We start from the raw sequence: 72,089 nt of genomic DNA on the forward strand, positions 1-72,089 counted from the left end.
GTAAAAAATGTATCATAAAGTTGGCTTAGAAAAAAAAGGTTTGCCCTACGACATTGAGAGAAACACTCTGCTGCAGGTTCCTTCCAGGTTCTCTGTCCCTCCTCTCTGCATTTCCAAACACGCATGGCTAAAGATAGTTATTCCACCTTGAACCGATCTACATCACCTCCCCAGAGAGCACCGGTCCCTCTTGTGAAACCTTACACAGTGTAGCACTCCACCTTCCTAAAAGGAGAATCGAATGGCAGGGGGGAGAATATTCAGCAAGACTCACTTTAAATCAAGATAAAAGACTGAAATGGAAAATAATAGAGGGAACAAACCCCTGGACGCTCCAGGGCCCCTAATGGAAACACATGGCTGAAGGCAGAGGTGTTGTCAGCAGCCAACACTGTGACATTCTTTTTTGATAATCTGGCCTGCCATAAAATTAGAATAGCAAATACCTCCTGACAAAGATGCATGTTCCTCCTCTATTGTGCCATCATAAAAAAAGAAGAACAAAAAAAACTCCACTGGTGAATCTGAACGCCACAAACTTCAATTTAAATTTACAGCGCTGCGAAAAGAGAAGTGATATGCACTCAAAGATTTTAATAACCTATTAAGTTATGACTTCAATTTCATTTTATGAATATTTTCCTTGGGGAGCACAGCCATCACCAGAGAAAGATAGAAATTTAAAAAAGATAAATAGTGCCATTAATCTACAACATTTCTCTTCCATTATCCCTGAAAATGAGGAGTTATTTTTGCTCAGATCCGCACGTAATTAGCTCCTTACACTTGATTCACTAGCCAGAAAATGACCATGTTCAGAAAATTAAAAATTTGTCATTAAGTGGAATTTAACATAATATCATTTATCTTTATATATTCCTCAGCTGACAAGCGGCAGCCTTGGATGTTGATCAGGCTTTTGTGTGAGAAGCAGTGTGCGAGGAGGAATTAGCATTATGAGACGAGCAGGACTCTTAATGTGTTCCGGGTTATCAGGTGAATATTGGTGGTTTTAGCTGCTTTCACTCAGAATATGTATCTACTAATGGTGCTGTCACTTGATAAAGGGACTTGCCATTTGTGTTGAAATGAGAATAGGACTGAAACACCGTGTTATACTGTTGTATTCTATTATGAAGACTGTTATGAGTCCATTTCGGTCTAAAAAGGCAAATTGTGTAGTACATGCTTGATAGAGCATGCTCATTTAACACTAGTGAAAAACATCAAACTTAATATTTTACCTCAAGAAACAAAATTGCAATAAACCAAAAACTATTGGGTACAATTGAAAAATTAGTGCATGGTCTAAAGCTGGAAAATTGAAGTTGGACCGAAATTAAAATGACTTTTTGCCAAGAATTCAGTAAATATATCTTTGGTGTTTGTTTTGACTTTTTCCTAATTTGGTCAAAATTGTAACATCAGAATAAATTTAGGTATCATTCATTTTTCTGATGGTGACAATATCAGTACTGTAATTTGATTGGTTCAATATACTGTATGTGAGGGCAGTTTGTAAGCTCACTTCAGTTCCAATGGACACAAGCAGTTTACCAACATGGCAACGAGATCTCATCATGAATCATCAAATTTTGCCATTTGGCAACAGGTGCAGGCTTTTGCTTTGCATCTTGACGAAAGGTGCGTGGTCAATGTTTGAAACGGTCGCGGTTAACATTGTAACATGTTGTTAAAGTTGTGACACCACGTGGCGCAGTTAACTTAACACGTGGAAAATGTTTTGAAATGGTAAATGTTACGTTTTTATCCAACTAAACCACTTAGTTTGGGTTAGAAAGCGAAACAGCTGTAGACTTCGGGTATGAGTCTGCCATTGGTTGCCTATTTCCGCCGGCATTCACCTGCCCTTCTGCTATCTACTTTGCAAGGGCTCCGTTGCTGCATCCTGTGCTTAGCGCTGCCCAAGAAGAATGCAATTTGTTTAAAGAAACACAAATAAGCCGTAGCATTTTTCCCCCTGTAGCAGGGGATAATGAGTGGACCGGACCTTTCTTTAGCGCTGACATGGCGCTGTGGAGGTTGGTCTGGCTGTGAGAGACTACTTTCAGGGTGGAGGCGAGTTAGCCTAGTTTGCTAGCTCCTACTTACAGATTGAAATGCCAAATTAATAGCAAATGTTGAACGATTTAAAGGGGCAGATCTCTTGTAGGCAAATTGAAAAACTACATTTTTGTTTACTAAACAGGACAATGGAAGCCATGTAGGTCAACAAGTCTCCTCAAATGTCAGTTAAATGCTGCCATGGAAAACGTCCATCCAGAGGCCAGCTCTATTTCCACAAAATAGTATAAAGAAACTGATTTAATTCTATCATCTTTTGGAAAGCCATAAAGGATTTACTGGTATAGAGACTTTCATTAAGGCTCAAGAAGCTAATATTCGTTTTAAACACCAACAGCGGATATAAATGATTCCAAAATAACAAAGTAATCCAATAACGGCGCGTTTAAAGTGATGTAATCACTGACCGAGACATATAGAGACAGATTTGAATGGGACGTTCAGTTCTGTGCCGCTGGCTGATGCTGTGTATGGTTTTGTCATTTACTTAGTTCAACACAAAAACATGTTGGTCATCATCTCAAAGCACAGCAGGCTATCCATTAAGATCTAATTGATCATCAGAAGGAATGGGAGGAAGAAATGAAGTTGAAAATGGTGAGAGAAACCATTTAGTCTCCCTCCCATTACAGAGTAACAACATTCTTGTTTAGTTATTATTCTCTTGTGACTACATGAAAACAAGACCAGAGGAGCCACTTGCTGCACCTTTCTATTGACAGAAACTTTTATTTATTTTAATAGACCTGTGCAAATCTTGTAAACCTTTAGATGCCTGTAGATAGAAAAAAGAATGACACGAAAACACTCAACATGACAGGAAACAATGCAAGATTCATTCACTATTCCAACTCATACGATCATATACCACAGCTGAGTTGTTTCGCAATGTGCATGATGTCACGGTACTGAACCAAATTAGGGATACATGTAGTACAATGGAGCCTTCACGTCAAGTGGTTAATGCAGGTTCTTGTCATCCATGCCTGCTCCCCTAAAGCAAAAGCACATTACTGCTAGCTTTAAAACTAATAAACTCATTTCATAATAATATGTGCAGCTGGGCTGGTAATAAATCATTATGGGACTCCTTGTTCCCCTGATATAGCACTGAGGCAATGACCCCAATCAAGTGCTTGCAACAAATATTTGGAATTACAAGGAGGAGATGAATAATTTAACCAGATATTGAGATTCTATATGGAGATGAACTATAATTGCTTCTACTTTAAGAGGAGAAAGTCTTGAATATTATACAACTGGAAAGAAGTAGGAAGTACATTCGCTCACAGACTGAAGCTGTTGCATTGTAGTGTAATATTATACATTTTATCAAAACAAAATAGAACTGTTCTTTGGAATCTCCAAAATAAGGTCCATCCCATTTCTGAATTTATTGTCTCAAATGTCTTATTCTAGCAAATTAAGCGGCATGGTGCTTGAATTAAACCTTTGTTCATTTTATTAAAACAGTTAACAATTATTGCAAGCACAGAATGAGATGCATAAGCTGCATTTAGGGTTTCACTTTGGTCTTTTAAGGATTGAATTCAGTTGTTTTTACAAGGTACAAGGATAATTCATTGTCATAATACAACACAGGGCTGCACATTAATGCATTTGAAGTCCCTTTATGCTAGATACTTTAAGAAAAACAAAAAACTAGACTATTTTACCTCATAATTTGTATCCATCCCATGCCAATTCCACCATAATCTTGACATGAAAACTTTAGAGGGCTTCAAAAGGAAATGTAACACACTCCACGGAGTTAAAAGGCCGGATATCATGATGACATCTTAAGTATGGGAGCAGGGAGTCTGGATGACACACATTGGGGAAGCGTGAACATGGTAGTCAATCACTTGTAATAGCAAAGGAACAAAAGTGCATCCTGAGGACGCGCCAAACTCCACCACACATATTTTTCACCAGCCCCTCCCTCTAAACAAAACCAAGCAACCTTACATGCAACTCACATCCATTCAGCTCCCTGGGGTTCAAACCAATCTCTCTTGTCTCCAGCCAGTCGCTCTGCTTCAACCTGCAACAGCCATCAAAGCCATTAATCCATCCGCCGAAGATGACTATGACTGATTTGGCCGCCAAACAATCAATTTGTATCTCTCTCAGTCTCTGGATGTACAAAATATCATGAAAAAGTGTCAGTGGTAATAGTTCCACCAGAGTGAAATAATAGAGTAATAAGGCAATCAGCGTTTGACCTTGGAGGACAGCTAATTCATCTGCCCATCTGTCTTAATTATTTCCTCTGAAATGGATACAAAAGACAAAACTGAACATTTCATTTGTTCTCAGATGACAATTTCATTTTTTATCTGCTGGTAAATGCCTCCGTTTTTGACATGATGCAGCATTTCTTTGCAGAGAATTCTGTGCAGACATTTCAAGGCCAGGACCTGAACACAGTGGAAAATGGATTCTGATTTAACTTGTGTATGTAGGCATACAATGGTCGCACGAAACAACGTGTTTTTTAAAATAAAATTCTAAAGCTAAACAAGCTTAAAAATCTAGAGCAACTTCTCTTAATCAATCTTCCATTTGTGTGATCTCCCATTTTTCAGAGCCTTTTGATTTTCCTGCAAAAAAGCTCAAATTAAAAGAATCCCTTTGTGATCTTACAAATAGTTCAGCTATTCCAATTCAATTGAAGTCAATTGTATTCATAAAATACAAATCATCCATCTCTTAAATCTCACATGTTGCCTCAAAGGTAATTACAAAAAATGTGTGTTCAACAACCAATCAACCCTTAAAACTTTAAACTATGTACCCTTAAAACTAGGCCTACAACTTCCTGGTTAGTTGGCTGCACAGGCTAGCAGCGCTGACATCGTCCTAGCCAAACGTCTAACTCACGTGTTCACTAATGTCTGTAAGTTTACTGGCACTACATTGCAGCCAATAGGAAGCACAAAGGAGCCCTTAAAGACTAGGCTTTCATCTTTAAGACTAGCTAGCTGCAAGCTTGCAGTTAGCAACAGAAATGGTGACAAAAACGCCTTTTCTGAGATTTTTTAATAAATTTTTACTCTCACTGAAGCATATTTTAACATACTGTATTATTATTAGTTATTTGGACAACTGCATTTCAGCATGTTGTTTTAAAGTAAGTCCAAATGTATACTTTTGGTCTAAGGTTTTCTGAAAAGACACTGAAAATCCAAACATTTTGAGCCACAATCACAATTAAGAATTGACTGATTTAGTGATGAGGGATGTGTGCTCTTATCTGGATTTATTTTATCCAAGTACTTTTTAAAAAGTAGCCTCCAAGCATAACAAATACCCTTTTATTCTCCACATGAAAATATGCGAAATAAAATATAAAGTTTGTGTAAAGTTGGAATCGTCAGCTGCCACAGAATATTCCAAACAACAATTGGGAATTAACACGTTACTGTTTTCCATTATTTCCATCTACCTTCTTTGACATTTTTACTTCAAGTGAAAAACTTCAGAGACTGGGGTGTCCTGCTTTTAACTTTAATGACAACTTTTATAACAACTCATGGCTCTGCCTGTCCTTCACCACTGAATCACTCAAGGCTAAAATCTGTCTGCTGTCAGCTACAAAGTGCTGGTGAGCAGCAGTCGGAGGCACTTGTAGCTTGTCAGTCTCAGTCGGTCTCCGTCAGCGGCAGTTTTTTGAGAGTCTGACGGATGATTCAACATGTAGGTTCAGCGCTGGCTGTCGGTCAGCTGAGGGCAGTCGGTGTTTGACAGCTCTAAATGATGCTGTGGACGGAGAGAGAACAAAGCTTTTCTAGTAAATGACTGATTTGCCTTTATATGTTCCACATCCTCCTATTCATCTCTTGACATGCGTGATTCTCTCCTAGTTTTTGAGATACCAATAACTACACGCTGTCTCCCTTGGTGATGATATTTGATTCGTCAGTTTGTTTCCCCCTCAATGTTGTTATCCACTCACTTGGGAACATGCGATGTAGCCAACTGTGGCCTTTACACGTTGTTGTTGTCTCTCCGATTACTTGCGACAGACTGCAGCCAGGTTGCTGATTATCAATGGATAGAACATGTTTTCTCATATTTTAAATTGAATTGACTACAATATTCTTTCCGACTCATGAGAAAACCCAGCTAGACATTTTCTCAAATGCTTTCTTATAATAATGTATTATCAAGGGTTAGATTTATTCCACATCAATATGATTTAAATTACTAAAATGAACATGATGGGAAACAAAAATGGTGTTTAGGTAATTATGAAAAAAAAACAATATTAGTTGACTTATTTTTCTTTTGTTTATGTTTCGTTTGTTCTGCTTTTTCGCTATTTTTGTTAAATTTTCCAATTGTTGTTTATTTTTCAGTGTGGAACCCAAGAAGACACTGGAAGTGGAAGTCAACGGGGACCCAAATAAACTATACAAAATGAAAGAAGACTAACAAACAAGTCATATTTTTCAAAATCACAAATTGATTATCTAACAGTTTTCTTTGAAAGGACTTTATCAAATGACCCATGTTTGATCAACTTGCATTTGCAATTGGACAAAATTAAGTAGAAGGTAAACAACAACAAAAAACAATCCAATCAAGTAATCATAGCATGCATTACTGTAATAAGTATCAAATTGATGGAAGTTAAATAGATTGCAATGCATTTTTCTCCCTTTCACATTTTCTTCACTCATAGGAAGCGTAATGGCTGCCGTGAGAAAGCAGTAAGCTTTTGCATAATTATTACAGCTGAAAGCCAAAAAGGGAAAAAAAAGCATTTTGCAGTGTGGATACAGACCATAACTGTGAGTGTGATATAACGCTGTCTAATGCTGAGCTTCCAGCAGCCGAGGAGATAAAGCAGCTCATAGTGAGCCATGCGAGAATGCAAAGCAGGCCATCTGATAGCACCGAGCAGAAGGTAGGAAGGAGGCATGTGTCTGGGAGAGGCAGCAGAGGAGCATTTGTCATGAGACAGTGACAAAAGGGGGTTGAAGGGGCCTTGCTCGACGCTATTCAGAGACAATTTGTAAGCCCGGCTGTTGAAGCCAGGCCAAAGACTCGCGAACAGCTGGAGCCCCGCCGTGATTGATAAATGTGGGCCTCCAAGAACTTCATTTTGATATGAATGAAGACAAAAGCGCGACAACATTCTGTGAGTGTTTAATATTACCGTCATTAAGTGGCAGCAGTGGACGAACGCCCTGTCCTCAGCTGGGGATACACAACGCCAAAAGGGAGGTCAGCACCCCCTGGTAATTAACATTTTTATGACAAAACACACTTTTTGTAGCAGATTTTGTAATTAATTCAGGTTTCAAGCTGAGTGATTAAAAGAACATTTAATCAGGATTTGAAGGTTCTGAATTTCACCAAGGGAATAATTAACGAAAAACTCAATCTCATCCCTCTGTAGATAAAACATTATTGTGGGCTGAGATAGTGTCTTAACTTTCTGTTATATGTGTCCAGAATAACAATATAAAGGGAAAGGATTTGTCATATTTTACTATCCAACAAAAAAATATATTTTCTTTCTACATCTTTAGAAAGTAAACTAATTTTGGGATGGTCGCAACCCCCAAAATAAAGAAAGGCCTCTCTTTTCTCTGATATGTATGAACACTAATCTAATAGGCAGTTTGTCATGCTAATCATGCAATAACCAAATTTCAGCACGTATTGACAGCGCGCCATGAAAAGAGTTTCGCTGCTTCTCTGTCACAGGCTTTTGCAGATGTTGTGACCCATGCTGACATGGGTCATTAAAAGCGAGGGTGACCAGCTATGATCCGTTCACTTACTGGGTTCACTGACTTTTAAACCTACAAGAAACATCTTCATCAACAGCTGATTTTTATTTCACCATATTGCTGATGAGACTTTTTTTTCATTTAAAGTGAAGTTTCAAAACAGAAGATGCAGGCCGGCGAGGTGAAACTCAATGAGGTAATCCGTTTTTCTTATTGATTATGCTTTTTAAAATAAGCTGTTTTATCAACACAACACAGGATTTCCCATCTCTATTTTAGAATTGAGAGTAAACTATGCACATTCATCCCTGACCTATTTAATGGCTGGATTGTGCCGAAGACCTAGGCAGGAAAATTGAAAAGTTTTCCATCATTAAGTGATATATATGGCTGTGACCGGAGTCCATAAAAATTGGGAATTGTTCTATTCTAATTTAAAATTCCATTTCAGACACTCCTCACGGTGACAAAGGAGAACATCCATCCAGTAATACAGTCGAGAATTTGCTGCCAGGATTCACGATGAATGAGTGAATATTGATGAAGTTGAAAACTCCGCCGGGTCCCTTTTTTTCTACATCACTCCAGTGGAGGATGGGATGGGGGGGGCGGGCTTAAACTGGGTTTCCATGGAGAGAGCCACCTTTCTCAATATTCAGAATCCCAGTGTTCTGCGCCGAGTCTCAAAAGGAGATCAATCTCACTTTGAAGCACTGGAGGCTTCATTTGTTTGTGAAGGATGTGAGGTGCTGCCTAAATGACTATGCCAATTCTTCAAAACCCACTCGCAGTTGACACTCGGTGCCTCTGCATTCATTGTTTTTTTGGGGGGCTCAAGTTCACAGACACATGATTGAATCCGGCCCATTTTGGAAAAAGGATTTCTCAGGATAAGGATCTGAGCACTTGGAAGTCGTGTTTGTTACTCGACCGAATCCCCAATAATACTGAAAGACACTGAACAGAGAGTAGAAGGGAACAAAATCTCCATCATTATAAACTTTTTTGGAGTTGAATAAAATAGAAAAAGAATGGACAATGTAACAAGTATATTGGCTATATTGACCTGAATAGGATTTTTAGATAGCATTTTATAGCAACAAAGACTTATTACTTATATTAACTTCTTCAGAGTTTAAAAAAGCTTTAACATTATATCATAATAAGCATGTCAAATAAAATGACCAGGAACTAATATGAAATGTTTTTGACCCTGCAACTGTGGAAATAATTAGTGACTTTTGAACTCAAGTGTAAGTCCTCCGAATACATCAAATACCTTAAAAATATTTGCAAAGTAGATGTTTGGTTCACCTTTATATCCCTCGGTGTTTTTTTCACCCCCATCTGTTTCAATTTTCACTTCGGAAAATGTAATCTATTGCCTATAAATAGTGTGTTTTGACATTATTTTTGTCAAAATCCGCCTGCAAATAAATCAGATTTTCGGAGTTACTGTTGTTTCTGTTGAAACAAAAGGAACTCCAAGGCTGTGTGCAAAAAGGCAAGTCAAAAGGTGAGTCTCAACTCGACCCCTAGCTGCAGAAAAATGAGATCAAAGGAAAGCTTTGTCTACTTTATGCACTTTTAAACGTATGGGATGAATCTAAGCATCATTCGTTTATGCAGTTTATCCTGCCTGCAAAACGATCCTGGGATAAAAATATAAAAAGACTTGGTCCTTGACCTTGATGTACAATACATCTTTGACATAAATTCATAATATAAAGTCAGCCCATTGTCTGCCGCTAGGTTTTTGGGTAAATGTTGCAACAATGTGAGTGTGCCAGTGGAGCCCCACATAAATAAGTCCTCCCTCTGTCGCCGGTGCTTAAGTAGCAGCACGTCAAGCCATTCTTCTCACAGTTTTAGCAGTGCAATGGCCCATGCGGTTCCCTCACAGTGTGTTTAGAAGAGGACCCTCCATGTCTGCTCAGTTGTGCCTGGTTTACCAACACTATTGATTGCAGGTGATGTTCTGGACAGAGTCCATCTGACCTCTGGAGGGGCTTAAATACATCATTGTCCAGAGAGGGACCTCCTGAGACTCTGGTTATATACGGTGTGTGCAGCCTTGTGCCTCACTCCCAGACACACTGATAAAGTGGCAACAAAAAAAGTTAATAGGACACATGGATAAGCACTTCTTACTCCTTTACAGTACTCTGCAAAATCTAAAAATACAGCTGGACGACAGATAATAACTTCTTATCAATGAAGCAGTTAACACATCTTACATTTGTCTGCAACCTTTCAACGTTAGAGATGTGATATGAGACGCTACGGCCAAGCCAGTTTAAGTATGTTGCGATTCTTCACTCAGTACACTTCAGACAATCCTGCTTGCTCTTGTCATAATAATGCTGATCTGCTCTTCTCATTGCTTTGCTGTGAACCCTAATTGACGTTATTAATCAGCAATCATGTTAACACTCTCCCTAATCTGTGTGGCAAGCTTTTGTTCCATACACACCTCAGAGCCATTGATGGAAATCCAATGAGACATAGGTTTACCTGCCATGAAAGTACCTCAGTAGCAGTCATCAACGCATTGTGGGGAGTGAGGGGGGAAGTACACTTTAAATTAATTAACATCAGACCTCTTGTAGCACTCCATTTCTGTAAACAAACATCGTAATATGCTGTAATTAATTAGATATGCCAAGCTTCCTTTCTCTTCCTCTTGTTGGTCTTTCTTCTCGGAGTTCATTTTATTTTGGTCACATTTTAGGGTTTATCTCTGGTTGTGATGGGAAACTACACAACATGTTGGTCCTCACAAAGGACATGATCCTTATTCTAATGTTTAGCTTATTAACTAATCGTCGAATATACTGTACCAGAGGACATGCAGAGATCCTCCTCACTTGTCAATTCTAATACAGATATTACATTATATTATTAGAAAAATACCAGTGCAACATCAACATTTGAAATTTGGAAATAAATATCAAAACATTATTATTTTTTTGAATTTAAGATATTAGATTAGAAACCTATTAAAGGCATACTCCTTTTTAACAAATATATACAAACATTTACATTTAAGTACAGTTCATACACAGTAAATTACAACTTTGTCCAAATAATAATGAAAAAAAACGTTTTATTTGTTTTCTGTTGATCATACATTAAATAATTTTAATTTATGTAAATGTTTGAATAAACAAACCTTTTAAAGCATCGCAATGAATCATTTATAATGTATCATGTTTCATTTGTTTTGTTGTGGTAGGCCCTGTATTTGAATATTAATCCTATATGTTTTGAATTTTTGTAGTGGGTGACCCCTTTTATTTTGTGTCATATCATAGATTCCATACTTTTTGTACAGAACAAAACTTATTTGAGAGTTTATTTCTCAGTGACACCTTCAATAGGGGCCCCACTTTCTGTTTTCCTGATTTCCATTTCATATCTGCAACACTCACGCGCCCAGCTCTGCATGAGAGACGCTCATGGCTGATGATTTTCGAATCGATTTGCCATTCTCACAAACGAAGGGCACAAAAGGCTGAGCAATCAGTCCAAGGCTGGCTGCTTTTGGCCCAGAGAGAGGAGAGATACTCTGTGAGCGGAGGGCAAGCATGGCTGATCTGAATCATGAAGAATAATGTTTAGCCTGGCAGATGATTAGGGATGTTAATTTTTTTGGAGGGGGGTGGGGGCAAAGGGGGCTGGCACTTGGTGATGTCACTTTGGCTATCTGAACAATCTGGCAGGGCCGATGCTGGCGAAACGCTGCTCAATTTGCTGGGGCTCCTGCTCCATTTGCCTGTTAATGAGCACTGTTGTTGGAGGTACCCATGTGTACCATGTCATGAGGCTAGCAGGCAGCACCTTCACCTGACGCTCTGACCACAGAGGAAAATGGCAGCCGCTGTGACAGATGTATTCACAGTCCTGGGGAGAGAGCCATGGGAGACCTGTACAGTCAGAGAGCCCGGATATATCGACGGCAACAACTGCTACAACATGTGTCTACCTCAGAGTACATCGAGTATGCACCGAAAACAGGTAGTCAGCTCTTTTCTTTAAAATAACATCAAAATGACAAGAGTGGGTCCCTCCGCGTGCCTAAATAAAGACAGCAGTCAACAAATCTTCATAGGCGCTACAAAAGCTCATTTTTCTGCTTAATACAGGAGTGAATAGGTGTCGGCACAAATATGTAGAAGTTTATAGTACGTGTATCTGTTTGAATAGATAATTTGCTGTTTCCTGGTGAGTGATTCAGTGGGAGGAGCCCTCAGTGTCACAGGATGGATGACCGGGGTAAACTCATCACGTCACAGCATGGCGACAGCACTTAATTACTAGTGAAAGGGTGAGCTCTCCACAGTCCACTTGTGTTGAATGAATCCAGGATTAAAAGGAGCATATCACTGACATTAATGTTTTTTTGCCATTTTACTTCCATTCATGAATGGTTTGACTATTTTCAAAACTGTTCTGCAATATTTTTTGCAAACATTTTGAAGCCTTGAGTTTGGCAATTTGGCTTTCACCATCTTGGTGTTTTAGCAACCAGAAGTGACATGAGAGAGTGAAGCCAAGTACAACCGAACGCTGAATAAGACATTTTCAGGCGACCAAAATGTTACTATTAACTTCCAGTAACTGAAAACTTACTGTGAAAGGGTTAAAGTTGAAAGAAAGAAAACACAGACAACTCCCAGACTGGACAATGCCGTGGTCAATCAAGGTAGCCCGCCCTAAAGCATCCCCTACTTTATGGTCGATTTTATTCTAAATAGGACCATCATTTACTAAATGCTGTATTGAAGAAGACATGAAACTAGCAATTGAGACCATAAACTCATGCTTACAATGTTTACTGAGGTAATAGATCAAAATTCTATGCAATCCGACTTATTTTTGCTCCCAGAGGAGTCGGCCCCTGATGGCCATTAGGAAGAATGCAAGGCTGAGGCATTGGCTTCAATTTTCAGAGCCACCTGGTTATGCGTCACAGTCAACATGGCTTCCAGGAATTTATTTTAGAGGGTAAAAAGAGGTGAAAATATATATATATATATATATATATATATATATATAGCCAGTAACTCACTAGAACAAAACAAGAAATAGAAAGTCTAAAAGAAAAACCTGATTATGTGTAACTCTCAGACTTGTGTTGCGACCCCTTGGACCGTCTTGACCCCCAGGTTAGGACCCACTGCTGTAGACAGCCATTGGTTTCCATTCATTTCCATATGGCATGAAAATCAATTGGCAGACTCTTGAAACTAGCTTGTACTTGATTTGCGTAATTCATCACTGTGAACACTGGCAAGTCTAATATAATGCAGCGAAAGATTGAAAAAGCCTGCTAAATGATTTTCATACAATTTAGAAATGAATGGGAATCAATGGCCGTCTGGAAAGTAGGAAAACAAATAAAAACGTTCAGATTTTACATACAAAACACATGATCTTCTAAATACATTGGTATAGCTCAAACTACCCAATGATATATATAACAGTGATCAAATTTTTCCACGAATAAAGTGGCTAGATTCAAATGCTGTTTGAAAGTTATGAGATCAGTAATAATCAAAAATATAATATCATAATATACATATTGATATAACAGTATGACTGGGACCATTCTGCAGAAGGAGTACTTTTGAACTTTTTGTACAGTTTGTACAGGTGCAGTCAGTACTTTTACAAACTTTGGATATAGGACTTCCACTTGAAATGGATATTTACACATTTACTCAAGTAAAGGATCTGAGTACTTCTTTCAACATGAATAAAGTGTAGAATTTGTCAGCGGGGAGCTAAAACTTGCAAGCTGAAGGCAGACAGACTAAACAAAGACAACGAGGATTGTGGGATACGTGCAGCCTCTGAGTTGAGATGAAAGTTGAAGGCTGCTGTGGTTTTTTTATCGATGCCACTGAGTGAAACGTGCCAATAGCCGGGCTATACATTGCAACACTATTACACAGTGCATCATTAAACAGATCCATAAAACAGACCACATTTTAATGACAAATGCGCTGATCTGAGATAAGTATAAATACTGTGTAATTCAGCTAGGTTTCATGCCTGGTTAAGCATGTACATCTTTTGGCGGCCCACTAACTGATAGTACTTTGGTGCAATATTTCAGAGCACATCAACATTCCAGTGAAATTAACTCTGATGTGTGAGCAGACCCGGGTCCAGCACTCCAAACTGTCTCATGATTATATCGAGATAGATAGAGCGAGTCGTGCACAAAACTCCCCACAATCTACAAGCTGTCCTGGCAAATTTAAATAGGCCTGGGTACGGAAAAAAAGCTGGAATCATTCTCTAATGTTTGTGCGGTTGGAAAATAGGTAATAGATGCAACGTGCTGAGTGTTTTTGGAGGCAGTCGGTGTTTCCTCTGTCTGATTACTAAATCCAGGGTTGATATACAGATGTAAATATGCTGCTTAGAAGCCCCCTCCTCCTGCTCTACAATGCCTCCCTCCCTCTTCTCTTCCATCTGGCAGACAATAGTTTAAAATTCTTAATCCATGAGCAACCATTGAACATTAGTGAATTGCAAATTACAGATGTTTTACTGTCTCTCCCTCTTCTTTTTTTCTGTTTTGATCTGTGCATCCCACTGTCACTCAGTGTCGCGTACGCATCCCTCGCTCCTCTGCATTCATTAGACACCCTGTGCCATCATGGCACCATATGACACTGTCATCATTTGGTAATTAAACCTTTGCTCGTTTAAATATGAAAAGCTGGCAAGGGTGTGATCATAAACAATGTTGCTCAAACCAGATTTTCCAGACTAAATGAGAATTCGAGCAACATTATGCCAGAGATGAATTTTTTTTTTTTTTCTATCTTCACTTGGAGCAAAACAGAAATGAGAAAACAAACATTGGAAAAAAGAAAGTTGCTCTCGTGCCAAACAGACTGTCACACATTCACATTCATAGAAGCAGATACTTTATTTAAAGCACAAAACAATGCACTTTAGAAAACAAACTCTAGCTTTGTGTCTAATGTGACACCATGAAAGTATATATTTTTACGGTCATAGTCACAGATTACAGCTCTCTTCTTTCAGTCCAGAAGTAAACAATGAAAACCAGAAGGGGACAACTTCCAACACCATATACGTGCATTATAACATCACGGTGGCAGAGGGATCTTTAAATTCTACATTTAAATGATGAGCACAGGACATAACATCAGCACTCTTCTATCCCCTAAACACATATGTGCTTGATCATGTTAGACCACCGGACAATAAAATCTCGCTTGAGGACAAGCGTCAACATCTACCAGATTCTCATCTAAATTCACACAGGCCTCCATCACTGGAGATTTAGCCAAATGGCTGTGGAGAGGAGGAATGCCCGAACCATTACAAGCCAAACTACTGGCTTTTTACTGCCACTAAACAATCTTCCTTGGAGCCGTCCTTTAGCATATACCTCTGAGCACGTAGCTGGTGAGAAAAGTGCGTGGGAGGAGGCCATTCAGTCACATTATGGCTTTCCATAGATCAAGGTCACAATTTTCATGATCATTACACCACTGAAGGTGACAGGAAGCATTTACAGAAGTGATCAGGAGCTTATGTGGGAGTTGCTCATCCGTAGATTTCTGGGGAGAGGAATATATGTGCCTCAAACACCCGCACACACGCACACACACACACACACACACACACACACACAAACTAATCAGCAAATGTGCAGCTGACATTGCTCATATTATCATATCATCATTAAAAGGAAGACAACCAGCAAAGACAAAGAGGGGAAATTAAAGAAATCAACTTGTGTGTAGAAAAGACAACAACACCACCACATTTGTGAGTTCAAAGCCTGCCACCAGGAGGTGACTGCTACATTATGCATTCACATGCCATAGGCTAACACATGTCAGCGGCCCACTGGACAGAAGCTCTGTTTCCCATATTGCTGACATGTGATTGGAAGCTGTTGGCTGTCTGGTTGGGACAGAGGCAGCTGGCGGGACACCTCCGAGCCGCCTCGGGCTGCACACACACACACACACACACTGGAGGATCCAGACGTGGGATCAGCTTCTCCCACGGTGATGAACCCAGGGCCTTATGGGAGGACTGGTGTGTGCTGCCTTTATCCACTGGAGGAGAGGCTTCTCTGGTGGTTGTTGTAAATTGATTTTTGTTTGTTTGTTTAGTGACTTGTTTTAATAAATTATTAATATAGAACAATTAAGGAAATGTCATAGTTGGATATCAGGATGAACTTTTCTGGAAAAAGTGAAGATAAATCTCTTATAATATTCCTGACTTTAGCTTCCAATGCCCTAAAAATGTTTTACTGTAACGCCTCTCCAGCCTTTGTTGAGTTCCAACCAGAGGGGAACACATTTAACTATTCATGTGGAAAGTTTGGTGGGGGAAGAGAAGGGATTTGGCCCTTGTTCCCAGTACAATAAATGCAACACGGAGAATACTTTTGAAAATGACAGGATACAGTCCTATTTTTAATCCAGCACTGCAGGGCATATTTAACAATTACATGGAAATCTGCATAATGAATGAGGAGCAAGTGTGTATTCTAGGTCTTTGGTGCATTATTCCCCAACTTAGTGTGTTAAAGCATGGGAGGTGGAAAGACAACGTGTGTGAAATATTCTGAATATTTATGGTAATTTAGATTTTTTTTTTTTGTTGGCTATAAAGAAAAAGAGGAAATATGATGCTCAAAATAGCTTTCGCACAGATGTAACAGCTCTTAATCATGATAATAATAACAATGATAACAATATTAATATGTAATGTTACTTTGTTTAAATTTTTCCTTTCTTTCACGTTTAAATGCAAATGAGATGTTAATTTTTCTTAATGATTTGCTGTACCTGAGGCATGGAAAAGCTCAGAAACTCAACTGTCTGACTGCTTTTGTGCTCAGGGTATGAAAAGTAATTTAACAAAGTGTTTTCTAATCAAAGTAATGTAACCTGATCTCACTTGCTTTTGGATCTTTAATACAATACAAAAATCACTGAAACCACTCAGTACACGTGTGTGTGCGTGGAGGCGTGCGTGTGTGTGTTGAGGACTAATGACGGGACAGACCATCAGCTGAACAGCCAACCTGCAGATATCAGAAGAATTGAATTGGAGTTACCAGTTTTAAAGAGTGCGAGCAGCTCAAAGTCCTTCCTGTGTGTGTTTTATCATCCGACTACTGTAAACTTCCGCATTGACGTTTACGTCTATTCTTAATTTTTAGATGATTCCCCATCAAAGACAGTAAACGGTTAAATTGGCTGCATTAAACTGACATGTTTATTTATACGTGCACTTCAAAAATGGTTTTAAATATCTGGTGGCAGCAAATTGGCAATCGAACCACTAATAGAAACGAAAATGTGACTTTTGTTTTATATTGTTTGAATTCATCCTTTAATTAAAAATGTATGTCAGCGTTTACTCACCAACACATTCACGAGCTCAGATAATACGACTCAAATTAAATAAATAAATACATGTGTTGTTATTGTGTGGGATGAACTGGTCGATCATCTCAATTTCGATCAATTCTGCCTGTCACGTGAACTACGTGAAAGTTGAAAATGTGTGTGTGTGGATTTATCTGAGGAGTTAAAGTCGACAAAAGCACGGTTTTGACAAAATGAATGTTATTTCATTCATTTACAGAAAATATGTTTGTTTGAAAAATGTTTAGATGTATCGCAGCCTGACAACTGAAATAACGGTTGAATACAAAAATGATCCTAATAATCCTAAAATCAGAATTTGTATATATTACAGGGACATTTAATTATAGCCTGCAACTAGAAAAATACAGAAGAGTGATGTTTCGTTCTGAGATGCTGAAAAGGACCAAGGAGTGTGTGTTTAAATCAATAGGCCACATTCTGAGGTTATAATAAGTTTATGACTCTGCAAAATTAACATACAATCTGTTTTTACTGCATGGTCCAGGAAACAGACGCTCAAATCACTGACGATAAACAATAGAAAATATATTTTTTAAAAGAGCATTTTCTTGCTGTAGCTCTACAGAACAAATACACATATACATAAATAAATAAAACTAATGATAAGAAACATAGATCACGTTCTAATTTTACATTTAAACGAGGGGATCAATAGAAAACAGTTGTAATGATCCAATTAATTATGGGCAAAATTAAAAGCAAGTGCAAAATCAATCTTTCACGGTGTCGAGGATGGAATCAAATTGATGCTCCATCTGTTCACGCCAGCAAAGATTTGTAGCCCGGGAGTATTTGTAGCTGCTTGCTGCTGGAGCACATGGACACAGTGAGGAAATCCAATATACAGTAACAGTGTCAAGAGATATGTTTGTTAGTGTTACAGGATTCAATGTAAGTGGAGGCTGCAGATGGACTTCTGACTCCCCCTGTTTCATTCAAAAATAAAAGACCTAAAAATAATATAATTATTACTCATTTGCATGCATTTTAGCAGCAATAGATGATATTTAATGTATATTTTTTGACACATTTAAGTCAAATAAAGAGCCTGAAAAGACTTGAGATGTATTATTTATTTCAGCATGCAGAATTCTTTACATTTTTGACATTATTCTCAGATTTACCGAATGTGCCAATAGTCCAAAATCGGCCTTGATGTCGCCACAAATCACAATAACTCTACTGACAAGACCCCTCCCTTCAATCGAAAAGGATTAATATTCAACTTACAACCAGTAGTGTCAGCTGCCCTCTGCAGGGAAACTCAGATCGATTGGTGACGTTGGAATAACGCGAGACAACCGGCAGAGTCTAAACGGGAGGAGGAAAAAAAACAACCCATAAATGAGACCTATAGCCTCTCCCACCTCTAGAAATAAAAGTTCTTTACCACCATCACCACACAGACGCCTCCGTCATGCTCCCCACAGTTGCCTGGAAGTGTGATCTGATGTTCGGCGGGTGGAGCTGGACCCTCGGTGCTGCTTCTTCCCTCTCCTCCTCCTCCTCCTCCTCCTCCTCCATGCCATCTCTCCTCTCCTCTCTGCACAGACCATTAGGAAGCGGGGCAAAAGATAAATTGCTCTCTGTCAATACATTACACCTCTCCTAATGGGTGCAGCCGGGCTCCAAAAACATTTTCCAAACTCTTGACATGCAGTGGAATCGTCTTAAATACAGCAGTTGTGTGTCAAAGTGGCAATGAGTCAATCATTTATACAAATTTCGTTTTTTTATAAAACTGGTAAGTTTGGGCTGTTTTCTGGCTTCAGTGGTAAGATGAATAAAAGGTAGATCGTCAATGTTTAATTATTAAAGGTAAAGCTGCATTGCTGCATTGTTTAAATGGCTTTTCGGGGTCTCTGACCCCGTGTTAGCAGCTGAATGGAGCGGCCCCCTTCCTAAAAAGAGGGGTTATAAGGCCCACCTGACCACATAGTCAAACACACCACACCGCACGTGCTGCTCAAACACAAACCAAACAAAATAAAAACGTGAAAAGTGTGCATTCGTTTGGATATGCGGTTAAAAACAACAAAATAACAATTTCAGCATTTTGTTTCCCACCCCCCTCAAATTGTGGGGAGCAGGAGGGCACCAGAGAGAAAACTGAGGGAGGGGGTGATGGTGGTCTTATGAGGGGGGGGGGGGGGGAGAAGAAAAAATGTAGCTTTAAGGGAAATGTGCAGCCGGGTGTGAAATTACAGCCTATAGTGCTACATATTGTACCAGAAGCTCACTCCAAAAACAGTAACAAAAAGAGAAATCATCCCCTAACCTGACCAGGAGGCAGAGCGCGAGATGTGGCCGTCTGCCCCTAAGAGATGCCCCCCTCCCCAACAACACCCACAGCCCGATAAAATGGTCAAATGTGTGGCATGAGCGCGTGCTAATAGCGAGGAAATCTAGACAGTCAGCTGAAATTATGAATTTCTATTTTTAAATGTTAGTTGCCCATTACTGTGGTTTGATTATAGTTTATAATTATAATACAATTTCTTAAATGATCACCATCATTGTCTCTTCAGGTATGCAGAACAATGCAATGACTATTTGATTGAAATGTTCATCCAGATTTGAATTTATTTATGAATTTATTATTTATTAATTTTAATGTATTTTTAATAAAAGATATATTGCTTCCTTTTTTGCTTCCTCTTTAAAAAACATTAACTTTACTGTTAAAATTGCTTTACAAATGTAGTTTATTGATATTTAAATGTATTCTATAATTTTGTGTCTATAGTTAGATTTACACGGTGAATTAAAACTGAATTTTGTCATTTGAGATATTACAAATGCTTGTGTAAAATCGGATATTAACAGGATCCAAAACGAAACATCGTGACTTTCACATGCCTCCATCATGCTTTGTTTAGTTAAAAGTCCCAGTCAGATGACTTCATCCTGCAGGTGTAGACCGAGTCTTATCTGCTGTTTGAAACACCTTACATGGATCTATGGCTCATGGATTATTGTTCCAGAACAATATTTCGTCTTCTCAGTTTGATCACAAGCACTCAAGTGCAGCCCAAGTTTTACTTTATTTGACTACTTTTGGCAGCGCCTTTAAATTTGAGAAACTATACAGCGCCATCTACAGAAGCTAAGCTGCACTGCTGCGTGCAGATCAGTTTCACCTCCAACCTCGAACCACCACCACTGCTTCCAGTTTGGACCACTGCATCGCACCATCAACCGAATGTAAAAAGGTCAATACGTCTCCATTTAACATACATGAGCCAACATTTTTAGCATTTCATATCGAATTAGAGCCAGAAATAAAGCTAGACACAAACACATTATTTTAGGCCCACTTGGGTTCCAGAGCGAAATAAAGAGAGATGAGCAAAACAATTAAATTCAAAGATTAAATTAAAAAGAAGATTAATAAGAAGGATGGAGCTAAATCCGGATTGTGAGGACACGTAGAGATCCTGTATATTCCCAGAGACAGGCTGTTAGTCCGTGCAATAAAGGGGAAAAGATCAGAAAGAAACACAAATAAAAAAATTAAAAAAAGCTTCTTTCATAGATTCAAAATTTCCAGTAAACGAGCATATAATTCACAGCTGTTTTAATGTCTAATAAACTGTTATTTCTAACTCCGAATCCATTCCTTATTTATCGCCCTCCCCTTCCTGCCGGAGTGTCAGACCCAGAGACCTCCTCATTTCGACCCCCGATTTTTTTTTTCTTTTTTTTTTTTTGCGTTAGCGAATCACAAAGTGTTGGCATCTATTGCCTTTGTCTGACAAGTCATCCATATAAGCAAAAGGGGGGTCTGCAGAGGGGGGGGGGGGGTTGCAGCTTTTAGAACCACAGACACAGAGAGAGGCTTCATTCCCAGCCCAAAGATCCAGCCTAACGCATCCAGCGCTGAGGAGAAACCCGATGTGTGTGCGCGCATGTTTCCTCCGCCGGTTTGACGCGTGAAATCAAGGCCACTAGGATTGAGGAGATACCGGGCCCTGCACGCTGGACCTCAAAACGTTTCGTTTTCAAGAAACTGCTCGCCGGCACGCCGTGAGACTTACCTCTGCTCGCCCAAGGCTTTTGAAAAACAATACCGATAAACTAACCACAGGTCGTGTTACTGAAACAATCCTTCGGTCATGCTGCGCACCTGCCAGACCTCCGCTCCCGGACCGGACTGTTGAAGAAAAAAGACAAGGCAACTTTTGGGGGAAGAAGTTGCCATCAGATCGGTCATCGAAGCGGGGGTGGAGGGGCAAACTAAGTCCCTCCATCGAGTAGATCCACCTTTTTTTCTTCACATCTTCATCCTTGACAGGAAGGCGAAACGGCGACTTCAGTTGATTATCACTCTTTCCTTTGCTATCCAATGGATATTCACTGCAAAGCAGACCCCTTCACGGCGATGCACCGTAAGTAGCACAACCCGAGTTTCTCTGCAGCTTTGACACGCTTATGCGGATAGAAATAATATTAGGAATGTGTCATTTGTGCATGTTACAAAGGCTTGCAGCAGAAAGCATCGGGACTTTTATGCGCTAACAGCATTTTGAAACATAAAAGCAGTATATTAAACTGAGAAACACGAGGATAATAGTGGATTAAATAGTCCTATGTGAAATGTCAGCCAATATTCTGCACAGATCTTTAAAAATAGAATAAATGACAATAATACTTCTGTACACAGAGCAGCACTGTGCAGAAATTAAACTTGTCATAGTAAACAAAGAACATGCGTTGGCAAGTGTAATTTACACGTGTATCACTCTCCAGCTTCCCGCGCAGTGTGTATGTGTGTGTGTGTGTGTGTGTAGTCCTGATAAGTCAGTTACACATCTATTATTCAAATTATTCAAATAATTCCCAGCGAGGTCTTTGAGTCCAACACAAGTCCGCATACAGTACCTGCAATTTGGTGAACGTGTGTGAATAATTGATGACCTCTTCGTTTACTAAATAATATGTAATATGAGTAATCAAACTCGTTCAATTATTTAAAATTACCTGCTGGGAAAATGAGGGAGCTTGTAACGTAATAGCCATAACATGAGCCGTGGAGCTGCTGAGAAAATATGAGGTATTTTAGAAACTTTAAAGTACTGGAGACTCAAATACATTCATATTTAAAAAATAGAATTTGTGGGTCAATGCAGGGTGGATTTAATGTAACTAATTGTACAATCTGCACAATAACAGTGTGACTGATAAAAAATAATATGCTGATTGAGTAGGTGTTCAGCACTTGTATGTAATATTGTGTTTTATTTTATTTTAAAAAACATATTATAAAGACAGTATTATAATTAATCGTAATTTAAAAGGTAAATTGTCAGGTAAATTGTTTCAACACAAAAGAAGGTACAAATTCATACCAACACGCATGGACAAAAACGTACAGACAGGTCACATTTTCAGCTGCATTGTTCATAATTGCTTCATTCAAAAAAATGTAAACATGTACATTCATTATGGACACTTTGCTTACAGTACTGACCATCTACTCTAAAATCACCAACACATCCGAATCAAGTTTTTAGCCATTAATTATTTACAATTAAGAATAATGGCTGATGACTGACAACGTATTCATATTTGGTCATTGTGCTGTATTTATAAAACGTTTAAAACAGAAAAATAAGGCGCCTGCATGATGGTTGCAAACAACTTTCTGATTCCATTATAATTAAAAATAATAATAATGTCTGTTTTACAAAAGTGCAGCATTTCGTGCATCCTTCAAGGCTTCTTCGTAATACCACAAATACACGTAAATCCACCTGCTCCACAAAGGACACTGCCCTTCAGTTTAGATTGGTTATCTATCCCCTGCTATAATTACAAAACAAACTCACCACGCGCCTTCCTCTCCGTAACGACTTTATGTAATGTTACGGTTGTGTGTGTGCTGCTGTTGTATCCCACGTAGGGCACGGGGGTGTGAACCAGCTCGGCGGGGTGTTTGTGAACGGCAGACCCCTCCCGGACGTCGTGAGGCAGCGGATAGTGGAGCTGGCCCACCAGGGCGTCCGGCCCTGCGACATCTCCAGACAGCTGCGGGTCAGCCACGGCTGCGTCAGCAAGATCCTGGGCAGGTGGGTGAACACTCTCCGGACAAGCCCTGCAGCCAGGTACACTCTGCTGGGTGCGGGGAGGTGGATGAATATGCACGATGTACAAGTGGTGGAGGTGGAGGAGAGAGCTCAACCTACAAAACTCAGCTCAGTTTTTTTAATTCTTAAATGCATTCAATTACATTTTAGTCGTCCTAAATTTATAGAAGATCTCTGCATTAGAAGGTTAGTAGAGTTCAGGTGGGCTTCTCCTCCATTTTGGTGTTTATACTGAAAAGATTCCATAATTTTGCAGACATACATCCTTGCCGTGTATTCATGCATGCATGCGCTCATGCGTTTTTCTTGCATTTTTAAGCAAATATGTGTTTGTTTTGAGACGCCATGGACATTTGAAAACGCATATAACTCATAAAACCACCAAATTTGATGTTTTGCTGAAGAAAAAGTTGACTTTTGGAAAAAAAAAAGGTAGTTCTCAGAATCAATAAGTCTCCAGCTTATGTGTTTATCAATGCGTTTAAAATGATATTATACGCCTATCTTAGGAGGGCATAGGTACCAATTGCGTCTCAAAAATGGTAAGCTATCATTGGAGAATGTTATCATTATTATTATTGCAGATACTACGAGACTGGCAGCATCAAACCAGGGGTGATTGGTGGGTCTAAACCTAAAGTGGCCACGCCAAAGGTGGTGGACAAAATCGCAGACTACAAGAGACAAAACCCAACCATGTTTGCTTGGGAGATCAGAGACAGACTTCTGGCAGAGGGCGTCTGCGACAACGACACTGTTCCCAGCGTCTCATCCATTAACAGGTAGGACGCGACAATTAAAATACAACCTAAAAAAATACATGCAACATTTCTGTTTTTTTTTTCTTTTTATAAATTTAGATGGTTTAAACACCTGGCTGTATGGAAACACTTTAATGAATTAATCAGTTATAACAGTGTATCCGTGCTAAACGCATCACCCACAGCAGAATATTGTTTGACCAACTTTGTGCTGGCCGGCACGCCGATCGTGCACGAGGCTGCCCTGCGGTCTCAGAGGTGCAATTCAATCTTTCAGACCAAACTCCCTCAACAATCAGCAGTACATCCAGGACTGAGTGAATCTGTCGAGATGGAAACCGATCAATATTCGGTGACCAGATCCCGTGGCACTATAAAGCAGGCCAATTTTCTTTAGCACATCTAATGTGCTGGAGCTAGAGAGAGCAACACCAATGCCTTCTCTGCAGGATTTTATTTTGAAGAAAACGGAATTAAGGGCAAACAGATTGGCCTCAACTTCGTGAAATATTGCATCATGTGAAAATAAAGTGATAAATAAAAATAAAAATAATATTGTAGCAAGAATAAAAAAAAAAAACACTTCCAGTTTATGAATAAAGCTCATAATTTAAATCCTTGCATTAAAACTGGAGGTGGTATCTTGCTGTAAATAATATTGATGTAACATTATGATGAAGCATAAAAGTGCAGCATCAATTTTGCTTTGATTGAGGTAAAATATATTTAACATCTCAAGAATCACTATTTATGCTACAATTCTTGAGTTTTCTTAAAGGAATTTGTAAACAGCGCCATAGTGGCAGCTACAGGAGGACCCAGGACACACTCACCCCTCCATCACACACCCCACCAGAGATCCCTGGTGATGAACTTTGGTTAAGAGGCACTGTTCCATAGAGCCAGCATCAGCATTACATTTTAATGAGCTGATGGGAGAGCATGGACAGCTCCACACAAGACATCTTTTAAATAGAGAAAAGGCTGAAGAAAATTCATTTCATGCTTCATGGCTGCTTAAAAAGCCCTACTTAAGGAGGCTCAGACACATGTATGTGATAAATTCAAAATGTACATTAATATCATTAAAAGAGCTCTATAAAGTTTTTTTTTTCAATTCCAATTAAAGCTTTCTATTTTGAACCCGTGGTGGTGGTGGTGGTGGTGGGAGGGGGAGGGGGCTTATGCGTCTTTGTTTATGTGGGAAATTAAATTCTGAATACAAAGAACTGTAATTCTATCAGCCAAATATGAGAGCTACTTTGAATTTCTATTACGGCTTAATGCTGGATATTTTCTCTTTTTTTTTTAAGCAGAAGATTTCAATGTGTTGCTCTGTGACACACACACACACACACACACACACACACACACACACACACACACAATGGAGCACACACTCAAATGAGACGCATTTGTTTAGATTTATCCGGAGGTTAATATTTCGATAAATTTCAATGAATTTCTAAAGGAGCAGTCTGCAAAGAAGAAGAAAAAAAAAAAAATCAATGAAAACGTCATCAGTGCTTCAATCACTACAGCAGACTGCTCCGGATCAACTGATGCTACTAAAAGTTGTTTGGAAATCACACGAAAAAGCATCTTAAAATAAATGACGAGAAGTTTTTACTCCAAGTGTTAAATTGTGGGTTTCCCCAGTTAAGACAATACAGAGAGAAAAACAAAGGACTGGAGCCAAAGTCTTTTCCAGTTGGATGATTCTGACTGGGGCCAGTCGTGGGTTTCTGTGGCAGACAGTCTGACCTCAGGACTGTTGACAAAAGAGGATGCTCAATTTAAACACCTTTCGGCTGCATGCATTATTAAATGCTACAGAGATAGTGTTGTACTACGAGTCAGGGCTACCACAACCAACAAGTAACGCTACCCTGTTGGTAGACATTAAAAAAAAAAAAAAAAAGGCCCTCAATGGCGCTCGATATTATTGATTCAGAAGGAAAGCAATTTTAATATTTCTTCAGGGGATTTTCAGCAACAGCCAGGTCATTAATTCATTCTCCCAAATTGCTTATTCAATATCAAGAACATGGATACCAAATAAAGCCTTTGAATTTATGTAGCACACACAAGTCAAGGGGTCGAATAACTGTTATGGGTAGAAGTGAAAAAAATTAAAACGTCAATATGCGTTCTCTGAAAAAGGCTTGTTGTTAGGTAGCTTTGCCTCGAAGGGGAGTTCTCTTTCTTTTCTTTTTTTCTTATTTGTGACAGTGTTGGATTTGTTTTTCCTCTGAAGCCTCCTGGCACCTACAGTTACATCGATATCCAAATCATCGGATGCATTTCTGGATAATATGTAGAAAATATACAAGGAGTATTTTGGTTCAAAATGATATCATCTGAGCGGGTGAATATTTTCCTTCCACTGAAATAAGAGATACAAGGAAATAAGAACAAAGAAACTAAATCTAAATTGTGCAAAGAAATCCTCCCTACAAGGCTCCACAGTCCTCATCCCTACTCTTTGTGCTCTAAAATAGCTCTCGTGGCATACATGATGAATAGTTTTAAAGTTTACAAATTATCATGACAGCTCCCTTTCTTCCCAAGTGCCATTCAGATTAAAGGAATCTAATGCTGGCGTAAGCTTGTGCAAGGCAATAAGGAACTATTGCTTTCCTGTCACATATAATTTATAGCTTTCTATTTGCATCTGTTTGCCCGTGTGACTAATCCCCAACTTTTTCTCCCCAAGCCCCGATCAATACTACCTCATCCGCATTGGCACATGGGGGCCGCTGGCTCTACAGAGATGTTTGATCTGGGAAGCAAAGGGCTACTATAGGGCTGCGATCGGCCCCAGTGAAACTCCCTCCTCAGTGGGGGAGAGAGAGAGAGAGAGAGAGAGATGGAGAGAGGGGGGAGAGAGCTGATTAGTGTGGGCCAGGTAGAGTCAGTGAAGCTGATCATTGAGGTGAATTGATGTGATTTCATGCTTTGTTTGCAAGATCACTCAGACCAAAAGTGCAATGAAGACTTTTCTCCAGACCTCACCTTTAAAAAAGGTAGAACCACTGATCCCTTCTTGCGTCGGAGTAATGGCTGATATCTTAATCACACAATATCTCCAGTTTGGAATCTCCAGGAAGGAGAGTTGGTCGCAGGAAAGCAGCAGTGACATCTACCTTTCCTTTGTTCCCCAGGATCATCCGAACTAAAGTCCAGCAGCCCTTCCATCCGTCTCCCGATGGGTCGTCCCTGTCGACACCAGGCCATACTATAGGTACTAATGCAGCTCAGCAGGGGCATCTTATGGCATCACAGCACATACTGTATACATGCATGTTTTTCATTTGGAATTCAAGCTCATTTTTGTCTTCTTTCCCCCCCACCCAGTACCAAACACAACATCTCCGCCTGTAACCAGCGCGTCCAACGACCCTGCAGGATCCTACTCCATCAATGGGATTCTGGGTATTCCACGATCCAATGGTGAAAAGAGGAAACGAGATGAAGGTAAGATAAATCTTCTGTCTTGAGGAGAAAAATAACACTTAAGCTCAGCTCAGGATTAGCATGCAGAAACTAACTAAAATCCTACAAAAAAAAAAAAATGAATAGAATTCTGTGCAGCTTCATGCTATAAAATCCACTTTGCTGAACTTGCAATTACTGCATTAAAACCTGCTTCAGTTCCAGTAGATGACCCTTATAAAACACCTAAGCCTGAACCCTGTTACACCGCTGTGTCAATCTGCCAAGGAGTCTTTTGATTTGAAGACACGACCTCCGCTGTTGTCTCCTGCAATTAATCTTTATGGAAGTGATTAAAGGGCTTTAGATAATTACATGTCAAGATGATGTAGCCAACCATCCAGGTCAGTCAAGAAAGCCGATGTAGCTCTGTGAAGGGCTTTTCTTTTTTTCTCCCTTTAACAAAAGTGGCTCCACTTCTGCTGCTGAAGTAGTAGGTTAGTGGATATAAGGGGGCCTGAGGCGATATAGATTATTGGTTCTGTAAGCAATAGGCTTTCTTAATGTCACTACATAAGTCTGATGAGAATAGCTAAACAGATGCACTCATGTTACAAAGCATGCATGTGCGGAAGGGATGATGTGGCTGCTGAAAAGGGGCAGTTATCTCAAACAGGGTGGGGAATGAGTGCCTTATTTCTGCAGTGCTCTGGAATGAGAGCTAATCAGAGCACGGCAGCAGTTTACATAGCGTCTCCTTTGTTATGGCGTTTGTTGAGAAGCACGGGGGTTTGCGGGATATTGGGTGGAATTGATGTTTTATGTGCGTGCAGGGAGGGAGGGATGACTAATGGCCTGTCAGAGGTAGATTTCCTGGCAAAGATATAAAAACCAGCATGACGTGGACATGGCAAATGACATAATCAAGTCTTCCCCTGTAAGAGATGCAATCGCGGAGCCATAATGCAAACGTCTGGTATTTTCAAGGGTTCATTTTCAGTCGTTCGAGGACCTCTCATATTAGCCAGGGTGTAATGTCTAGTCCCCTCAATGATAGAATGCACACATTTCTATGCAGATTGCTACTGAAGGGCAAAGAGGTATTAAAGGGCATGGGGAGGAATAAGGTATGTGTGTGTGTGAGGAGGAGAGCTGGCCTGTTTTGTGGAGGTCTTCCAGGTGACAGCGCCATGTTTCTATGGCTATTCAGTCTCAAATGATTCCCCTGATGTGCTGCCATTTCTGTGATTTAGGTGCTCGGCAAGCATTACGATGAAAGAGAAGAAAGCTCTGCGTGTGCGTGTGTGCGCGCTTGTGTGTGCGTGTATGCATCAGGGTAGGACTTGCACTGAGGGTGACGGAGGGTGCTGTGGTTCTTATATACTCTCTCAAACGGCCAGCTGGTGCCTACCTGGAACCACGAGGTATGGGATACTTTATCTTTCCAAAACATAAACCCCGGGCCTTGGCTGCACACACACGGTTGCAAAAGCAATGTCTCGCCCCGAGCCACAGTTTGTAAAAATAGTATATTACGTACGATGTTACCCTGTAGACACTATTGTTCTGTTGCCGTCTTCTCTTAAAGTGCACCTTACCCCCCCCCCCAAAGACTAGGAGACCAACTGAATCCAAGATTTTGCAGCTGGTAGACCGAAGTGTCCTCATAAAAAGGCCCGTAGTGATTTAGGACAGATTATTTTGGATGTTAGGTTTTCACAACCAGTAACTTTCAATTTTGAGTGTTTATGAGATCTATTGTTGAAAGAAAATATGCCATCAACTGTTTTAAGGATCTTTCTCTGCTTCCATCCATGCATTTTTAGTCACTTTTATAGATGCATGTCTGGATATGATCAAATGCTGTAAGTGTGCTGGTTAGTCTTTTTTTCTAACAAGCAAGGAAAACATTTCAAAGAATCTACATGTGTTAATATTTTGATAATCCTGGCAGTAAAATCAGACAAATAGAAGTAAGAAGCAGGTTTATGCTGCTTTCAAGGTGTTTCATGGTCATTGTGGGGTTAAAGCAGTGTTTTTTTTTAGCTGAGGTCTGTGTTTACGTGTTGCCTTGTTTGCTATTCAGATGTATTTTGCTTCCCTCGGTAGAGAGAAGTCTATAGTCAGTTAATGCTTGGATTAAATTTCCTCACAGCACAGTAGCTTGCCTGAGCCCTATTTAACTTGGTAAGCCTCATGATGATTGTGGCACAAGCAGTCATTATCAAGGGTTGGAAACATGAACAAAAATGAGCGAAGGAGAGGAGGGGAAGTGTTGCAGAGTGGAGGGTGGTGTGCAACACAAGTCCCGCTGAAATGGATTGGCTGTGTAGCCCAGAGTATTTGTTTTAGGCTGTAGCTGTGGCTCTCTGCCAAGCAGGCAGACAGCTCCTAAGTTTCCAAGTCAGCAGTGCCCTTAAAAAAAAAGGTCCCCCATTACAGGAGGGATGTAGAGATAATGTAGTGTGACACACGTTATGTACACTGGGTCTCAGCAAGAGGAGCTTCAGGGACACAGGTGTCATAAGAGCCATTAATCTGCTATTGTCACGTGTTATTGCAAATTAAAAGTAGCATGTTACACTTGGCAGCCATTGTTGCGGACGGACAGAGTGGGAGAGAGCGAGAGGGGGAGAGACCCCTGGAGATGGTGTCTTTGGTGACCACGGCTGTCCGCACCTTTTACAAAGTGACATATATTAGAATTTGCAATTCTGCAGAGAAAAGCTATTACCTCACAGATTAACATGCCAGCTCCTCCACCCACCCCCACTGCTTCTGACACTGTAGGCTCCAGAAAAGACAAAGGAGAAGCTGCTGCTCTCAGGGTCAAATACAAACCTGTCATACAGTATCCGATGTTTAAGTACAAATCTGCTTTCATGGATGTTTTTGTCCTCCTTCTTGTTATCAGTGAGCGTTTGAGTGAGCTGAATTGACCCGGGCAGACAGCTTGGAGGTCTGTTGAGAACATGTAGCGTCCATGAAGTGCGTCCGGTCTTTCAAAGTCACATCACATGTCCTTTTCAGAGCCGACCCATAATTTGCACAATCGGACCTGTAGATGATTCTTAATTTCAGCCATTCTGGTCGCTTTCTTGCTGTGTGTCGGGCTTTCTTCTTGATTTATGAGAGAAATGCCAAGAGAGAAATTTCATGATAAGATGATCATCATATCTTTCAAAAGCCAACAACAATAGCCAGTGGCAGTCAGAATGGATGTGATTCTGTGCTTCAGTAGCTGTTGAATTAATTATTTCTCATCTGTGAGCGTCATGAGGACTGAACCCATGTGTGTGGATGTAGATGAGTGATGGAGCGGGCCCGCCGTCACACCCTGCTCTGTGTATCAGCATCTGTTATGGGGGGAGAGGGAGAATCAACACAGGAACTCAGAGCGCAGCAAAATGTCAGCACCTAAGTGCAACCTCCAAATTAGATTAATGAAGCCTTTAAAAGCTCGGGAACGTCACGGCGAATTGATGGCCGACAGTAAGTAAGGCTTCCAAAATGCTCCCGTCTGAATATCAGACATAGGCCTGCAAATGAGGAATATCTTAATTATGTTAATTCACAGTTTGGCCTTTGAAAATAATGAAAAAAGCCCGTCGCAGTTTCCCCAGAGTCCAAAGTGGTGTCTTTCAATTTCCTTGTTTAGTTTGATCAACAGCCTCAAACCCCCCAACATTTTAATTTACAACGATATACGTCTGAAAAATGCAGCAAATTGTCACATTTGAGAAGCTGCAAACAGAGACTGTTTGGGCAACGTTCGATTAATCGATTATCAAATTATTTTGTCGATTGATTTTCCAACGATTTATCGTCGAGCTCCTATCAAACACTAATAACAGATCTTTAGTGATGCAGAACAAACATATCACAGTATTTCATTTATGTTTACATAATCAAAGCATTCAATTAGACAAAACTAAATGCAGCTGAGTTCATCCAATTTGTTTTAATCTAATTAAGCAGAGAACTGAGTCAGGCGGGAAATTATAGAGGTGTATTATTGTGAAATACATAACAATGTGTTAAGGGAATGAGAGTGTATGTATGTTGACATGTTATTTAAACAAGGAGCAGACTGAGAAGGGGGGGGGTAAGCTCATTTATCTGAGGGGGTGCTTTCATGACCTCAAGGTGCCAGCTCACCTCCTTGTGCCTCCAACAGGAACTTAGAAATGATTTTCATCAGGGGAAAAAGTTTAAAACTTTGATTGTGAAATCATTCTTTTCCTCTATTAGAGTCAGACTTCTTATTAAAACTACTATTCATACTCGACCTGCACTTCATTCGTGGAATTTGTTCCGTTTTTGTTTGGCGGGGCAGTCATTCAGACTCATCCCGAGTCCCTGGCTAAAGCCTCCTGCTAGGGGCCGTGACCTCTGGGTGCCAAACCCGCAGAGAGGAGTCTGCTCTATAGAGCCGGTTATCTGATCTGATGGAGGCTTCTCCCTCGTTACCAGAGTGTTAATACAGACCGATGTCAAGATGAATACGCTCAACTCCAGCGATGATCAATAAAGGACCACAGAGCGGGACAAGCGTGTAACGCACCAACAAAGCCACTGTGGTCAAAGATTAGTATCACTGCCGCATAATGGGCTGATTTGGAAATGTCCAAATAATGGATCTGATTTCTTGTAGTGACGATGACTGCTTAAAGATACTTAAAGGCACTTTAAAAAAACCTTTTCAAATTGTAAATATTTATTTTAAAATTCATCATTTGTGACCCCAAAACTCCATCTTATCCTGATTTGTGCAATGGCGTCACATTTGTTTGCTAGTTTGAGCACAGACAAAACAGAAATCTCTGATGTGAAATATTCTTCTGACTTTGGAAAAAAAAGTATTGTTTTGTTAGAAAATGACAAAGAGGTCCTTCAAATTAAAGACAAAACACATCGTTTGTAATTTCCCCTCAGGCCGACTCAGAAGACAAATACAAAAAACAGATTTTGTAACATTTAGGCTCAAAAACGACTTGTTAGGGGACCTTCATCGTCATTCATTGTTGCAACAATAACCACATGGTTAAAGCTGTAAAGAACGATCAAGTTCATGTTTGAAAGACACCACCATTGACTGACGGTAGGAAACAGACTGGTGTTGTTGAAACTTTGCAGCTCTATAATAACATCCCACTACTTCCTCCGTTGCTCCAGACGGACAAGAGTCATCATTTCTACGACCGCTAGAGGGCTTCGTCACTTGAACTGAAACCAAAGGCGTTTTCGATGCTATAGTTGTTTTCCTGGGAGGACAGTATCGAAAATGATTAAGGATGCATAAACTTGATTTACGCTTGAGGATGCTTAATTGCGGGCTACACAAACAGTCTAAATGTCACCAGAATCATCTTCATCACGGAAACACAGTCGTTGCCGATTTGTCAAATGGGAGTCAGTAGCTGGGAGGGCACATGGGACTGTCCTCAGTCTGAGTGGGAGGAAGAGTATGTAGGTTGACCCAGGATGGTTTGTCTTGTGTGTGGGAAGTGTATTCCACAGTGGTGAATGACAAATATAGAGTGTGGGGGGGGTATTGATCAGGTGTTGTGGCTCGGGTCGGCTGATAGAAAGTAATTAATGACTATTTGCTATGGCAGCAAAGAGAACGATCACGTTTGATAAAGTGAGGGCCTTCACTGAGGCTGTGCAGAAAACATGCTGAATATTCACCTCAATAGATCCTCAAGTTCAGATGATTAGCAGATCAGAAAAACAAAATCAGAGCCGTTGTAATAACCTCTTAAAGGAATAATTCAACATATTCTTCCCAACAGTTGGATGAGTCATATGTGCATTAAATATGAACAGTACAGTTAGGAGAGGGTGAGCTTAGCATAAAGACTGGAAGCAGTGGTGGGGGGGGGGAAAGTGAGCTTAAGAGGTGCTGGAAGGAAGATTTTGTTACCTTTGCACAGCGCCAGGCTAGCTGTTTCGCCTTGTTACTAGCCTTTATGCTAAGCTAAGCTAATCATCGCCTGACTGTAGCTTAATGTTTAACAGACAACCATGGGATTGATCTTCTCATCAAACTCTCGCCAAGAAAACAAATAAGTGTCAAACTATTCGTTTACATTCAACTGCACCCACACGTGTCGATTTAAAAAAAAAAACATGTTAAAGCTAGATGACAAAGTGTTTTTCAGATATGGTGATTTTAATTGGGAACAGCACCAAAAAAGTCAGAAAATGTGGAGTTACATGTTTTTCCCTGTAGAGTGACATACTCTCATACAGTGGAGAAAATGTTTTTGAACCCTAAGTTTAGGGAGGAGGAAATTCTTGGGTAAAACCAAGCTAAACAAGATAACAGATGACACTGCGAGGGATAAATTATTGTGATGCACCAATGCAACTTTTTCCAGTACCGATACCTCAACTGAGAGTATCTGCTGATACAGAGTGCCAGTTATCTCTTTTTCCTGTATTTGAAATATGTATACCTCAGCTGTTTATCTTACCTCTACCACAAGGACAGGGATTACTGTGCCACTAAAAACTGATTTGGTGACCGGCTTCGACTGAATGAACCGATAGCAAAAGCCTTTAAAGTGTATACCGACAGTGACAAAGTTGCGAAATCTGTCACATCATGGCCGACATCTGCACGGATAACGATCCGACATATCGGATCGGTTCTTCGCTTGTAAATAAGTCCTGTATTCATTACCGCAGCAAAAATAGAACAAATAGTTAACCAGAAATTGTTAGCAAACGCGTGATAGTTATTGCTTGACATTTTCGCAGCTATCAGCACAATTTCAGGCTGCACACACCCGCACGTGCACACACACACACACACACACACACACACACACTCACTCACACTCACTCGCTCTCTCTTTTATAGCTCCTTCATGGGAGAGTCGGGTTCATCCTCTGGCCTCAGCCGGTGAAAAAAGGTCAAGCAGCAGAATAGAATGGCAATAACCCTCCCAAATGGTACTATCACACAGACATGATTGATCAATTGAATTCCATGGCAGAGAAAAATGTGGGATTAAGTAGAGTATTATACGCACAATGAGTTGAGGCATGATGTTCATTTCAAGTTCATTTCAGCTCCCTCTTGCCACCAGATCAGGCAATCAATAGGGGCCTTGCATATCATATATCACCACTCTCCCGCTGAGGGGAGAACATAATCTGCCGCAAATTTAGAATGACAGATTTGTAAGGGAGCTGAAGCTTTCTGGGATCAGGGGAGGAGACCTACAGACACAGCCACTGCAGAGGAGAAGGGGAAGGGAGGGAGGTATGGTAGGATGGTCTGTAAAGGCTTTAAAAGCGTCGACGCGCAAGTGACAACGGGAGAAGCAAAGGCATCCTTCTCCCAACAGTCGGGTAATCAGGTCAGGAGTCAGGAGAAAATTCCTGTGTTTGGAGAGCAGGATGATTGAACCAGACTGTACGATTTTATTCAGCCTCTTGTCCTCCGCCGCCGTTTCCAAATAGAACCACCGCACTCACAGAGAATGAAAGCAGTATTGGATTGTGGAAGGGAAATTGTGCTTTAAAAGAAAAAAAGAGAAAAAACTGCTCTTGATATCAGCGAGCACCGAGAGGGTTTTGGGGAGGAAAGAAGGAAGAAAAAAAGGCACTATAGCTTCATTACTATACATGCTTGTGTGTGTGTATATATATATATATAGATATATATATATATATATATATATTTGCAAGTGATGGTAATCCGTCAATTACCAGAGGGCTTTCAGATCATGATGGTGTTACTACACCATCATGGTGTATGGGGGGGGGGGGGGGGGCAGGGGAAAAGTCTGTGTGATGTAGCCAGTGGCTCACTACAGCCATTAAGGAGTGGAAAAAGCTGCACTCCATCCCTTTCTGTCCTCCTCAAATCCCCCACAGAGGTGGTGCAGAAAACACATGAGGAGAATATAAAGTGCATAGCTTGAAGTAAAGGCCAGCTTTCCGGGGTCAGTATCTCGATTGTTGCTCTTTCTTCTTGTAGATGGTTCAGATGGTTCTGGCCCAAACAGTGATTCTCAGGGTAGTGTGGAGAGTTTACGGAAACACCTTAGGGCAGATGCCTTCACCCAGCAGCAGCTGGAAGCGCTGGACCGGGTCTTTGAACGCCCCTCGTACCCTGACGTCTTCCCTACATCGGAGCACATCAAACCTGAACAGGTTAGTACCACTGCAACTCACCACTCTCTTCTGTCTTCACATACAAGTAAATACACCCACAATGTGCATGTGATGCTGATTCAAGCATTAAAAAAAAAAATTTTTCCCAAACCATACCCAGAAAGCTAATTAAACAAACGTCCGAGATGTCCAAACACTGGATTACAACCAGAAATGTATAATACTAGAGGGATCACCAGAAAAACTCCCACACATTATTGATTTTGTGATGAGAAACACATTTCTTGTATCCCCTATAATTGAGAATAACAGTAAGGCAACATTAAATTAATCAATACCTAGATTTTTCTCCATTTTTGCTGTGTTATTCAACTGCTGCTTCTTGCCGTTTGTTGTTTATTTTCCAATTCTGTGTCACATCTTGATGTTTAATGGCTGACGCAGTCTGAAAGGCTGCCTTCATTTTCATACATCCACTTCATGTATTTATGAAGTGGATGTATGAAAGCATGTATTCCTTCTCATATTGAAACCACGCTCGCCATCCATCCTCATTTCAAAAATTAAGAGGCATTTGGGGACCAGCCCCAGCCCCCCCCCCGCCAAAACGAGAGCCAGGAACCACCGCTTATTAAAAGCTCTGGGCTTATTACAATGGATAACCTTTATTTACTTTCATTATACTATTAAACAACAAGAGGCTATTAATTTCTCCCACCGAACTACAAGTCGGACCCATAAAGCAAAAGCAGTCGCCTAATTGAGTTCATTTTAATTTCTCTCCAATCGGGGCGAATTACGCAGGTGATAAATCAGTGGGACAGGCTTCACCTCCAGTAGAGGGCCTAATTTGCAGCTAATTACAAAACTGATTTCTACTGGAAGATCAATACCAAAACGAATTGGAAATGACTTGCAATCACAAAGAGCGTCAGGGAGAGTATTAAAAGGCAGAGTGAAAAGGGTTGGACTAAGAAAAGAGGGCAAGTACTGGGGGAAAGAAAAAAGAAGGCCAGGAACAGTCTCGAAAAATCAGGTTTAATTTAATGCAATATTAATCAGAGCACTTTTCCCTTCATGGGTGCCTCACAGGGTTTTTTTTTCCTGGCCCTATTAGCCAGTGTCTGGGTTCTGTAGCGAGGCATTAAAAACCCATTCTGGAGATGCAAAACTCAATGGATTCACCCCTCCCACACTTCTGCTAGCCATTTGGTCATTCCTTTCAGACCCATCTTTTCAGTTTTCCCCCTTCTGCCCTTTATCTGCATGATAAAACGTCTGTTTGGCGTCTGAAGCCTCCGAGAATAGAGGAAAACATCCGACATTGTGCCAGTGAACAGTTGTAGCAGACAATTAGAGTTTATCGGTGATAGTGGCAGACAAGAGCGGGGTCACGGGCGTCCCCCTGTGGGAGCGCGGCCCACTGAGCCACTCAGGCTCACACTGGGCTTTGGACAAACATCGTCAACACTCAGACTCCGGAAGTCTCATCTCATTAAAAAAAAACAACATCTGCCATGAGTGTCTTTTAGTGGATTTAAAAACTAAATGAAACATGACATAAGAGACAAGCTGGGAAGAGATTATTTTTAGACTGAGTAAAATATGTACATTTGTTTTTTTATTAAAATTGTCAGTTCACCCAAATTACAAAAAAAAAAAAATCAATTTCTTTTATTCATAATGTTTTTTTTCTGTATTAAAACAGATTTTTGTTGATTAACCAGAGGAACTATAGGACATTGATTCTGGAAAGACTTTTTGGCACAAACTGGCCATCGATATCCAAAATCTAAACTCCTGAAAGCCGGCATCAAATGCCTGGTCTGAATCATAGTTCTGTTTACTTATTTGTCAATCAGATACCTTCTGATTTAAATCCTAATTTTGCGGATTTCCGACTATTTAGGGTTTCAGCTGTGTTTAGAAAATCACGCATTTGAGATGTTTAACTTCAATTGTTAAATGCAAAGAAGCTTTCAAACATTTTTAAGTACTGTTTAGGCATTGGTAATTGTGTGATTTGGGTATCATATTGGCACTAGTATAGAACATTTTCATATGATAAAAAGTTGTCAATTATTCACAGCACAAACACACTTATCTCACTCACCAACCTTAAGGAGGGGTTGAGATTGATGTTTCAGAGAAGGACATCTCAAAACCTGAGCACATGAAATCATTTGCATCGCTAGATACTGCAAGCGTTAAAAATCTTGTTTTGTTGGAGTGATTTGGGTGAAGTAGTCCTTTAATATAACAGCTGAACGCACACAAGGAGAAAAATCTCTAACAGCTAAATGCAACAAAAAGGGCAAGTAGTACAAGTGATTCCATTCAGAGATAAGAGGTAATGAAATTTAAAGGTTGTTTAGACTCCAAATAAAAAGCAAAAAGCAAAAAAAAAAAAAGAAAGGTGAATGGTGTCTCTCAAGCAGGGCCACATGGTGAGCCTGTAACAAAGCAGAACTGCTTTCTCCCTTGGCTGATCAGGAGTAGGACTGCAGTCAAGCACAAAGGGCCAGCTGACGCCTTGGCTTTTCACTCATCTCAAAATCCCACTTCCTCTCAGACAATACCAAAATACATTCATGATATGCTTGAACTGCCACCCTGCAGCTTGAACACACACACACACACACACACACAAACAATGCTCTCATACAAATTTATACTCGCACAGGCCTGTGTGGAGCGCTTAATGGAGGAGGAGAGGGAGGATTTCCATCTTGGTATTGTTTGGTTGTGTAATGATTCAACTGTCCTTTTCCCAGGCTAATGAGTACTCGCTCCCTGCCCTGAATTCCAGCCTGGACGAAGTCAAGCCCAGTTTATCCTCTAGCGTCAACCCAGACCTGGGCCCCAGCGTGTCGCAAAGCTACCCCGTAGGTAAGATCATACAGTATGCCTTTATGCTGCCGAGCCACAGCTTCAGCTGAGGGGGTTTGAACAATGTAAAAGAACAAGTAAAAACAACTAAGAATGCTTGTGCAATTGACAGAAAAAGAAAAAAATGAAATGTGTGAAAATAAAAGCCAACCAAAAAGTTAAGTGTGAAGACTTTTTTAATACCATTTCACTCAGAGCTGAAAAGGTGGTACAGCGATGCGATAAAAGCTTAGCAGCTGTCCTCCGTCTGGGTCTTTGCTGAGCAAGCAGGGTGATAAGAGAGATTGTGGGTGAGGGCGGAGCGTGTGGGGGGGGGGGCTGTTCAGTCACCGCTGGACAAGGACCTTTGGGTGTCAGCACATCAGAACTATGACTGTGTATCAGGGCAAGGTCTCGCTTAAAAAAAAAAAAAAAAAAAAAAAAAAAAAAAAAAAAAAGGCCACCATGCAGGACTGACTGCTTGTTGGCTGCTGCTGTGTTGCTCCTGTGATTTGTTCGCCAGGAGACAGTTTGTGTGTCTCAAAGCACGAGTAATGTGCCTCGGTAAATAGGCTCTGGCATTTCTGCCGCCTAACTCTAACACCATGATCATTTATTTCACCCTCCTATCTCTCTCTCTCTCTCCCCCCTCATCGTCTCCTCTCCTTGTCACAGTTAATGACTGCCTGGCTAATTGAAATATTGTTTCGTTGTTGCCGTGTTATTACCAAGAAGAAGGTTAAGTTTACTGAAAGTTTACGAGGACTGTCGGGGGGCCTGAGATTAATACACAGAGCTTTTATTAAAATTCATATAATTATGCAGCAGCCATCAAAGGCAGAGAGTTCTGCGTGGGGGAGGACAGGGTGATTGAAAATTGCTGCAGCCCCCCCCCTTTCTCAAGTGATAGCCAAGCAGTCTTATGAGAAAAGAAAGGGCCCTTTTCTCATTAATATGTGGGAGGTAGATTTCCCCTGTAAGGCAGGCCTCCTGAGAAGAAAGGTGTGTGTTTGTCCTTTGTGCACTGATGGCCCCGTAGAATGCAGGCGGCTTTGTTTGCACCTGGGATATTTTAGATGGTCTCTGCAGAGAGGGTCTCCTTACTGCTTTACAGGTGCAAAGAGACATGTAGGGGAAGAAAGATGGGATTGTATGCAGTGTATGTGTGTGTGTGTGTCTGTATATGAAAAAAGCACATTACCTGCTTTTGTGTTAGTAAATAAGAATATTTCCTTCCCTTTATCTGGCAGCAGATCTCACTGGAGGCAGAGAAATAAAGCACTCAGAGGTCAAACTAATGGAACAAACATCACTCTGACTTCCACTTTGTAATTAGTATTTGGTTAGTGGCTCCTCTGCTTGGTTTTCCCTCAGTGGCTGCCTGTGTGCATATTAGGCGATATTCAGGTGTGTGGTCTCTCTAATGGCTGAGTGTTACAGTTTACTTGCCAGCGATAAGCCTACCAGAGGAATTTTAAGCCATGCTAAAAGTAGTAAATTATCTGCAGCATTTAGGCTCAGATCCAATTTGAAATTAATTGTGTCTTTACGGGGGAAAGAACTGGAGATTATGTTCATCCTTAAAATGTTTTCCAACACCAATTAAAACGCCTGCAGTTATTGATCTTGTTGATTTTATGTCCTGGAATTTGCATAATCTATTAAAAATGAATGATTCATGAAGTGCTCATTGCCAGAGATCGGGATTCTCAGTGAAGTGAGAGACTTGAGAGATGGAAATCTTTTGTGTCCTCTGCTTATCCTATTAAGGCTCAAAAGTACCTGCAAAGCAGGTTCAAATAAGAAAGGGATTTAAGGGCATTGTGCACATCATCGAAATTGAGAGGCAAGAAGCCCCTTCCATTAAAACAGTTTTTCTCTCTCTCCCTCTCCTCCACATTAATGCTGCATTACCTGCTAAATAGTCCCTCTTACCCCATAAAAACACCAAAGGGTTCCATGAATATGTGGATAGGACAATTGCATATTGTGAGGTAATTTCTATTGTTGATATGGGAAGTAATTTCTTTGATGAATTCCCTCCGAGAGATGGATTTAATCTCAAGTGATTCTTATTCTTGTTCATTCCAACTGCTTAAAATTCAAATAGTGTGAGCCATGAGCGAATTTATGAATAGCAGAAGGAGGAGCTCTGAACTTTTTTGTGTGTATTTTTGAGAAATAAATGGAGAGATGGCGTTGATACGGCCAATTGTCTAGTATTTCTATAGAGAGTTTCTGTATTTCCTGAAATTAGTCGGAGCCCACCTGTTTTCTTGATGGAGCTTTAGGCTAAAGTGCCATCTTCGAGCGCTCGGCGGATTCCCTTGAGCACTCAGTGGGAGTTTTACACATCTCCACTCAGTGACTGCATACTGAAGACTCTTTAGAGATATTCCCTGCTGGGCCTGTTAATGGAGGCTCCAAAGCTCCCGTGTCAATGACACTTCTCCTCCTCGAGCAGCTGCCTCTGCACACTCCTGTTTAATTCTCTAAACAAAACTTCCTCCAGCAAACATAACCGTCCACACTCTACGTTCAATTAGGGTGAGTGAGTGCTCTCAGGGTGAACTACACAGAAAGTATCAGGACCTGCCGTTGCCCAGTGAGCAGCGAGCAAAGATCAGACAGCAAACCTGCCGTAAGTGATGTGTGGCCTCGTGACAAAGCGCTCGCCCGTCTCCCCACAGGGGGAAACGCAGGCCCGAGCTCCGAAATTAATGCTTATTTCGTCTTCACAAAAGCAAACTAACCTTTGAGCACACATTTGATAATGAACGACTTTCAGTCGGTGTTTGGGGAATTAAAGCAATTTGGCTCTCCAAACATTCTTTACTTAGTTGTAATTAATTAGGGTGCTGAGATTTTTTGGCTTGTGATAAATTGCCCCATTCTGCATATAGCCTAGAAAAACGGAGGTCAAAGATTTTTGGTTGTTGTTGTTGTAGCAAACATGAAGGTGTCCCTGTCATGCTAAATTTAATACTCTTGCAAGCAAAAAGAGTCATTCTCAAATGACTTTGTTCCTGTGCCAAATAAAGAGAAGGTCATCTTGCTTTCCCATTTGAAGACACCGAATTAATTTTAATGCAAAAAAAAAAAAAAAAAACATAATAGTTTCTTGTCACGTTGTTTTGGGTTGAGATACAACTTACAAATCTTTGTCTTCTCACAGTATCAAGTATTGACAAAATAGTTTGACTGTATGCTTTCAGTCACTCTGTGTAGTTTGAATTAAGGATATAACCAGTAGTGCTGTCAGTATGCTGTCATTTGTTCTCCGTTTTTCAAATAACTTCAAAATACTCAAACAATCTTGTCTGTAAACATCTGATATTTCAACGCCCACTAAAAGCAAGAAATACTCATATTACGTATTCCCAGCTCAGCAGCGACTGCTACAAGCCACTTCTCAAATTAAGACAGAAATCAACAAGATTTTGTAACAGCAAACCAAAAAAATCTTTGAATTGATTTTTGCAGGGAAGGAAAAAGAGGGCAGAGGAAAAATAAATAGCTTGATTTGCTGGCATTCAATCTAAGGGGACTGTCAGAGGAAGCAGACAATATAAAGAAACCTGTCTTTTAATGAGAATCTGCACACACATCTCTGTTGTAAAAACAACAAAGGCTAGGAAGCAGCTAATGAGGCTATCATTGCTGTACAGAGAGTTCTCCGAACTGGCGCCTCTCAGAAAGAGGGCTTTAAAGGGGACATAAAGCAACAGTCACAGAGCTGCTGGCAGCCACTGCCAACTGTATCCTGGAATACACAAAAACAGGATTCAACAGAGGCTGTGATGAGTATTATTATTATCATCATCAACAGAGTCAACATGTGATGGGAAAAGACTGGAGTTGATGGCAATAGACTGACATTCACTGATTTACAAACCTTTAACATACTCTCCACATCTCCAATCTTTTGCTTTTGTATATTTGCAAATTCAAATATGAACTCATGCTTTCACCAAAATACAAGCTGATGTTCACTTGTCTTCTCAAATTGAAACAAAAAGGTGTGTTTTATTGTTGCATTTTAAGGCTAGAATGAAAATTGAAGCCTCCAATGAGGGTAAAGTTAAAGTATTGATGCCCTGATCAGATACACTGGATCGGTATCAGGGCGTAATATTGATCAGGTATCGGCTAGAAGGACCGACCCACACTAAGTACAATTCCTTTGCCATTAACTGATGTTACAAAAATGTAAAAAAGCAATTTTATGAACCAATCTAGAACAATATTGTGGAATTTGGTTGTATGGGAGTCTCGGAATCAATATCTGAAATGGGAAAAGTTGAGGAAAAAGACCAATTGAAATCTCTAGTAACAAGAACAGAAACTTTCCATTGCAGTTTAGCCATTTTTTAAAGAGATTAAACTTGGCAGAGATCCGTTTCTCATTATGTATTTCTTCTCTTTGACGCGAGGTAATGAAGAGATAGCCGTATTTATTTTCATTAAAAACCTGTACGACTGCTGTAGCTGCTGCAATAATAATGAAGAAAAGATTGGGTCAGTGTTTGCTGAGACAGTTAGACAATAGCTACCAATGTCTACACGCACACACAATGGCCTCACCCCTGCTGGACCCCCCACCTACAGTACTCCCACGGCTCCCTTTGACTTATGTGCACTGGCTTGTGGCTAACTAATTCTTATTATAAATGAAAAGTCCGGCATGACCTCACTCTTCTCTGCAAAGCTCTTTAACTCCGCAGCCCTCCAGTCTCTCCGCTTTAACCAAAAGTCACATCTCAGCAGGCCTCATACAATACAGCGATCAGTGCTGAAAGCAGTAAGACTGAATCGTTTCTTTATCGTTTGTGTTTTACGTGAGAATCAACTTTGAAATAGATTTCCCAAGTTCCTGTAATATTGTTTTGTACAGTGACTTTGAATAAATCTCTCTTTGGTTGAGCAACAAACTGACAAACTTGGGCCGGCTCCACACAGAACAATAATAACTCCTATGACAACAGTATGGTATTTTCATTAAGATGCATTTTCTAATGCAGCATTACCAGACGTAGAAGTAGTAGTAAGATTATTTACTTAAGTAGACGTAGCAATGAAAAACTGATCATTACAAGTTCAGTTTTTCTGCCACGAAATGTCTAAAGATAACTGCTAGAAGTGTTCAACGTCCTTGAAAAGAAAAAGTAATGTTGCTAATAATGAGAGTATTTTAGCACACATTTTTAGATAATTCTATCGTCCAAGATTAGCCATACAAGGCTTCGATGGTTCCTTACACCCCGCCCCTCTCCTCCTCCTCCTCCTCCTCCTCCTCCTCCTCGGCAAGGCCTAAGTCTGTTGGACCGCCAGGCCTTCAACCCCGTCTCTTCACCAGCCGTTTCACTCCTCTACCCCCCCTCAGCCCCCACTGTAGCCAGTATGCCTGCCAGCCTGTAGTAGCAGGTACTTCAATACCCAGAGGGCTCGTTCGCTCAGCCTCAATTGAACAAATAAGTTGCTCATGATATTGCACATGTATGAATTGGATTTTCTAGTCAATATCTAAATCTGCCTGTGGTTTATGCTCTCATTAGCAATGCTAATTGGCAGCAAGAGTCAGTTTTTGATATTCGGACAGATAAATGTGTTCAGCACTTGGGAGGTCAAGTGTTGCAATAGAGTTCTACTCTCAGTATGAAGCGTGGAATTTATTTGTGGATCATTTTTGTAGATTTATTTTGCTGTATCATGCATTATTTTTCTTTGCATTGAGTAAAACCTTTCAGTTGTGGTGCAGTGTCCGAAACCAAACAACTTGGGGTTCTCTACCAGATGCATAAATGTACATCTCCATTTTTTTATTTAACGAGGTAAAATTAAATTGTATTTTCAAGGGATGCTTGGCCGATAAGACAGCATAAAAACGTTACAAAAAATAATATACACAATGTCCATGATTTTCCAATACTATCTAAAATAAAGTAGCAATCGTGACACTGTATGACTTAGTGACGCACTTTTCCATAAAGAACAAGAGAAATGCAAAATGAATTTGGATCATCATAATAAAAAGCTTTCCTTTAGATAGTCAAACATTTGTAAAGGCAACAACATGGAGAACATTTTTCTTGTGGTGCTCTCGTATACTAGTTCCTCATCAAAGCTCCATTTGGAGATGATTGGGTTTTTTTTCCCCCCCTTTGAGTCCAAGTGGCCCTCACAGCTGACAATATAACAGGAGCCTCTCCTTCCCTGGCCCCAGTGCAGATTGGGGTTACGTGCCGTTTTGTCCAAATGTCCCCGTGGCCAGTGAGGACAACCCCAACCGTCACTCTCAATTACGGAGCTGAATATCTGCAGCAGAACGGGTGACGCTCCGCAGAGGGGCCACTGTGCTCGGACTCACAGAGGAAGAGAGGGGCTGCCATATTTAGACAAGTTAGAACTGTGTAATGAGGACACATATTTATGTGACCAGTATTCAGTTGGCTCAAAACAGCAGCTGCGGTCTTGTTTTTAAGCTCCACTGTTGGGGAGGCGGACTGATGCTATTAAACAGGTTTAATAAATGACACTACACTCTTTGAAAGTATCTCTAAACTAAATAGGGAAAATGGAGTTGTTGTGCCGACTGACTTGCGGTGGTGATGAGTCATGATGTCTAAAGTAACATACGTTAGCGCTGTGTCATGTAACTGCAGTATCTGGTTTCCATTTTGAAATTGAACACTTAAAAGTGACAAAGCACATTTACTCAAGTAGTGTATTTAAGTACAGTTTTGAGGGAGTTGTACTTATTCTTCATCTCCATGACATTTCAGAGGGAAACATTGTACTTTTTACTTGACTACAGGCATTTTAAATATAAAATCAGTAAAATATAACAAATTTGTATGGACTAAACAAACCAACAGTGTATATGTAGGTAAAATTAGTTCCATCTCTGCATGCGACATCATTAAATGTATCAGTAATAATATCCCAGTATATTTAATACATCTAATAATACTCTCAAAGGGGCAAATCGGAGTGATGAATCATTGTGCCTGTACATTTTCATGATGATACTTAATCTAATCTGAATGCAGAACTTTTACAATATTATATCGCTGATCTGAAGACTTCTTCCACTTTTTTTAATGCTAGTCACAGGTTACAACTAGAAAGCACTGATGAAGTGTTTTGTTGTTTTGTTGTGTTTCCTTTTGTCTCTTCAGGTCGGGATATGGCCAACACAACTTTACCTGGATACCCCCCACACGTTCCCCCCACAGGTCAGGGCAGCTACCCAACTTCAACGCTCGCTGGAATGGTTCCTGGTAAGTGAGAGACCACGTCAGCACTTCATATTGTCGTTAGGGGTCTATTTAACAGGTTACACTGACCTCAAAAAGGAGAGTGACGAGAGTTTAGTGCCAAGTTACGCAGCGGGGATACATATTGACCTGCAGAGCAAGACACACAGTCTCATATTAGCTCTGTGTGTATGATTGGATAAGAATAAGTGATCAGAGACAGGGGAGAGGACAGTCGTTCTCCCTTCCTTCCTGATTTCCTCTCAGCCTTTTTAGCTCATTATCTTCCCGCGTGGCCGTTCGCACCGGCCCTCGATAAACAGCACTACCGGCCCTCCCCAGCCTCTGTGCTCCAGAGCATATCCCTTTCCCCCTCCTCTACTTAACCTGCAGTTCAGGTTCACAGCAAACAGTTAAGGGTCAAAAGGCAGAGGCATGGGAGCCCAGTAAATATTTAAAACGCTCTCTCTCTCTCTGAGGAGGTTAGGCTTGTGTTTCACTGCCAGGGATGCAGTTTTGGTGCTGAGCTTATATGCCTTTTTCAGCTCCAGCATCACCACACACATTTCAGCCAAACCACAGCCGGCATTTTGCTTTGATGTGATTAAACCACATGGATGGGGAAACCAGTGGAGTGTGTCCTGTGTTTGCATATCATTTAGCAATCACACAGCCCATCACAGGCTCTGGCTGTTCCTCTGTTCTCTTTTATGAAGGGCTGCGGTGATGAGTTTGGTTATCATCTCTGCCAGGAGGGTTTATTAACTGTGCCATTTGTTTTAGTCTGTTAGTTAGCAGGTAATCTTCACAAAACTTTATTTTACATCATTGAAACTTGAAAATTAGGTCATGGAGCAAGGATTTCTTTGTGTCAGTTAACCAAAATTACAAAGAAACATATTTATTTGTACCTCCAGTGGCATCTTCCAGGACAGGTTATATATATTTAATGATAGCTTGTTTTCCTGCCACTTCAATGCAAAGGTGAATGGAATTTTGTTTCTGGTGTTCAAAGCATTTAAAAAAAATAAAAATCTGCCACATGTATCCCATGATGCTTTGTTCCTAGGTGTATTTTGATGCAGATATGTTTTCTAGATATTTTATATAATTACATTATTCGTTTAGATTGGCCTGTCAGTGTAAATAAACTGTGGCACACAATAGGCTTGTGCTTTTTGAGTGCTCTCTAGTTTTGCTTTCTGCCTCTGTTATGAAAGGCTATTTTAAAAATAGAGACTTTACATTCTTTGAAATGCTTCTGTAAACAGTTGAGTCCATTTAATAGCTTCCAGTAAAAAAAAAAAAAAAAAAAAAAAAAAAAAAAAAAAAAAAAAAAAAAACAGAGGGAGATGTGGTAGCACCCTGTGGCAGTGCAGTTGGAATTCACTTTTGGATTTTGACTAATAAAACTGTTAAAGTCAAACATACTTTTACTTTCCATTTGTTGTTATGTGGCCCAAAGCAAAAGATGAGGGTCTTCATCCCATGGCTTGTGGTTTTGTGTTACAACCCATTCATCCTATACACAACCACTAAGATTTAGTGACAGGCACAAAACACTGTTAAAGCAAAGCCATTTCTCACCGGCTTCATATCAAATCTAGCCTTTATTGTCTCGTAAAAGAAAGAAACATGTTGAACCAACAGCAGTGCTCACTGACATGCTCCAAGTTAGTTCCCCTGCAATGAAATTCTGTCGCACCAAACACCAGAGCTCAGACTGGAGGGGGGGGTTCAGATTGGAGATGTTAAAAAAAATCCTCCAAGAAATGCTGCAATAAATCCTGCAGCCTATCAAAAATATATGCATGAAACTGTTTATTACCACTCTGTATTTATTGGACTGGTTTGGAATATAGTGGAGGAAGAAGAATGGGTAGATATCCATAAATGGGACAGGGAAAGCCGCCTTCAGTGTCGCATCCTGTATTGTTCAGTGTTGCATAACTTAAGTGAAATGAAAAAGAAATAAATTACTTGCTTGACTGGTCGCACATCGATGACTATCATTTTCCCCCTCAAATTGCATCCTGTTTTGAATGACGAGAAATGACTGCATATGAACGGGGTAATGGTTTGATGCATTGAAATGCTAATTGATTTGTTGTTTTGTATCGCAGGGAGTGAGTTTTCGGGGAACCCATACAGTCACCCACAGTACACGACCTACAATGACGCCTGGCGATTCAGCAACCCAGCATTACTAAGTGAGTAAAGCGAGAGAAAGTGGATTAATCGACTGTTTTTGCTAAACAGCGATTGTGTAACTAGGCACAGCCTCTTTGGATTTCCACCATAGAAATAGAATGAGAGTAGAATGGATTTTGAACGGTTTGCGGGGGGTCATTTGACTAGTTCAAACTAATACTGCGCTCAGCACGGTGCATTGACCATAGAAATAGAATGCATAAGCCCGTAATGGCAGAGGTACACATAAAAATGGCCGCCACTCTGACCATCCTATGTTGATTTGAATGGGAATGTATATTCTACTCTTATTCCATTTTTATGATTTCTCCATGTGCCAAAACGGTGTGCATGGGGCTATAGGAAGAGCGATACTCTCCGCCTTTTAAGAGTCTGGAGGGTGGTTTTTTTAGGCTCTCCAAAACCAAATAACACAAAGTATAGGGAATAGATTAAACTGTATTTATCTGCTCTATTCTGAGCCACAATCATTATCGTGCCCTGCAAACTAGCTGACTATTTCTCCTGATTTTTACCCCCCAAATGATCAAATTTCAAAATCAGATAATGTATACACATACTTAATAGTAATGGGCTAGTGTCACTGTTTGTGATTGTGGTTTTTCATTTACATAGACTACTTTTTGTCCACACACTTGCCAGTCATGTCTAAACACAGAGCGAGCTCGACAAGCAGACAGACGAACAGAGTTTAACTCTATAAAAAAAAAAAGAGCAGAGGAGCAGAATCGCTTGTTGACCGGAGCGGGAAAATGCGCATCTGGTGTGAACAGCTATAGGCTGCTGCTCGTGCAACAACTACCTTAGCGTGAACTTGGCGTTACCATAACTCTTAAATACAGGAGCCCATCACTAACTACATACATTATTACGTGAGGTTACATGTCATGATTAGCAGACCTACTGAATGAAAGCTGGTCCTGAATGCAATCAGGGTTGAGGCTAAACTAAAAACATGCTCTTTGCAAAAATGTATGCAAGCTAAGCGACCAAACAGATTTGTGTTAGAACAAAATAACAGACTGACCTTACATTTGTATTCATCATACTTAAAATACTAGGCTAACTAACTCTAGAACAAGACCGTTTCTTTATTTCCATGTATTCTACACGGATCATCAACAAGTGAGAATGATGACTTTTTATTTGGGACATGCAGCTTTAGTTTCAATCTTCTTCTCATCTTTAAACCAGTTAGCTGGAAACATTTAAAATCAGGAAGAGATGACGTTATTAGCCAAGTCGTGGACTTAACGCTTAATTAACTTGATAGCTACACCGGATAAAAAGGTGTTATTAACTTTTCCACGCTGGCTAGAAATGAGAAACCTGTTTTTGTCTACACTCGTTTGAAATCAAGGACTCTTCATTGTAAACATTTTTTAAATTTAAGTTATACATGTGCCTCTGTCATTGTAAAATGCATTATGTGCCCCTGATGGGGCTTGGCAACAGTTAATTAACTATTAACATGTACAGTAAAAGAGCAACGTGTAAAACAGCTTAACAATTAATTGTGATTGCACATTTGGAAAAATGTCATTTTGTTGTCGTTTTAAATGGCTCGTTCTTCTGTTAACTTTCAGGTTCCCCTTATTATTATAGTGCCGCATCGAGAGGCTCCGCCCCCCCCCACTGCTGCCACTGCCTATGACCGTCACTAGTTACCATGGAAACCAAATCAACCTGCAGGACCATGGCCTTAGCCTCCATATTGCCCCGGTGTGAGCGGCATGGTCCACTGGACACTGAGCATAAACATGTTCCCGGCTCACACAATGAGAAACGGTTTTTTTTGGTAGCGGACTCCAGACGACTTTTCTCCTCGCAGCTTTTTTGGACACTCAAAATCCCCCCCCCCCCCAAAAAAAACAAAAAAAACAAAAAACAATAAGAAGATCATCAGAGACACTGAAAGACACTACACACACACACTACACAATGAAAACTGCTAATTGCAGCTAAAAAATGAAAAAGAAAAAGACTACAAACAAAAACTGAATTTATTTTCCCCCTGTGACAGTGTCGCAGTCTCATCCCATCACGGATCAATACTGTACATTCCTTTTCTTGACGGCTCTCAGCAGGGACGCTGTCCGGAGCTTACAAATGTAGCAGCAGCCTTTCTTCCCCCCCCCACCAGTTTCCATTCGTCTCCCACTCCGATTCAGATGGCGGCGCAGTGAGATCAGAGGAGATTAGCAGCCGGGCACATGCAGGCTGTGGCAGGCTAACGTTGTTTTTATCCATCTGAACAGTCAACGACCAAACATCCAGCATGAGTAAATCGATCGCTTTTGATGCCATGAGAAGATTAGGACATGTTCTCTGTGATACACAATCAAGATGTAAAAATGAAAATGAAATAAATAAAGAAACATCCGTTTGAAAAATAGAGGGAGCCATGACAATATATCACCATGGTCCGCTATTTGCAAGATTTCAAGAAACTAGTAAATATATTCTTAAAATGATTTTTTTATTTCATTTTTATAATTCGTAACGACTAAACTGCAGACTGCTTGGCTCGTGTTTTACGGTTTCTTATTTGTCAGGATACAAGAAGTCATCAGGCGAAACCTTTTTTGTTGATTTTGCACTATGTTGGAGGTTTGCAACACTGGAGCGTTTATTATGCAGAAAAAAAAAAATCATGATGCATATTTGCTTTATTTCATGAAACCGACTGCAAGTTTATCGAGTCTCAGTCTGAAAAGGCACTTACAGTTTCTCCTGTAATCCAAGGCCCATCATGTCACTGCCTTGACGTGCACTACTATATTCCCACAGCTTACATTTTTATTTAAGTTGATTAAGTCTTTGGCATTCAACCACAGACAAGGATATAACAGCCATCCCAAGTCAAACCAGTATCATTTGTCTAGTTTGATGCCCGAAGCATCGGATTCTGACAACTCCAATAATGTCGAAAAACCAGGGGCGACGATTTCAGCTAAATGCCTTAAACACCTTGCCTCCGAACGTCAGCTCCATCACATGTTTCAGGCCAAGTTGTTTCTCTGAATCCAGCTGGAATGATGGTTTCTTCATCTGTCAAGTGAATGTATTTGCATTTGCCAAAGACTTAGTTCTTGTTCATGTTTATTTACAGGCCGCCTATATGCATCATGAGTGCAGTATTATTATTATTATTATTATTATTATTATTAGGAAAAACCCACGTTGTTCATGAGGAAAAGTATATGTATAAATTCTATGCAGTGCAGAGATGGTCATCATATGCATATTCAGCTGTAAACCTAAAGGTAGGTGGAGTTTATTTAATTGTTATGTTATTTACAAATTGTTCATTTCGTAGAAGGATTTTTTTGTGTGTGATGTGAAGACACTTCTCTGTAAATACAGTAAGAAAAAATGTCTTTCATGTTCATGGGTATTATCACTTTCATTATGCTGGTCTCACTTGTACAATAATAAAAGTGTCTGAAATCTTTTACGCAAAAGGGGCTGCATGGCGTTTCTGACCATCTGGAGTAGAACTGAAACAACTGATTGACAACATTTCTGATAGTTGATTAATTACACAAGTTCTAATTATTAAGGAAAACATGCTGGTTTCAGCTTCTCACGTGTGAGGATTTGTTGCTTATGATTGGAAGTTGAATATCTTTGGGTTTTGGCGAGACCAAATAGCAACTTGAAGACGTCAGCTTGGAAATTGTGATCATCAACAGATGAGAAATAATGAATCAAATCTAATTTGGTCCAAACATTTTAAATGCGTCATTCATCTATCAATATGGCAAGTTAGGTTAAGTGAAATATTGTATTCAAACCCCGAGTGTATAAACACTTAATAGATGCTTTTTAGCACCAATTGTGGAAAATAACCAAGTATATTCGTGAGGGAAAGAATGTACTTTTTACTCAATTTATTTAACAATTTAAATTACTTTGCAGTTCAACATTTGCTCGATAAGACGTTTTCAGGGTGAGGTACTATTACAAAAAGACAAACACAACAAAATGAAAAGAAAACATGACACAGAATACCTTCATAGTGATCTTTATAAAAAGGTCCAAAAAAGATCCTACAGGAGGAAGTCCCATCTTCTATTGAGCATAGACAGGATGCTATCTCTACCATTCAAACAATCTTTCAAATCTGGAGCTTTAGCTGTTTTCCAAGGCCTCAAAATGTTTCTCACAATAACTCAAAATGCACATTTTGATATGTTTTTTTCCTCCAATAAACGAGTTTAAAAGAACCTCTCACCCAGAATGGTCTCACTGATGTCCATCCCATACACAAGGAAAGATCCTTCATTCTGCAGAAGAGATAATTGTAGACAAACACTTGAAATGTATCCTTATTCGTGCTTACTTCTACACTACAGTGTGCAGAGCTTTTATATACAGCTTGTAAATGCTAAACAATGGGTTAAAATGTATTACCATGTCAAATGTCAAATACACGTTTGATGCTTGAGATGACATAACTTCAAAATAACTAAATAAAAGTTGAAATAAACAATGGCCGAATGAATTCTGGAACTTAATGAGACTATTTTGAGATAAATGTATTTATTTTTCGAGTATAAAGATCACACGGTGCACAGTACAGTGAGAATGCCTCTAAATGTTTTCTCCATGATTCGGATCACTGAGCAGCACATAAAGTGTTTAACCTCTCCCCGCGTTGTAAAGCTGAATTAATTTTTCTAGCAGTGTGCCTGAATTCAATTTGTGCTAAGTTGCAGGGAGAGATTTATGCATAAATCCCTCTTAGAGCTTATTTCACTCTTTCTTCGCTCCGTAATCCCTCCGCCGCTGCCGCCTTGTATGACTTAGTTATATCATTATTGATTTACAACAAGTGGACACTGTCCTGATCAGCGGCGTACGATTTGCAAAGGATTTGGGCTGCGGCAGCACGAGATAGAGCAGCATGAAATGATGTCAGACAGAATGGGAATATATATAATACAGCTGCTGAGATTTTCGGTTTTTAATTCAGACATGCATTTCTTGGTCCAAACACTATTTTCAATTTTGTTTTAATGGGGAAAAAAGCGAGTTTTACTTTGTGGTCCTGCATGGATAGCAGTGATACGATATTGAATGAGAATATTATGAAGTTTCCATCATTCTATCGCGTATTTCCCTCCAAATTTCAACAATGTAAAAATAAAAAATAAGCTCCTCTAAAACATCCTACGCCAAGCTGTTTTTTGGTGCACTCTGGTGCCTCTGGGTCCACAAGGAGAGACCCTCTTTTTGCTTTGTAATTCAATTTCTCTGCCTGTTGTTTATTTCATAGCTCCCCTGTGAAGCATCAAAAGTGGATGTTCTGTCAGGCCCTAACTGTCGTATATGTATGTCATTCACAGCCCTTGTTATAGGAGGAGGGGCGGAAAAAAGGAGCTTGACTCTTTCCTCTCCCCAGCTGAGAATTCCCAGAAGCAGAATTATTTTATTTAGATGGAAACTTTTTTGTCACTTTCCTGTCTAAATTGGCATATCTGGCTCTCTCCTCTGAAACCAATAAACTGTGAACCTGGATGTATCTGTCAATCAAGCCCAAATTGAATGCAGCATACCAGATGACAACAGCATCCTCTGGAATATAAATATATGTTATTTACTATATAAATATAAGAGTGTTGGGATGATCCGATTGGGTCTAATCAGCACATATCACTGTCTTCGCTCATCAAACATTCAGTTTTAGAAAAATCAACAGTGAAATCACCAAACAAAAGACATTGGTTGTCTCAGATTGACTGAATTCAAGTGTGAGCTCACACACTGTAAATAAACTTAGAGTATTGCATAAAGACATTTTAATTCAGATGAAAAACTCGTTCAGCAATCAAGTTAATGCACAAGTGCTGAAATCTTGATTTACTGCACATTTTATACATGGAAAAGCAGCGCTCTGCAGCTTTGATTTTTCAACTTTCTGCTCCATATCGAACTGTGACCTTAATGTCATTACTCCTCATTGGATAAGCAGTAATTACCTTAATGTCTGGACCTCATTCTGTAGATTGCTCATGGGGAAGTTGAATAATTATGCCTCAAAAGTTGCACAACAAAAAACTAAAAATAAAAAAAATCTACATATGGAACTATTTATGATATTTATCATGAATTTTTAAAAAGAAACAGAAAACAAAACATGTTGGAGCTCCACATGTGGTAGGATGTGTATTGAAATAAAAGCTCCGACAGCAACGGGAAACCACTCCTCTTTCAGGTCTAACGGTGAACCTCATCATGCATAACTTCAAACCACAGTGTCAGATCCAACTGTTGACCTTTCGAGCCGCTCCGCACTAATACATGCTGACTGAACACTCTCTGTGCGATTTGTACAGTGGTTCTATGAATATGCCGCAGCAACTGAATTATAATTTGGTTACTGGTGTGTCAAATGTACAATAAATCCTCAGGATGTTATCATTTGTAGTGACACAACCAAGACGAGGGGAGGGGGTGGAGAAAATATGAAACTGCATTTCACGTCTTTATATCCGAGTGGTGGTTTGGACGTTATGAAAAGAGGGAATGGATTTGCTGCTTTATGTGCTGTATCTAATTGGATATGGCAATATATAATACGATTCTCCAGTATCCATCAATTCCTGCGTTAGACCTGTTTGTATGGCCGTGTCACTGGGGCAGCCTAGCTTGTTATGATGCCTGAGCAGCAATTATGAGGTAATTTTTGACTCTTGCTGTGTGAGGCAATCCAGAGGATACTTGAGGGGAGGTTCCTAATGAGTGAGCATTGATTGATTGGACCTAATAAGTGCGCCGCTTGACTGAAAGTGAGTGTGAGAAAAAAAAGGGGGGGGGGGGGGGGGGGGGGGGTGACAGTGGGGTTTGGATGACATGATATTTCCAAATGAAGCAAATGACCGGCGATTAGATTTGTTAGCGTATAGGTGAGCGCAACACCTCTGCCAAAACGAGGCATAGCTGCCTCGCTGGCTCAGCCCAGCGCCAAACCTCATTTACCCTTCACCAGTAAATAATTACCCTAATGGCTATTGTGTGATACATGATGCAATTAAAGCCTAATGCAATGCACCTCTCTTAGTGAACGTGTCAGGTCCCAAATAACAGGCGCTGGTGGTCCTGGGCTAAACGGGGCTTGCTACCTGACTGGCCAGTAATGAGGATATCCTCCAAAGCAGACAGAAGAGCTCCCTAATCAGCTGGATCTGTCAGCCAGGCATGTTTGTTTGCAACCGGGGGGAGCTGGGAAATATTCAGAGAGAAGTGAGGAGGGAAAGCAGAATTTGATGCAGGCTATATTCCTGTTAGCAGAAGAGGGAATAATAGGAGCGGGTAGAAGAGAGGGCAGAATCATCAACCCCCATCCTCCCCCCCCCTAGAACCCCAGCTTCTCCTGCAGCTCCCCTCACCCCTCGCCTCCCCCATCACCACCACCACCACCACACTCCCAACACCCCAGTCACTGTCAGGCCAAACACATGATGAATTGCCCTGTCAACAGAATTCATTCAGGGACCAATTAATTCAGCAGAAATGAACTAGAGCCATCAGTCGCTGAAAAACTCGGAGCAAAGAGAGCAAAGTAGCTCTCTTTGGAAGAAAGAGAGACAGTGTGTGTGCGTGAGGGAGAGAGAGAGAGAGGGAGAATGAGAGAGAGATGGTGCCAAGGGAGTGCAGTGGAAGTTAGCCTGACAGGAATTGGTCATTTAATGCTTTAGCGCACTGGAGACAGCCCCTGTCATAGAGGAAGCCATGACAGGACTCCCCTGGTACTTTATTTATTAATTATCCAGAGCAGCAAGGGGCATTTAACTGTCTCACTCCAGGCCTGTCAACTCGACTTCTTGTCATTTCCTCTCCATAAACAGGTCTTTTGGAAACAGACCCGAATCAAAGCGGGAGAAAATGGAATTATTCGCAGAGCAGACAAATATTTGTGTTGTGACGTCTGTTGCATTTTGAAAAATAAATAAATGAAAATCAATTGTCATGCTCAGGGTTGCTCAGAGGTGTGATCCCACTGTGAAAATACAAACACTTGATTGCCGTTGAGGAAACAATATCTGGCCTTGTGTTACGTCAGCTGATCTGCTGTCAACAGTGAAAGGTGATTCAGGTAACTTCCACGATCTCTTGACACAAAAACAACACAAACGCGCCTCTGACAACACATTCTCCTGTTAGAAATAATGCATCTAACACAGTGTTTTTGATATATCCTTGTGAGTCATGCATTAGTATAGGTTGTGGGCAGTTCATTCAAAGGGTGAGGCCTGGAGAGGTAAGTAGTGTACAGTATTTCACAATTAAAACCAAAAGATTGGTTTTATGTAGTGGAATATAGTTACTTTCTGCAAGGGTCATCCTTTAAATACATCTTGTGACCTCTTGTTAGGTTCTCGACCCATATGTTATGACCCACTTATCTAGTGTCAATATCCTTTCTCAGATTTACGAAACACTATCAAAGCAAGTTAGCAAACACACTGGTTCTTTAGATGTTGTTAAGACATTCATAATTTGGGGTGAGTTAGCAAACATTCACTACAGTGTGAGATTTTACATGTACCTTATAAAGCAGGGTTGGTAAGAGTACTGGAATATTATGCTTTTTATTTTTTTTCAGAAGGAGGGAGTGTTAAGAAAACTATATGATGATGATGTTACATGATAAACCTATTAAAGTAAAGAACCCATTAAGGCTACAACATGCAGTGTATTGAGGTAGACACATCACACCAAAAAAGCCCAAATGTCCAAACATATATAGACGGTCCTCAGCAGTCTGTGCGTAATACCACTGATTATCAAAGGACGCGCGCCACACTCCTCTGAAGAGTTCCAAACATCGCAACGAGTCTGTTGTTGTAGTTTACTAACCTGTGTGAAGGAGTTCGTGAGTCTTGAGCACCGCGCAGTCCTCCACAGTCTGCTCCAGGTCCAACAAGCATACTATAACCAGTCCACTCGGGGTCTCTGTCCCAGTGAAACCAGTCCACTGGGCCTCTGTCCCGTGATAAACAGTCCACTTGGTCTCTGAGGTGCACTCTTTAAAGTTTTCAAACACGTTGAGTTGAGTGAAGCTCTGCAGTCACTGTAGCAGAGACACAGAAAGGTCCTCCACACACCATTAAGGTAAAAGTTCCTAAATCACCTGGATCAATCAACCATTGGCAAGTTAGCATGTTTGCTACACCCAGCACGCACCTGTGCACGCAACGTAATGAGTGTGTTTGATGTAGGTCACCTAGCGTGCTGGCAGGGTGGTGCACTGCTTGATTAAGTTAGATGCAACCTTTTTTAACTATTCCGAGGTGCAATATTGTTAACCCTCAATGACTAATTCCTCATTTTATTGCATTGTTGTGTACTTTTAACTCTGTAACTTGTGTGACTTGAAATGTGGCAGTACTTTTTATCAAAATACTTCTAATGTACAAGTAGAAAGACTAAAAACAAAATCTCACAAAAATGTGAAAGTGCGAAAGGAAATGATTTTGTTACAGTGACGAGAGTAAATGTAATTTGTCACTTGCACCCCTAAAGGGACATTAGTCCCTGTATCGTAACAACCCAACAATGCAGTGAGGGCTAACTGTTGTAACTGTTGTACTGTGAGAAAATAAGGCCTGTATGAAACTACTGATCTATTCGTACAAAATGTTAAATAGTTAACTAATTATAGGCATTTTTGGGCTGAATGGATTAAAGGTGGTAAAAAAATCACATCATTGTCCAGCATGTACAGTATGTATCTAGTATTTTATTTATTCCAATATTCTTTTCACCTCAACAAAGGGACTCATTGAAATTCTCCTATTCATTTTCAGCTTTACTTCTCTGATCTGCTTCTTTTGTTTTTCTTACATTATCTGCTTCAGAGTCACAAACCATTGACTGTGGCTTATTCTTGCATCAAACGTAAGTCTTTGTATGAAAGATAATCTGTGAAAAGAGACTGACTGACCAAGCTGTTACAGGACAGTGTTTCCTTTCTCAATGTGGAGCCCAGGGTTAGTCTGAAAGAAAGCTGCTTTAAGGGACGATGTCAGCTTATGGTACACACAGGTACTTAAACAAGACAGCTATAGCGAGATCTTTCGATATACAAAAACACAATTTTGCAAAAGAATAAAAAAGTAACAGCACACTAAGTATTTCCACAGAAGGTAACAGTGTAACTGTTGTCTTTCTCCAGCTGATATGGTTCCGTTAGCTCTGCTGGAAACTTAATGAGTCTGTGGTTGACCTATTCAGTCAAAGGTTTGATCTTTTCCTATTGTGTCGTCTCGAACAGGTGTAAATATTTGATGGAACCTTTTCTTTAGCACATCATGCATCCCGGTGTAACAGGAGGAAGAAGTGGCAGCTGGGAAGCTGCTTATGCTCTCAGGTATTCCTTTCCAAGAAAAACACAACAACCCACAGCAGAGCAACAACTTCACCTGCCCTAACACCATCACGAAGAAACATAGGAACTTAAGTGTACAAAAGAAACTTAATGTTAAATGATTTCTCATCCAGTCCCCTCCTTCGTCGTGGGAGTCACAATACTTTTTAAAGTTGATCGTCACAAAAGTAGTCGCAACCCCAAAGTGAGCAGCAGCAGCACCCCTCTGAGAGCTGATCTTCTCCGCAGGTTTGAAACAAAGGCGATGAAATCCAGAAGAAGCCAGAAAATAAGGAGAAGTGCTGCAGTATATAATTAATTAAATGAGACTAATTAGGAACATGAGAGCAGGTGCCAGGCTATATGGGCTGACAGCACAGACAGCCAGACAACAGGAAGGGGAAAAAAAAAAACTACGGGTAAGGGGTGTAACGTGACAAGAGGAGGGACAAAGCAACTTTCTGTGTTTTGTCACATGAAACCTCTAAGGAATATATATGTGACAGAAACTGTAGACCCAGACGCCATGGGGGTCTTTCCCTTTGTTTAAGACAGATTTTCATTTCGCCAATTTGAGGTTGATGTAAGCAAGAGATTTTCCTCCTCATTATTTCTATCCGTGGAATGAAAAAAACCAAAACAAAATTGTACGACTGAGGGACTAGTATGTGAACATGTGCAGTAGCTCATCAGAGACAGTAAGAGATGTCGTGCATTTAGAAATACCATGCATATAAATGGAAGTGCAAGGCTTCTATCACACACTGCGCAGCGTCTGTAATAAAGTATTCCAGCATTATGGATCCCACAGAACTCAATGTTATCTTATGGTGGTGCAAGTAGTTTCAGCTCACTAGTTCGTGTTCAAGAGGGATATCAAGCCCCCTAACATCACATCTATTGATTGATACAAAGCATTATGTAACATTAACAGTGCACAAGATAGAAGAAAACCTGTATTTCTGCCACAAAAAGCACCTCTCGTCCTCTTTTTCTGCCACACCAATGTGGTTTTCCAACGTTATGGAAAGTCCAGCTTGTGCAGCCAGAGACGCTCAGAAGGGGCATCAGCCTATTTTATCACAATTTGCTCGCTAACCAGTTACAAATGTGGCATGTGATGACAATAATGAGGCTTGATGTCACTTAGCCTTTGGGCCGTGTGTGTGTGGAATAGCAAAGCAGGATGTCAGGGTGCTGCAGGTCCTCCACTCTGGCACTGAGAGGCCTCCTGCACGCGAGGTGACAGACACCACGGTTAGAGAGAGAGCCGCCTCTCTAACAGCATTATAAATTACTGTAGATCCTATTTGTGTCAGTGGAGGCAAGTGAGGGGAAAATTCAACATCAGCCTATTTATTCATTTACTTATTCCCTGGCTCGGTCAGGCTCAGTGCTGCCGGAGAGGAGCTCTGCAGAGCCACTCTGCCTCAGAACAAATGCTGTGTGTTTACTGGGACACATGGGCATTTTATTTTATAGGCACTGCTGGTATCAGAGTCAATCAGGCCAGAAAGGGAAAGTATTACAGTACAGCGGATTTGTCTTCTCCCTATCTGGATGGAGCCTGAATTTCTTAACAACCATGAAGTGTAAATAAACCTGCAAGTGTAGACAACATGTCCCACCATGGGCCAAATAAAAAAGTCCTTCCTGAGATGTGGCAGAAATGTTGAGAACAATTCTCTCACAGATCTTTGGAAAAAAATGTATTTATGTAACAGTCTGCATACCTAAATGACAAAATGTATGTGGAGATATGTGTTATTTTATGACAGAATAAAACCAGACGTTTTCTGGACTGTCCCCCCTGTTCTTAGGCTATGTTTTAGTTTGATCTGTTTCGTTTAGGCAACTAAACTTGGTTGAGGATAGTGAAACATCATGATGATCATGATAATCATAATAATAATTGACTGTTAGTAGGAGGCAGAATGCGAATGGCGATAATTTATCACAAGGTGAACCTTAAGAGCAGTTTAAAACCAACAAATAAGAGCAATAAGAACCAGCATATCAGTTACTAATATTTCCCAAAACATTGACAGCCAGAACTTGGTAAATGAAAGTCTTTCGTAAGTGAGAGATTTTTTTTGAGCTGATGCTGCGTGCTCAATAAACAGGCTCACCTGATTAAGTGTTCAAAACAAGAATGTTAACAGTTCTTCCTTTGCGTAATCAATAACAAGTGACAGAGAATGGATTCAGAAGAAAAGTCATTTCCCAGCTAACAATGCCACAAGTGATTTAAAGGGACAAAGTGACCGCAGCTCGATAGGTTTTTGCGTGCACCTGTTAATTCACCCCCCAAAAAAAGAAGCTAATACAGAAAAAGAGATGGAGGTTTTTTTTTAATTATCAAGGGATGGCTTGGACTGTGCATCATCATTAGTTTGACTAAATAGCGTCGGTCAGTGACTCAAGTAGTGGTAAATGGCACAATTAGCAGGCTGAGCAGGGAGAGGTATATTCAATTTGAAAACCTTCTTTCTTAATCCATCTCCTGTGATCATGAGAAATGCTGAGCTATGGGCTTTTACGCTCAATGACATTAATCAGGGTAATTCCAAGTAAAATGTCAACATTGTAATCAAGAACTAGCACACTCCAGCAAAACGTAAATGTCTATGGATGCTGAATGCAACTGTCCCAACAGCTTTCATCTCTCCCATCTCCATCTCAGTGTCGTTCTGCAAAGATTCCTCCGTTAGCAAGTTGGCACATTCCCTCGTCAGTCAGGCATATTTGATTAACAGCTAAGAAATAACGAAGCAGAGATTAGTTTGAAACCTACGTAGCAACCGGCAACAATGAATAGCTTAAGTACAGACACCAGGGAGGTGTTGACATGCTTCTCTAACATGAATCTGTTGTTCCTTGTTCTACTCCCAGTGCCCCAGTGCTTAATCCCTCAGTGCACTTGCTCTGTAACCCCAGCAGGTGCAGTGGGAATCTATAAACACAGCTGGTGCGTCTCAGCGTCGAAAACTCTCAGATCTACCCTCACCTCACACCTCACCCCACCGAAAAACCCACAGTTTACCCTGAATACCATGCATAACCCAGATTCATGATGCTGGCTGATTCTTTTATCAGGGCTGCAGGCAAGACAAGAGTTCATGTCAACTAATTACAAGTACTCAGTGTTTCAGTCAGGAGTTTTAGAAATCTGTCAGGGTGGAAAAGCCACTCAAACAGCTTATAGACCACTATGGGACACTATAATTAGTGAAATTCCTCTCTGGTTTGCACCTTTTAAAGCAATGTTACATACAGATTCACTGTGTGCGGGAACTGATATATTAGGATTTTAAGCTACAACATTTACAAAAGCACAAACAAGCAGTTGGAGAAATAATTCCAATGAGCAACAAACACTAAGACAAAAATGTTATACTGCTATTGTGTGTCAAGTGTTTAGAGACAAACCTACATATTATTGGCACTGACTTACACTGATAAGGCTGATGTCAGTGTTCAATGAAAGGGACATTTCATATTTAGTCACACCATGAAGGAATGTTGGTCTAAATGAAGACTGTAAAAGTCAAGTCCAAGACAGGTTGATTAAAACTCGAGCTCCGTGGGAAAGAGCTACGAAACTGAATCCGTTTCAAGACCACCATCAAAACCATATGTCTCTCCCAAGATGAAGCTATAGAGAATTCATTATGGATAAAAAATAAATATGGATCTAGCTGCATGAGTTCTGCTGTAATCTTCAACAATCAAACAGGTCAGCAGGTCCTAATACCTAAATGTCAATTGTTTGTCAAAATGATCCATTTGAGAGTTAGAAAAATGTTTCACATGAGCCTTCTGGATCCACCTCCAGGAGGTTGGTTAAGTTAAGACAATTTAAGTTCTGATGCTTAGAATTTCAGTTCTGATTTAGCAACACTTGTGGTTCAGAATATCTTCAGAATACATAATATATATGGATTTTGTTCGAAATTACACATTCTTTAAAACGACCATGATGAGAAGTTGTTTTCTTTATGTACTTTATTACTTTTTTAATATACTTTTACATGTTTCCTCTTCAAAATGTTCTGCTCTTTTGAATTAAGGCATTTATGCAACAAACTATATATATGCACATACGCACAAAATACATGTGTTACGTGCATGCTACGGCAAAGTTTGTTCAGTTCATGCATGCATCGTTTCCTGTGAATTCTCTTGTGCACGGCAATGGCAGACCCCGCCACTGACAATAACTAGAGAGGTAGCGAGTGTGAATACATTTAACGGTGGTAGCAGCATGAATAGCATTGGTTTGATGTGAGAAATTATTTTTATTCATATCATAACTTTAAACTTGTAAGATTAGGAAATGATCATGTTCAGTAAAAACTATTGTGTTAATACCTAGATATCTTCCTGAGAGATTTGTGGGACTGTAACAACATCACACTACTTTCTGCTCACGAAAACCATCAAAAAAAGTCCAATATATTGGAAAAGTCTGGAGAATAAAATGTTTAATGTAATACTGTCCACTGCATCTGCTTTGTATTTATGTACAGACGTGTCACCCACTGACTCTTGTTTTGTCTAGAAGCCTGATGACTCTGGGTATTGCTTGTCTCATTCACTCTGATTTAATGTTCTACTTGGCTTTGCATTTTAACTCGTTAAAGTGTCGTAGTCTATACCTGCCTGGGAACGTTAGTCCTGATTGCTTAGGAAATTCACAGCTGCCTGGCTGTAATGAGAGTGGACAGAGGTTAGAACAGCTCAATAGAAGAGATAACTAGTCTTTGATCCAAACAGCCATGCAGAACATACAGGCAATAGCATCAGAAAATGTACTGTCAGGAATTTTGGATTTTAAATTACACCTGATTAACCTGAAGGGAAGTGGAGGAAGAGTTTGGTTGACTTGGACATGCTGTAAAGAAACATGAGGACACATACCGGTCAATTTTTCCTGAGGACTAAAAGCGCTAAAGGTTTGGACAAATAAAGAATTCATGCTGAAACACACACAGTTGTCACGTTTGAAAATGAAATGCAGGCTCTCGGTGGGGGATTTTATTTCATGCACCTGTCATTCACTTCCATCTCAAGCGCTGCAGAAGTGTGAGAACAGCCCTTGCTGATCAAGATCAGTGAACAGTCTCATGTCTGCAGATGTCTGCTGTGTTATAGTCAGAAAACATCTACACGTCAGACTGCTGCCATGAAACATGCAGAGAGGTTTGATTCAGTCAAACTGAAATTTGAAATATACTGACATTACTTTACTTTTTAAGTATTTACTTCTGTAGGGGAATATAAACTTTATTGATACTGCTGCTGTTTGTGCATGTTTTCTCATGGTTGACTGAGTGCCAGTGTTGGAAAGCAATTTTTTTATAGAAAGAATTTCCGCCTTTTTCAACCATCACACATAACATTGTCCCTCAACCAACAGTGATTTAGGACATCCCTTTAAAACAGTCAACATTTGACAATTTTGTATCCTACTCAGAAAGGGGAAGCTAGCAGGCTAGGCTAACTACTTCCAGTCTAAAGGTGGAAGCTATTTATGTTATTCCTACTGTACAATGATTCCACTTCCCGTTACTTGTTTTTATTACTGTAGATTAAATTTATTGTTAGTCACTTCTCTATTTTTAACATGTTTTAACATGTACTATTCTATTTTCGCCAGCTGTAATTAGCGCATTAAAATACCTTTTTTTTGTTAGTAAAACTGTATTTTCTCGAATTTTTAAATAATTTTGTCGAGCCCACCACAATATCAATACAACTTGATTGTAACGTTAGCTTTATATCAAATCTTCAACCAGCTGTTTAACTGAATTATTAACTTCTTTGTTTTAGTATTTTCTGGTGCTTGTTGCACTGATGAACGTTGCTGCGGGAGCCAAATAACAATATGTTGTTACCAGGTACATGTACTGCCATTTTGTTGTGTTTACATGTAAAAGGAATTAGCTATTCAAACTGTATCGTATCGTCATGTATTTTCTGGAAGCTTGTCATCATGAACTGCTACACTACTAGACATTACTTTTTTTGTTCATATAAAATTCACTCATTTAGCAATAAACCTGTAAAAACTCTCAGTCTAAACTAGGGTAATGAGGATGATTAAAAAGAGGAAAGTGTTTTTTCTTCTCTTGAAGATCAAATTGTATTTCCCTGTAGACTGGCATGAAAAACACAACTGTTGATGAGATACCTCCTTTAATTAATATTTTTTCTTTAATCAGGATTGTGGTTTGACAAATCCTCCTTGTTTTTTTAATAAAACTGTAAATCAAGACTAAAACATTGTCTCAAATCCCTCGGCTCTTGAATATTCAACAGGGTCAACTGAAAAGATTCGGATCACCCAGAGTTGCCACCGTAGTCACAGTGTGACTATGCCATCCAAAACACCTGAGGGGGGGAAATGATTTCCTCATCGCCAGGCTAATGGTGTTCATTTCTGTTAATCTATGGTCCAGTGTTTTCCAATTTGGAGGGTGTACCCGCACTCTCCACTGTCTATTATGCTCCAGGGCCAGGGAGAGACCACTTTCTCCCCATCTTGGTGGCACTTGAATTAAATGGAAGCCACTTGATTGCTGGGAAGCACACGGCTAAGCGATGAAGCAATTAAGGCGGTTCAATTCTTAGCCAAAGGACGGGGCAGCTACAGCTCAGGAAAATAATTAATTTGTGTATAATGATATCCTCTAGTCTTTTTATTCACATTTTTGTTTCATGGCTCTTTTGGGCTCTTTTGTGTGGTAAGCACACCCCTCTCTTGGCTTGTCAGAGAGATGAAAACAAATCTGTGGTTAATAGGTTCACCGTAGATAGAAGAGGTCTATTAGAGAGTTGTTTGGGAACGAATGGGAGGGCTGGCTGTAGAGATCAGAAGAAAGGATGTAGGCACTGATACAAGAGGGGACAAACTGCTGCTCCTCTGCAGGTTGATTCCTACTTAGATTCAAATTACATCATTAAAAGTGTGATGTGAGAGTATTTTGAGGGAGATGTTTGAATGCCACAAATTAAATCCCATTCATCTCCATTGGATTGGGGTGGAGGTAATCTAAGAGGTATCTCAAAACTACAGAAAATAAAACTTAAACTACATGGATAAATACCACTGTTTTTTTGTAATGTGGGTTAATTTAACTTAATTCAGTTGGTTGTAACCAATTATATGCACACGAATGTAACTGTATTCCAGAAAAGAAAAAAAAATGCAAATAGGAGATCAAAGAGTGATAATAATTTTCTAATCAAGAGTGTGATGGCTTATAGACACTAAATGTTTGAAAGCAAACAATTTTCTCTCCAGCTGGCCTCTTTATAGATCATGAAAATATACTACTTAAATCAATGGGAGACATCCCACACACAATGGCAGCCCTGCTGTTCAATGATGGCTTTTGTATTGGGGATAATCTGCTCAGGTCATCAATCATGTCATGCATCCTCCACACTGAGGAAAAAAAAACACTGGCTGATGTAATGGATTGAAACATACATATTATAAAGCTCTCCCTTCTTCTATTGTTCACAAAAAAGAAGATGTGAAATATCTGTAAAGAATATATATGTTTAGCACCATACAAGGGGAATACTTCACACTTAACACTAAGGGAGTCAATAAGGCAAATTGTTCCAAATTCACTGTCAGGCATGTGGTGAGACAGACATTGTCACAGTAAAAGACTCCCTGGTTGAGCTGGAAATGTACAATTGACCCTGTCTGCCTTTTCAAAATGGTGCAACATTATAACCTGGGGGAATGTGTTGTCATCCAAATGAGATAAGTTTATTTTCTGCCATGTGCCATTTGTTCCATCAGGCTGGGAGGCTATAAAACTAGAAGGATCAGCAGGGAGTCGAGCTCAGCACATGTGGTGCGAACGAGGAGCCTGACGAAAAGGCTTGGCCACCGCCCAAATCTCTTCCTCTGCCGTCTGTGCGGGCCCAGTCTTGGAAAGCAGGAGGCCACAATATTGTGGAACAAATTTCCTCTAATCTGAGCGTGCTGGTCCGGGGCTCCGGTGGGAAGGCTGCTCTCTTGTGCCCTCCCCGCCTGTCCCACAGATCAGCCCAGTTTACCCTTCACACTGCCAACACACCGCAAGACGGATGAGATGTCGGCGGGGGGGGTGGGTTAGAGCTGTCGGGATCCCGGCCCTTCCGTGGACCGCTCATGTGTGCTCTCAGCAGGCCCGCGCTTTGCCCTGGAGAAAGGAGCTGAGTGGAGAAGAGCTGGCAAGGGATTGGTCGGCTCCCACCTGCATCCTCACAGCCAACACAACTTCAACTTTAAGGCATGTCATTATTAGTCTGAGAAGTGATGTTTTGTTTTCTTCCTCCCTGGATGCTCAAATTAAACCATTTTAACCAAGGTGACAGAAAACAGATGGTGTAAACTGTCAATTTTCAGACTAAAAACCATGAGTAAGAACTCCCTATATAAAACATTTCCAACTTAAAAGAGCCCACACAGCCAAGTGAGGATCCTCCTGTTGTCAAGGACTACATTTAGATTAAATGTGGTGCCATAAGCGCCGATGGAGACAGGTCACGTGTTCTGCAGGGGACTGTATCCATCAGCTTCCAGTCATTTTACAGCAGCATGCAAGGCTCCGCGGCTCAGGATTGATCGAGACAGGAAAGCAGTGGGAGTGATGAAATAGCACATAAGTATTTATGGTGCCGATGCTACGGAGCTCCTCCAGCATTTTTTTCAGGCATCTTCGAGGGGAATTAACAGTGTTTATACCAAAAAGTTTAAGTGTTAGAACTTTAAATGGACCGCTTTCATATGAAAGAGACTTGTTTGTATCTCATCCATGTCATCTTGTTGGTATAAACTGGTGCATCAACTAAAATCGTTCTCCTCGTAAACTTCTTATAACTGACTCTTTTTTTTTATTTTATTAGACTTCATGCTATGTTTACAACATCTGAAGGAAAAGTTCCTGACACCATGCAGGTGGAAGATGTCATAATTATATATATCCCTCCTGCAGCTGCCAACGGGAGTCGGATGAAGATTTCTTTCCCAGTCAGCAGTTCATATTTACAGAACAAGAGACATGGTGTGAAGGCAGCAACTGAGTACCAATAACCTCATGCTAGTTCAAATAATATATCTAATACTCTTGAGGTGAAATCAGTGTGACTGTCACTGGCACGTTATTAAGGACGTTTTGTCTTTTAGCCCCATAGAGTGCAGCTCCCTTCAAAACAAAAGGTACTGACACTTGAGAAAATCAGATATCAGCATGGGGGCAATGCATATTTGGCAACCATTTATGATCTATTTAGAAAAGATGGACGCATACAGGTTTGTTTGGTTGGTCTTTTGTGTTTGGTTGCTATGATTGTGTATGTATGAAGATACCATATATATATATATATATATATATACATGTGTTTTTTTTAAACTAAAATCAAATGTGTCAGCTAGCTCAAGCTTTTGTCTTCTGCATTATGTGAAATCAGCTTTTGTCTCAAGCATCCTGTCTAAAATGTGGAAATGCCTTGTTACCTGTGATTCAGGTTTTGAATCCTTCACTGGAAAGACGGATTCCAACAGAAACAATGCAACCTACCAGTAAGGCCACTATTATATTAACATACAGATACATTGAATGAGTATTGCTGAACATAAATATCATTAAAATAAAGGCCAATGGAAATCACAAGGATTATTACTTTCCATATAACTACACTATTCATCACGTTAATGATCTAGAATCCGTCTTACCAATAAACAGTGCTGGCATTACATTCCTATCAGGGTTATTTAAAATTGAGGAAGACTGTTGTTAAGCAAGCAATTTCTCAGTCTCCGTCTCTACTCAGCTAGCCGGAGCCCATTCTAGGAAATTTTCCAGCTGCAAAGCCGAGCTGAGCGCCGTTAAGCACCCGAGTGCACCCCGAGCCATTTTCCATTTGCAATAAACCCCGTTTGAAACAGGGCAGAACAACAGAAAAGTTGACTTGTTAACACAGGGAGAAGGAGGAGGACTTGTATGGTCTCAAATGAGCAGTCTGGGGCATTTTCATGCACCCGTGGGGGTGGACAGGCAGGGAGGAGGAGGGCTGGATTTCCATAGCAACAGTCAAGTCCCCAGCTGTCATGTTTGGGCTGAGATAGGTGCTGTGAGCATAGGGACCACTTAACCCCAGCCACACTTCAACTTAGGAAGTTAAGATGCTGCTCCGTGTCTGTGCTGTGCCTCACTTAAAATGCAAACTCTATACCCCTGGGAAGACAAGGGAATGCTTCTGAATTAACCCGGGGATACAGGAGCTATGCAAAAAGCCTCCTCAGAAATAATTAACCATCAATGTTTTTGGATTCTCATCGAATGAAGTGTAAAGCGAAAAAACAGACAGTGAGAGCATCGAGCCAGGCCCATCAAACACAATGAATTCCCAGTTTATCGTCATTCGTCACTTGAAATCGTCACTATTCGTATACAATTATAGCTGTAGTAATGCCATGAGGTGAGTTTTTCAGAGAGTATATATATATAGATTTTTATTCCCCAAAATCTATTATTTTAAAAAATCCACTTTACATACACCTTTGTCGTTCAAAATGCACCATTCTCTGTAAAACAAAAAAAAAAAATATATATATATATATATGCCCACCTTACTTATTATTCTCTGCCCTGCCATTGTCCAGATCACAGAGTTCATCTCTCCAATTACAAGCATCTGAGAACCCTTGATGTTCAAATGAGCAAAACTGAATTCATATTATGTCTGAAGCTCAGACAGAGAACATGGTATTAATACAGTGTGAAATACGCTGCAGACCACTGTTAGAGCACCAGCATGAAAAGCAATGAAGAGGAGGGTGAAATGTGAAGGAAGTGTGGAATGAGTCAACTTCAACTGGTACTTTTTCAATAAACATCAGTTGCTAACCGGACATTTATTTTGACTATCTCAACCTAATTTAAAATTGTTTGCATATACTTAATGTGTGTTTTATTAAATGGGCTTCAAGGTTGTATGCATTCGATCTGGCTGGTTTTCAGATATTAGGATTTTAAATGAATTTGGGGAAATTAGGATTATTGTTGAGTTAAGTGGATCCAGTTTATAATCTGTTTCGTAACGGACTGTACAACCAGTATGTTTATTTTCATGTTATCTATGGCATGCTCTTCCCAGATCCATACTGCAGTACTATATCAATCTACCGATATCCATCAGTATATAAAATGATATTATAACTGAACTTCTTCCAAACCCACCAGGATACATGGTCACATGATCACTCGGTCTCCTCCTTCAAACAGCTTTCCACAACATAACAGCGATTGCTCGAGACAGGCCAGACAAAATGTCCCTGTTGTTTTGCAAGAGAAAATGTGGCATTGTCCCTCCACTGCGGTCCCCTTCTGGGTGTGAATGGCCATCTAATCAAGCTCTCCCTTTCACTGCAGCTGGTTTACAGCGAGCAGCGGGGCTGACCTCTGAGGGGCCCGCCTCCCCCCTCCCTGTCCTCTGGGACCCTTCAACAAGCTTTAGAGGCCAAATGAGGTGTAAGTCTATTAAAAGGGAGTTTGTGTGTAGATCACAGTCCCTCTGGGGGTGGGAGCCTTTGCCTTGTCATTCAGGTGCGGCTAATTTCCTTCTGCTCCACACGCAGACATGAGGCCTGCCCATGGTCCTCATCGCAACTCAGACGAGACCTGCTGCTAGAATTTCAAATGACAGCTTCTTGCAGAGGCAGCAGGTGATATATTATAACAGAACTGTGAAACAAAGGGACATCGCCTTCATGTTGTGGATTATATTCAGAATGAATACAGCGTGTGATGTGCAAATACCCCTGAATACAAATTACATGGAAAAACACACGTTGTTTGGCTAAAAATAAAACTCATTTGGGTGGATTTGTGTGAGGATGTGACAAATTATTGAACTGACGGGGAAAGAGAGAGACTGGAGAAGCCGACAAGGGAAAAGGAAATGGAGGAACAAGGACACAGTCAATGCTTGAGTGAACGTGAGTCAGAATTTGTGGCATAAATTGATTGGAAGTGAGGGTTGTCAGAATAACATGATGTTCCACCAATCAGAGTCCTATCCAGAGATCTGTGTATCACAGCAGCACCAAGTAAGGCACCTTAAACCTCACATCCCCAAACACAGAAACAATCACAGCAGAGTGTATAGTCCCGTAGTACCTGACAGGTACAGTGCAGTCTGGACAGGGATGTGGTTTTCCTTGTGTTGGCTCTGTACTCCAGCACATTGGATTGAAGTGAAGCAATGACTGTGAGGTTAAACGGCAGATATTTAGCTTTAAATTCCCTTTGTAAAGGGCTTTTAAGTAGGTTTTAACTAATGCATTTATTTACGGTTGATACATAATTTAGTTACGCTTTATAAAACAGTTTAAGTCATTGATAACAACATTTGCATTGCCAGGTTGTAAAAAAAAATGTCTTTGTTGAGCCAATTATAAAGTCATTGAAAAAGGGTCCAGTTTTTTTCACTTTCTAATTAGTCAGCAGCAAATGTGACAAAGCATCTATAAGGTTCTTAAAGTAATCCATAAAGTCTGATAAAAGGTCAGAGGTTAGATGGTCCATTGGAGGACTCATCATGAAAGTTAAGAGCTAAACAGAAAAATCAAGTGTCATGCTGGAGGAAACACCAGCCCCGACCTGGCAACCCAAAAGTAGTTTTCTTAATAGCTTCAATCTGTTCTTTAAATAAAAGATTTGTTGACCTTTAATGAAGCTGTTTGTTTGAAAGTGGTGCCTAAAAGCCATTGTACATTCGTCCGAAACATTTGCACAGAAATTTATAAAAACAGGTATTTGGGGGGTTCTTATAAATGCTTGATTAGTTTGTGTATAATGTTAGCCCCATTAGACATTCACTGTCTGGATAGGTTTTTGTTGTGTGGAGTTCACATGGGCACTGTTTAGGGGGAACTCATTGGGCCTCATTGACAAAAATGGAACATGACAACGCTGATAATAAGCAGCGGAACCGGTGTGCGTAGCTTCGAATCGTACTGGTGAGAAATGGTTTCAACTTGTTTATCTTGTGCAGAATTAATTAATCTGTTGTGCACTTTAAGGACTATATTACTGGATCATCTGTACCATGAATTCAACTGGACTTGGCAATTAGCTGCACTGACATATAACTGGACTTTTGTGAATCCCTGAACACCCCTCAAGCAACCTACAGAGTGGATCGTCCTCACATTTGGCTGAGGAAGAGCTTTTCCGAATCAAGCATTGACAGTGTTTGTCAGAGGGGACCGGGGTCAGCCGAGCCGCATTAACCTCTGGGAGACCATCTCTGTGCAGTGCATTAGTCACATGGAGGAGGAGGAGGGATGTCCTGTAATAGATTATTGACCAGCGGGCAGCGGCCTGCACCACACCATGTGGTCCTAGCCAGCTACTGACCTCTTTATCATAGATGGAGGAGCCCACCTGCAGTCCACACACCGACTTATTCTCCCACAGCAGCATAATGCCAATGACTAATGAGAGACAAACGAGTAATATTCTCTCTTTGGTTGCAAGACAGTTAGCAGGACAAGGAACCTGAGGGGTTTGAAACCATATTCATTCACAGCTATAAAATGGGAGTCCTTGGCTCATCAAATTGGAAGTGCTGGGGAAACAACAATTGCTTCCATGAACTTAGACT

The 72,089-nt window shown here is 40.3% G+C and overlaps 1 protein-coding gene across 1 annotated transcript; it reads left to right on the forward strand.

Annotated features, from left to right (window-relative positions):
• The first annotated feature begins 21,132 nt into the window (after positions 1 to 21,132).
• Positions 21,133 to 51,504, forward strand: pax2b (paired box 2b). Its single transcript, XM_031843448.1, is given in 11 exon segments — positions 21,133 to 21,681; positions 23,196 to 23,361; positions 23,964 to 24,161; positions 27,305 to 27,384; positions 27,498 to 27,617; positions 35,569 to 35,744; positions 38,480 to 38,594; positions 45,752 to 45,853; positions 47,953 to 48,039; positions 49,627 to 49,667; positions 49,669 to 51,504. Coding segments are annotated over 11 exon segments (1,164 nt in total). The 5' UTR covers positions 21,133 to 21,638; the 3' UTR covers positions 49,705 to 51,504.
• Positions 51,505 to 72,089: the final 20,585 nt, after the last annotated feature.

This window comes from Anarrhichthys ocellatus, unplaced genomic scaffold (genome assembly GCF_004355925.1).
Source record: "Anarrhichthys ocellatus isolate YVR2014 unplaced genomic scaffold, GSC_Weel_1.0 scaffold4, whole genome shotgun sequence".
Lineage (NCBI taxonomy): Eukaryota > Metazoa > Chordata > Actinopteri > Perciformes > Anarhichadidae > Anarrhichthys > Anarrhichthys ocellatus.